This window comes from Eumetopias jubatus, unplaced genomic scaffold (assembly GCF_037043125.1).
Source record: "Eumetopias jubatus isolate StellerSeaLion01/CBP00866 unplaced genomic scaffold, mEumJub1_p1.0 scaffold_2, whole genome shotgun sequence".
NCBI classification, from domain to species: domain Eukaryota; kingdom Metazoa; phylum Chordata; class Mammalia; order Carnivora; family Otariidae; genus Eumetopias; species Eumetopias jubatus.
Window position 1 is genome coordinate 145,595,912 of NW_028274808.1, and position 72,089 is coordinate 145,668,000.

The 72,089-nt window shown below is 38.2% G+C and overlaps 1 protein-coding gene and 1 pseudogene across 1 annotated transcript; one reads left to right on the forward strand and one right to left on the reverse strand.

Moving 5' to 3' along the window:
• Nucleotides 1-10,581: 10,581 nt before the first annotated feature.
• Nucleotides 10,582-11,765, reverse strand: LOC114206798 (glyceraldehyde-3-phosphate dehydrogenase pseudogene; annotated as a pseudogene).
• Nucleotides 11,766-25,855: 14,090 nt separating this feature from the next.
• On the forward strand, nucleotides 25,856-55,642 carry GC (GC vitamin D binding protein). Its single transcript, XM_028100635.2, has 12 exons — nucleotides 25,856-25,955; nucleotides 37,668-37,737; nucleotides 38,362-38,494; nucleotides 39,753-39,964; nucleotides 41,106-41,238; nucleotides 41,559-41,653; nucleotides 45,098-45,227; nucleotides 46,836-47,038; nucleotides 47,778-47,907; nucleotides 48,366-48,463; nucleotides 50,281-50,413; nucleotides 55,613-55,642. Exons 1-12 carry the CDS (start codon nucleotides 25,856-25,858, stop codon nucleotides 55,640-55,642), a joined length of 1,467 nt encoding a protein of 488 aa, XP_027956436.1.
• The last annotated feature ends 16,447 nt before the right edge of the window (nucleotides 55,643-72,089 follow it).

Below are 72,089 nucleotides of genomic sequence, written 5' to 3' on the forward strand. Positions count from 1 at the left end.
ATTTATCTACCAACTCCTATCCCCCTTGTCTAGGCCTATCATGGGATGCTAACCACCTCATCCTCCCAGCTTAGAACATTCATCAGAATGACCGAGAATTTTCACAGGTGACCCATGCAGATATGGCAGAGAAGCGCTGAGGCAGAAAATGAAGTTCTCAATGCAGCTGAAATGAGGTGGTGTCAGGTTACACCTGTCCACACCAACCTTTTACAGCAATGTTTGAGGTGGTGGAGGATTGTGGGAATGGGCTGAGAGGATATGAGGTAAGGCATAAGCAGAGCCTGCCATGTTCCTGGTAAGAAAGAAAGTCTGGAAATCCTGGTAGACACTAGTGTGGTGTACCATAGACCCCATTAAATACATATTTAGGAGCACCGTCTGTCACTCCATGAAGCCAAGGACAAGCTGTGTCTTATTTATCATAGTAAGTGCTCAAATATCTGTTGAGTAAATGGTTAAAAGAATAAGTGAACAATGCTGCTTATCATCGAATTGTTAATGGAAAAAATTTAAAAGCACATCATCCTACCTACTACATGTATAGATATAGGAATCCTGTTAAGTAACAGTGCACTGAAACATTTCATCATGCCTTGTAAGATACATATTATCCAGGCAGTCAGTATACAACAGAGACAAAAGGCAGACTCATGTTTCTTATAGGTTCAATCAATCCATACTTACAGAACATAAGAAATTACTCAGTGATTGTTCTTTAACCCAAGTTAGCATGGAAGAATATATATTTGAAATGAAGCAGAGCTGAAGGTAGCTCACAAAATTATGCATAGGTAGTTGGGTTTTACTTTGGTTTTGAGAAATCTCTTCTGTTTGACCCAATAGCAAAGAAGTGCACTAGTTTAGCATAGTCCAAGTGCCATATAGCTTTCTGCAGATCCCTAACTGATATGTATATTTTTAGGTGTTTTGTGGATTTACAGAGAGGGAGACAGAAAGAGAAAGATTATAAGGTTTCAGCTTACTCTCAATTGATTATAAAGAGCTACCTTTCATGTGGAAATATTTCACAATTCATTTCATTTTGCAAATGGTTTGAGTTGCCATTTCCATTAGAGTGTTCCGATTTCTCCATCCCTTTTAAGACAAAGCCCACACATCTAGGATGGCCAGTTATGATGAAACTATAGCCGTATAGACTTTTTCATGAGGTTAGTACTATAGACTTAAGTTCTGAGCCAGTGACCCCAAAATACTGCCAATTTATAGTATTATGCCTTCCAACCTCAAGTATGCAGATCCTTATTAACTCTCAAAAAAGGTATCAACATCTTCTACCTCTATACTACTCTTAATTCAGTTTAAGTGAAATTGCATTTCAATAGTCAGACAAATGCTAAATATAATTGAAAGTAGCAGTATGGAAAATATATATCCATTTTTAAGTCACTGCTTCCTTGTTGATAGTAGAGAACTGGTTTAGGGGTAGCTCTGGATCAAAATGCTTGACTTGATAATCACATTCTGCTTACTAGGAAGCTCTAAGGCACAATTTTCTGATCTGTAAAAAAGAATGAGGATTTCATGTACTGTTATAAAGATTAAATGAGGAAATCCATGTAAACTGTTCAGCATAGCACTTGAGGGGAGAGGGTGCTAACGGTAAGAGAAATGTTAAGCTCACTTCGTGTTAACATTTTTAGTAGTATGCGTATGAATCTGACTTTTTTTCCTTTTACAATGACATTGATCACCTCCTCCCCCCAAAAATTGGGAGAAATCACTTTTGTTCATTAAACTAGCCAGGCCAGGTTGCTGAGCAATGAACAATGAGACCACATAGCTACAGTATAGAGAGAAATTACTAGTAAGTGTCTATACAGTCTTGAGACTTTTTTGATTAGCTCACTGGGAAGTTATTTAAATGCCAATAGATTTTATTGGCATTTGACAACTTCGGAGTAAATTTTAGAATGACCCAAAACATGAGTTGATAGTTAAAAGAAAATTGTCTTTGAGAATAATCCTCACCGCTTCTCCAGTTATACCACAAATCAGTACTCTTAGTAAGAATTCCAGATTCCTTATTTGTAAACTTAACATACAGTGTTAATATATAGATATAGATAATAAGAAATAAATAATATTTCTTAAATATTGTACACATCTTAGTACATTATGAAGGTTATATAACAGATGAAAAAAGAAAGTTAATAGCAAGGGAAAATGGTAAGTGTTTTCTCTTACTATTAGTACCCTCTCACCTCACCAAAAAAAGGGGTTGCTTCATCTAGTGTTTATACACTTTGGGGTTATTCCCTGTTGTTCTATATGCTGCACAATCCCTGTGTGCTTTTATTTTTTTGTTTCCCAGAGCTGTTCTTTTTCTGTGATTAAGTTAGAAATATTTTTTATTGACTCTACGGTAAAAATGAACACAGCAGAATCTCAAGTCTAATTCTCCTGGGTATTCAGTGACTTTTTTTAATAAAAAACATATGAAGCTTTAAGAAACAAATGGTATTGGGATGGGCTGCTCATTATAAAACAATTTGCCTTGGGTTATAGTGGCTCAAACGTCCTTAAAATTATATAATTGTATCTACCAGAAGACTGCATACCAGAATAGATATGCCACACACAATTTTTATTTCTTTTTAAGTAGGCTCCATGCCCAGCATGGAGCCCAACACAGGGCTTGAACTCACAAGCCTGAGATAATGACCAGAGCTGAAATCAAGAGTCAGATGCTTAACTGACTAAGCCACTCAGGCGCCCTGCCACACACAATTTAAAAAGACATGGACTCCTCAGGTTTCACCCAGTGTAAATTATCTGCATGAAGAGGGTTCACTAAAAACTTTTACATCAGAAAGCAATTGCCACTACCTAACAAGTAACTATTTATTAAAATATAATTATCATCTTTTCTATCCCACTAGAATTACATTCCATGAAGGCAAATATTTTCGTCTGCATTTTCATTATCTTACCCCAATGTTTAGAACAGTGCCTAGATCAATAAAAGTTTCTTTGAATGAAGTAATATGTTACTAATGCTAGTCAAATTACTATAATTAATATAACAGTATGTTAAAAACAGTGGGTTACTACTATTATGCCACATGACTACAGGTTAAGCAGAGTTAGGTGTTTTTAGTTTTTTTTAAGGTGGGCTTTTTTTAATTTCTTTCTCTAACTTGTTATATCAGTTAATGTCTGTAGAATCAAAAATTTAAACACTTCTTATAAATTAGCCATGACTGAAAAAATGACATATTCTAAAAAACAGAAGTAATAACATGTGTTTTGAATTCAAATGTTTAGGTTTGGCCAGATGTCTTAATTTTTCTACATTTCTGTTATCATTAAACTCATATTACTGTATTAATCAAGGTTATTAGCAACGCTTGCACACAACTCTGTGTCCATAACAAAGTTCATACTCTTTGCACTGTTCTAAGAGATTGCTTACTCCATCAGGAGAAAGCTATCTACCTTATCTATCAATGGTGATGATCTGGACTAATTCAATTAGCGAGAAACACTAGTCTGGAGTTAGGTTTTATATTTTAATCTCAAAGAATTTCAAGTACCATTGGTACTCTAAGCCTCAGCTTTCTTATTTGTAAAATTATTTTATAATCTTCTAACTACCAATGCATAAATGGTCCAGAGCAAATGAAATAAGAAGTATAGGAAAGTGATTTACAAGCTGTAAAGCAATTGAAGTATATGATATGGCTGGTATCAGTACTCATCTACAGTCACTCATATGTCAAAGTTTTTATCTATCTATTTATTTATTTATTTATTTTAAGATTTATTTATTTGACATAGAAAGAGAGCACAAGCAGTGGGAGCAGCAGGCCGAGGGAGAGGGAGAAGCAGACTCCCCGCCGAGCAGGGAGCCCAATGCGGGACTCGATCCCGGGACTCCAGGATCATGACCTGAGTCGAAGGCAGGCGCTTAACCAACTGAGCCACCCAGGTGCTCCAGAGTTGCTTTTCTGTTGTTGTTTTTGATTTTTTTTTTGGTTGTTTCTTTTTTACAAGCTATGATTTTACACCATACGAGCTATGATTTTACACCAAATTTTATTTGTGGGAAAGCAGTAGAGTCCTGATATCTGAAGAGGACAAAAAAATAGAATAACAGAAATAGCCAGTGTTTGTATCCCGCATATCCCTTTAATTGGACTCCTTTTTCAGAGCACATCTTGTATAGAATTCACATGGCAGTACTTTGAATAAAGCAGAACAGGGAGAAATAGGTAATTTATCACCATTCATTACACATTACCCTGTTGAAAGTCTCCATATTTGAAGTGACAATCAGAAGTGAACTTTCTAATAGGTAATCAGATGTCTTCCTTTAAAAAAAAAAAAATTTGGTTCAAAAATAGACTGAGAATAAATTTCTGTTACCAGGAAACTTTTCTTTGCTAGTTCCTTTTATCCTCAACCAAATTAGAGTTTATGTATGACATCAAACTGAGTTCATCAGGTCTTTCTGTCTTAGTCCCCCATTTGAGTATTCCAAATGGTGGTTTGACTAAACTGGGCAGCAATTTGGCTGCTATCCAATCGATTCAATCAAAAGGATGTCTGAACAGCACTAATTAAACTCTGGGATATCAAGAATGAGAAAACCAATGTGAAAACAACTTAAAGGTTCTGTACGTTTTGATTTTTTAATTCCCTATAACATCACAAGTGTTGATGAGACTATCCTAAGGGTCTTGTTTTTCTGTTAAAGAACATATTGACCTAACCTGATCAGTGTAGGCACAGCTCTATGCAGAATGCCAATATGATCTTGCATGTGAATAATGCTAGAAGGTAAATATCAAAAGAATAAAAATATTAAGCTCAAAGTCTAAATAAACATTAATTGCAATAATTAAAAGCACTGGAGGACCTAAGACTTTAAAACAATGAAGTATTTATTGGAATAGGTAAGAGTGAAAAATAAAATAATAAGTGTATGGAGCTATTAGAATAAAGGCTTATATCCAATACTTAGTCAAGACAAATAAAATCTACTTTCCAAAGAAATAAAGGCATTATTCAAGACTGACTACAATTAAGTCAATTAGCTCAAAAAAATAGATGTTTTCCTCACTTCTACAAATTTAAAATTAAGTTGGTATTTTCAAACACTTAGTTTTTCTAATACTAAGATTAATTTTCATCTCAAAATCAACTTTGAGAACAGGTAAAAAGAAGAAACTACCATGAAGTTATAGGAAAGCAGAATACAAATATTTAAAAATTAAAGACTAGTCATTTAAAAATATGACTGTGATATTCTTAAATAATTATTGTCAACATTTATAGGCAGAGCTTTTATATTTTAGGTATTTGTAATTCTGTTTATGTATCAAGAGTATATCCTCTTCCAGGTATGAAGGAATAACAGGAAAATCAAATACCACGCTAGAATTCCTGCTGTAAGAAACCATTAATGAGGTACCTGCTTTCAGGCATTAGACAACAGTTAAATTTGAATCCCTCTGAATGAGGAACCTCAGAAGCTAAGCCCCAAGGTCACCCTGGCTCTCTATTTGTAGAAAATGCGCTGACCTCAACTGCAACAAGCTGCAATCCATGCAGAGCACAGTGGCCCCACTGAACGGAGGAATTTGCAGCATAGGGTATGGGGTGAGGGAGGAGAATATGCATGGTAGTAGGAAATGTGCTTAGGAGACAATGAGCTTCCCATTTGATCTAGGACAAAGACTGGGCTGTGCCTGCAGAGCGCAAAGACATATAAGCCTTGCTTATGCATAATTTTTCTTTTTGATACTACCTTTATTAAAATAAAATTCACATACCATATAATGCATCTATTTAAAATATTAATCTATCCACAGATACATGCAATCATCAGCACTGTCAATTTTAGAAATTTTTCATCCCCTCAAAAAGAAATTCCAGAACCCCTGGGTGGCTCAGTTTGTTAAGCGACCGACCCTTGGTTTCAGCTCAGGTCATGATCTTGGGGTTGTGGGATCAAGCCCAGCATTGGGCTCCACACTCAGTGGAGAGTCTGCTTAAGATTCTCTTTCTGCTCACTCTTTTCCATGTGTGTGCATGTGCACTCGCTCTCTAAAATAAGTAAATCTTTAAAAAAAAAAAAAAGGAAAGAAAGGCTATACCCTTTAGCTATCACCCCACTGATTCCCCCATTTCCCTTAACCTAGGCAACCACTAAGCTACTTTGTCTCCATAGCTTGGCTTATTCTAGATATTTCACATGAATAGAATCATGTAATAGGTGGTCACTTAGCATAATGGTTTCGAGGTTCATCCATGTTAAACATGTATCCTTACTTCATTCCCAGTATTCTATACAGATATATTACATTTTGTTTATCCATTCATCAGCTGATGGGCAATTAGGTTGTTTGTACCATTTGGCTATTATGAGTTGTGCTGCTATAAACGTTTGTTTAAAAGTTTTTGTGTAGACATAAAGTTTCATTTCTCTTGGGAAGAAATCTAGGAGTGGAGCTGCTGGATCACATAGTAACTATATTTAACCATTTGAGGAATTTCCAGACCATTTTTCAAAGTGACTGCATCATTTTATATCCCCCACAATCAGTTTTTGAGGGTTTTAATTTCTCCACATTCTCAACACATTATCCAACTTTGAGACTGTAGTCATCCAAGTGGGTATGAAGTGGTGCCTCGTTGTGGTTTTGGTTTGCATCTCCCTGATGACTAATGAGGTCAAGCATCTTTTATGTGTTTTTTGTCAGCTTGTATACCTTCCTTGGAGAAATGTCTATTCAGATCCTTTACCCCCCCTTTTTTTTATATTCAGTTGTCTTTTTATTGTTGAGTTGTAAGAGTTCTATATATTTTGGTTACAAGACCCTTATCATATAATTTGCAAATATTTTCTCCTACTCTAAGGGTTGTCTTTTCAAGCTCTTGGTAAAAACCTTTGTCCTACAAAGGACGCTAGTTTTGATGAAGTCCATTTATCTGTTTTCTCTTTTGTTATTTATCATCCTGGTGTCATATCTAGGAATCCATTGTCATGAAGATTACCCCTATACTTTCTCCTAAGAAATCAAGAGTGAAATAGAGCTGAGCACTCAGTGGCAGGAGCAGACATCAGGCCCAGGTCACCTTAGTGTGCCACTCTTGTCCTTGAGCTCCTACCCACAAACCACAGCAAGGGCAGTTAGGGCTCAAGTTTTCTCAGTGATGGCATGGCCAAGGTTGAATCTATATCCCATGAGCAGGAGCTGGGCAGAAAAGGGGCACTTACTTTTCAGCCACACTCACCTGGAGCTTAGCCTCAATAACAGGTAGATAAAGGTAGGAGGAGAAATGCTGGCATCCTGGCCCTCTGGTGGGTAGCCCTACCAACTGAGAGATGAGGGAAAAGGGAGTCCTGTGTACTTATACTTGTCTTGCTGAGCTGGGAGTAAGGAGTGAGTGGGTCTTGTTTTAAATACCACAGACGGTCCAAGTTTAGAGATACCCTACGGCCCAGCAATTGCACTACTGGGTATTTACCCCAAAGATACAAATGTAGTGATCTGAAGGGGCACGTGCACCCCAATGTTTATAGCAGCAATGTCCACAATAGCCAAACTATGGAAAGAGCCTAGATGTCCATCAACGGAAGAATGGATAAAGATGTGGTGTGTATATATACAATGGAATATTATGCAGCAATCAAAAAATGAAATCTTGCCTTTTGCAATGACGTGGATGGAACTAGAGGGTATTATGCTAAGCGAAATAAGTTAATCAGAGAAAGACAATTATCATTTGATCTCACTGATATGTTGAATTTGAGAAACAACGCAGAGAATCATAGGGGGAGGAAAAAATGAAACAAGACGAAACCAGAGAGGGAGACAAACCATAAGAGACTCTTAATCTCAGGAAACAAACTGAAGGTTGCTGGAGTGGAGGGGGCTGGCAGGGATGGGGTGGCTGGGTGATGCACACTGGGGAGGGTATGTGCTATGGTGAGTGCTGTGAATTGTGTAAAACTGATGACTCACAGACCTGTACCCCTGAAACAAATAATACCTTATATGTTAATAAAAAATATATAAGCTGCTTTCTAGTCTTTGTCTACTGAACAGTATGCAAGGGCCATCTCAAAGTTGGTTTCTAGTGACTGATTTTTATCTGGATTATCGGTGACATTTTTCGGTTTCTTTTCATATGTAGTAACTTTTTCATTGAATACTGGACACTATTGAATGTTATTTAAAAAAAAACACTGCATTCCATTATATTCCTATAAAGATTTGACTTTTTTTCAGTTGGCACTTCAATTATTGGACAACTTCATCTTAAACTTGCGTGAGCTTAATTTTGCCTTTCCTTAGGGTGGATGAGTGAAAAGCACAAAGTGTTTCCCAAGCCCCTGTAACTTGGAGGGACTGAACCCCTCTAAATGCTGTCTTTTATTGCTCTTGTAAGGACTTGGATATTAGGCTCTGTACAGGTGGATCTAGAGTAGATCTTACTCTCCAATGAGGTCTACATGTCTAGAGTGTAGTCTGTTTAGCATCTTAGCTGGATGTTTTGTTGATGTTTAAAAAGGTGGTGATGAAGCCTTTCCACTAGTCGGGTGTGGGACCTGGAAGGTTCTAGCACTGCTTGACCTCTCTTCTCTTTTCCCTTCTCAACACAGTAACCACATTTTGGTAAGCCTCATACATTCTTTTTTTAATGGCAAAATTACTGAGATGTAATTTAAATGCCATAATGTTCATCTGATTAAGGTATAAGATTGAATGGTTTTTAGTATAGTCAGGCAACCATCACCATATCCAATTTTAGAACATTTTCATCATCCCAAAAAAGAAACCTTGTAGTTCCTTTGGCATGATAGTATGAGGAACACCATGGACTTGCTCCCCCAGGGAAACTAGTGAAAGTCTCTGGAAATGGTTCTAAGGGTATATAACAAATGAAGAAACATTTTTTTTTCCCAAGAAAATCTAAACTTGGTAAGGTAGCTCTGTTTTCAACTTTTTGAGGAATCTTCATACTGTTTTCCAGAGTGGCTGCACCAGCTTGCATTCCCACCAACAGTGTAGGATGGTTCCCCTTTCTCCACATCCTCACCAACTTCTGTTGTTTCCTGACTTGTTAATTTTAGCCATTCTGACTGGTGTGAGGTGGTATATCATTGTGGTTTTGATTTGTATTTCCCTGACGCCGAGTGATGTTGAGCACTTTTTCATGTGTCCGTTGGCCATTTGGATGTCTTCTTCATAGAAATATCTTCATGTCTTCTGCCCATTTCTTGATTGGATTATTTGTTCTTTGGCTGTTGAGTTTGATAAGTTCTTTATGGATTTTGGATACTAGCCCTTTATCTGATGTGTCATTTGCAAATATCGTCTCCCATTCTGTGGGTTGTCTTTTGGTTTTGTTGACTATTTACTTTGCTTTGCAAAACCTTTTTATATTGATGAAGTCCCAATAGTTCATTTTTACCCTTGCTTCCCTTGCCTTTGGCGACATTTCTAGGAAGAAGTTACTACGGCTGAGGTCGAAGAGGTTGCTGCCTGTGTTCTCCTCTAGGATTTTGATGGATTCCTCTCTCACATTGAGGTCTTTCATCCATTTTGAGTCTATTTTTTGTGTGTGGTGTGAGGAAATGGTCCAGTTTCATTCTGCTGCATGTGACTGTCCAATTTTCCCAAAACCATTTGTTGAAGAGACTTTTTTCCATTGGACACTCTTTCCTGCTTTGTCGAAGATTACTTGACCATAGAGTCAAGGGTCCATTTCTGGGCTCTCTGTTCTATGTTTCTGTTTTTGTGCCAGTACCATACTGTCTTGATGATTACAGCTTTGTAATAGAGCTTGAAGTCTGGAATTGTGATGCCACCAGATTTGCTTTTCTTTTTCAACATTCCTCTGGCTATTTGGGGTCTTTTCTGGTTCCATACAAATTTCAGGATTATTTGTTCCATTTCTTTGAAAAAAGTTCATGTTATTTTAATAGGGATTGCATTAAATGTGTATATTGCTCTAGGTAGCATAGACATTTTCACAATATTTGTTCTTCCAATCCATGAGCATGGAATGTTTTTTCCATTTCTTTGTGTCTTTCTTTCTTTCATGAGTATTCTATAGTTCCCTGAGTACAGGTTCTTTGCCTCTTTGGTTAGATTTATTCCTAGGTAGCTTATGGTTTTGGGTGCAATTGTAAATGAGATCGACTCCTTAATTTCCCCTCTGTCTTGTTAGTGTATAGAAATGCAACTGATTTTTGTGCATTGATTTTATATCCTGCCCCTTTACTGAATTCCTGTATGAGTTCTAGCAGTTTTGGGGTGGACTCTTTTGGGTTTCCCACATAAAGTATCATATCATCTGCAAAGAGTGAGAGTTTCATTTCTTTTTTGCCGATTCAGATGCGTTTTATTTTCATTGTCTGATTGCTTAGGCTAGGAGTTCTAGTACTACATTGAGTTGCAGTGGTGAGATTGGACATCCCTGCCGTGTTCCTGATCTTAGGAGAAAAGGCCTCAATTTTTCCCCATTGAGAATGATATTCACTGTGAGTTTTTCATAGATGGCCTTTTTTTTTTTTTTTTTGGCTGGGTACAGTATACCTTATTGATGGTACATGACAAGGTAGGGCTCCCCAAGCCCCTCCCCTTCTTCAGGGGGTCTGGGATGGAAACGGTGGAGGTCAGGAGATTCTCAGTGTTTTGAGGGATAAGTTGGGGCAGGGACTCCCCAGCAGCTGAGGGCCTCTCTCTTCCTCTTGCTCTCACTGGGGCTGGTGGTCCAGGGGGCTCTTACTCCTTGGAGGCCACGTGGACCATAAGGTCCACCACCCGGTTGCTGTAGCCAAATTCATTGTCATACTAGGAAATGAGTTTGACAAAGTGGTCCTTGAGAGCAATGCCAGCCCCAACATCGAAGGTGGAGGAGGGGGTGTCACTGTTAAAGTCACAGGAGACAACCTGGTCCTCAGTGTACCCCAGTATGCCCTTGAGGGGGCCCTCTGATGCCTGCTTCACCACCTTCTTGATGTCATCATATTTGGCAGCTTTCTCCAGGCAGCAGGTCAGATCCAGGATGGACACATTGGGGGTGGGGATACAGAAGGCCATGCCAGTGAGCTTCCTGTTCAGCTCAGGGATGACCTTGCCAACAGCCTTGGCAGTGCCAGTGGAAGCAGGGATGATGTTCTGGGCAGCCCCTCAGCCATCGTGCCACAGCTCCCCAGACGGGCCATCCACGGTCTTCTGGGTGGCAGTGATGGCATGGTCGGTGGTCATGAGTCTCTCCACGATGCCGAAGTTGTCATGGATAACCTTAGCCAGAGGAGCCAAGCAGTTGGTGGTGCAGGAGGCCTTGCTGACAATCTTGAGGGAGTTGTCATACTTCTCATGGTTCACACCCATCACGAACATGGGGGCATCGGCAGAGGGAGCAGAGATGATGACCTTCTTGGCACCGCCCTTCAAGTGAGGCCCAGCCTTCTCCATGATGGTGAAGACCCCAGTGGACTCCACAACATACTCAGCACCAGCATCACCCCATTTGATGTTGGTGGGATCTTGCTCCTGGAAGATGGAGATGAACTTTGCATTGATGACAAGCTTCCCGTTCTCAGCTTTGACTGTGCTGTGGAATTTGCCATGGGTGGAATCATACTGGAACGTGTAGACCATGTAGTTGAGGTCAATGAAGGGGTCATTGATGGCAACAATATCCACTTTGCCAAAGTTAAAAGCAGCCCTGGTGACCAGGCGCCCAATACGGCCAAATCTGTTCACTCCGACCTTCACCATCGTGTCTTGGGGACATGGCTGGCACTGCACCAGAAGATGCAACTGTCTGTCAAACGGGGAGGAGCAGAGAGCCTCATAGATGGCTTTTACAATATTGAGTTATGTACACTCTATCTCTACACTCTGAAGAATTTTAATCAAGAAAGGATGCTGTACTTTGTCAAATACTTTTTCTGCATCTATTGAGAGTATCATATAGTTCTTATTCTTTCTTTTATTAACGTATTGTATCACACTGATTGATTTGGGGGTGTTGAACCAACCTTGCAGCCCAGGGATAAATCCCACTTGGTCGTGGTGAATAGTTCTTTTAATGTACTGTTGGATCCTATTGGCTAGTATCTTGGTGAGAATTTTTGCATCCATCTTCATCAGGGATATTGGTCTGTAATTCTTTTTGATGGTGTCTTTGGTTTTAGGATCAAGGCAATGGTGGCCTCATAAAACGAGATTGGAAGTTTTCCTTCCATTTCTATTTTTTGGAACAGTTTCAGAAGAATAGGTATTAATTCTTCTTTAAATGTTTGGTAGAATTCCCCTGGGAAGCCATCTGGTCCTGGGCTCTTGTTTGTTGGGAGGTTTTTGATTATTGCTTCAATTTCCTTACTGGTTATGGGTCTGTTCAGGTTTTCTATTTCTTCCTGGTTCAGTTATGGTAGTTTATACATCTCTAAGAATGTGTCCATTTCTTCCAGATTGTCTAATTTGCTGGCATATGGTTTCTCATAATATGCTCTTATAATTGTTTGTATTTCTTTGGTGTTGGTGGTGAACTCTCCTTCTTCATTCATGATTTTATTTACTTGGGTCTTTTCTCTTTTCCTTTTGATAAGTCTGGCCAGGGGTTTGTCAATCTTGTTAATTCTTTCAAAGAACCAGCTCCTAGTTTCTTTGATCTGTTCTGTTCTTTTGGTTTCTATTTCATTGATTTCTGCTCTGATCTTTATTATTTCTCTTCTCCTGCTGGGTTTAGGCTTTATTTGCTGTTCTTTCTCCAGCTTCTTTAGGTATAGGATTAGGTTGTGTATTTGAGACCTTTGTTTCTTGAGAAAGGCTTATATTGCTATATACTTTCCTCTTAAGACTGCCTTTGCTGCATCCCAAAGATTTTGAACAATTTTGTTTTCATTTTCATTGGTTTCCGTGAATTTTTTTAATTCTTCTTTAATTTCCTGGTTGACCGATTCATTCTTCAGTAGGATGCTCTTTAGCCTCCATGTATTTGAGTTCTTTCCGACTTTCCTCTTGTGATTGAGTTCCAGTTTCAAAACATTGTGGTCTGAAAATATGCAGGGAATGATCCCAATCTTTTGGTACTGGTTGAGACCTGATTTGTGACCTAGGATGTGATCTATTCTGGAGAATGTTCCATGGGCACTAGAGAAGAATGTGTATTCTGTTGCTTTGGGATGGAGTATTCTGAATATATCTGTGAAGTCCATTTGGTCCAGTGTGTCATTTAAAGCCCTTATTTCCTTGTTGATTTTTTGCTTAGATGATCTAACCATTTTGGTGAGGAGGGTGTTAAAGTCCCCTACTATTATTGTATTATTGTCGATGTGTTCCTTTGATCATGTTAGGGGCATAAATATTTATAATTGTTAGACCTTCTTCTTGGATAGATCCTTTAAGTATGATGTAGTGTCCTTCCTCATCTCTTATTATAGTCTTTGGTTTAAAATCTAATTTGTCTGATATAAAGATTACACCCCAGATTTCTTTTGATGTCCATTAGCATGGTAAATGGTTTTCCACCGCCTCACTTTAAATCTGGAGGTGTCTTTGGGTCTAAAATCAGTCTCTTTCAGACAGCGTATCAATGGGTCTTGGTTTTTTTTGTTTGTTTGTTTGTTTTAAAGATTTTATTTATTTATTTGACAGAGAGAGAGAGAGTGAGAGAGAGAACACAAGCAGGGGGAGTGGGAGAGGGAGAAGCAGGCTTCCCGCTGAGCAGAGACCCCGATGTGGGGCTCACTCCCAGGACCCTGGGATCATGACCTGAGCCAAAGGCAGACACTCAATGACTGAGCCACCCAGGCACCCCTGGGTCTTGTTTTTTTAATCCAATCTGATACCCTGTGTCTTTTCATTGGGGCACTTAGCCCATTTACATTCAGGGTAACTATTGAAAGATATGAATTTAGTGATATTGTATTGCCTATAAGGTGATTGTTACTGTGTATTGTCTCTGTTCCTTTCGGGTCTGTTACTTTTAGGCTCTTTCTTTGCTTAGAGGACCCCTTTCAATGTTTCTTGTAGGGATGGTTTAGTGATCACAAATTCTTTTAGTTTTTGTTTGTCCCACAGCAGCTTATATTAATATGAAGGAAGATTTAAAGAATATGCTTAAAGAAAAACAAATATGGTATTAAGTAAACAAAGAAACTTAGTAGCAAAATAGAAACTATAAAAAGATAGAAATTTTAAAACTAAAAAAAAAAATGCCAAATTCTTTGAATGAGATTGGAGATAAAAGAATAATGAGTTTGAGGCTAATGAATTGGAATTATCCAAACTGAGGAAGAGAGAGAACAAAGGTTAAAAAAGCTGACTAGAACCTCAGGGACATATGCTCTGGGTTAACATCAGATAGTCTAATATACCACTAGGAGTATGTGTAATTATACCCCCAAACAAAAGATTAGAGCAGAAAAGTCCTTCAAAAATAATGGTTGAACATTATTTGATGAATTTGATGAAAAACATTTGATGAAAAACCTTGCAGACAATCTGTTCAATGAAACCTTGAGATAGATGTAAAAAGAACCACACAGGGGACACCTGGGTGGCTCTGTCGGTTACACTGTCTGTCTTCAGCTTAGGTCATGATCCCAGGGTCCTGGGAAGGAGCCCCATGTTGGGCTCCCCACTCAGCAGGGAGTCTTCCTCTCCCTCTGCCTCCTCCTCTCGGCTCTTGCTCATGCTCTGGCTCTCTCTCTCTCTCTCTCCCTCTCTCTCTCTCTCTCTTAAATAAGTTAAAAAAAGGGGGGGGGGGAACCATGCTGTGCACAAAGGCTAGAGAAAACCAAAGACAAAGCACTAATACTGAAAGCAATCAGACACACCATATACCTGAGAGCAGTAAAAACTACCACTAACTACTTGTAAGAAGTTAATGAGAAAACATGTTTAAAGTGCTAAATAAGCCAAGAAGAATAACTTAGAAAGGTTTATAAAACATGAACAAATACAAAAATAGTACAAAGGGTGGTATGGGTAAATGGTATTATACTGTGTAAGTTTTAAATGTATGAAATGGAAAGTGAAAATATGAAATGAGAAGTGGGAAAGTGGGAAATACAACCTATCAGATGTAAAATGGGAAGTGTGAAGTGTCAGATGTAAAACCAATAAGCTTTGATATATTAAAGATAATGTTAGTCCTAGAGCAACCACTAAAAAATAGTTAAAAAGCTGAATGATAAAAATATTCAATTGACATGAAAGAGGCAAGAACAGAATATCAAAGAGAAAAATGGAAAAGCATTCAAGCACATGAAACAAATAAGATGGTAGATTCAAATTCAATCATATCAATAACATAAATGAACTAAACACTCCAATTAAAAGAGAATATGTCTTAATTTTAAAAAAAAGATATAATTAAATGCCTTTTTCAAGAAAGTCACTTAAGTACAAAGACAAACAGTTTCAAAGTGAAAACATGGAAAAAGATAAACCATGTAAAAAGTATAAGAAACCTGTCATGGCTATATTAATATTAGACAAGCCAAAGTATTACATAAAGAAGGACACCGAGGAAGGGGTAATTTATCAGAAGTAATTATAAGTCTCTATGTATATAACACCAGTTCCAAAATTTAAGAAGCTAAAAAAGTACAGAAATGGAAAAAAAAAAAAGGAAAGTTCTCAGAACTGGAGATGGTAATACCCTTGTTTTCTTGCCCTTTCCAACTTCTAGAGGATGCCTGCATTTTGGGGCTCATGTCCCCTTTCCATTTTGAAAGTCAACAATCACATCATTCCAGTCTGTACTTTCCTCCTCACATCTCTTATTAATCTTTTCTAAACTTCTACCTTATTCTTCCATGTTTAAGGGACTCTTGTGGTTCCATCGGGCCCACCCAGATAATCCAGGAAAACCTACATATTTTACGGAAGTCTGATTAACAGCCTTAATTCCCCCTTACCATGTGGAATAACCTGTTCACAGGTTCCAAGGATTAGGATGTGAACATTTTTGGGGTGGAGAGGTAGAGAAAAGAGCATTATAAGCATTCTGTGTTTTACTTTATTTTTAAAGATTTTATTTATCTGACAGAGAGAATGTGCATGCACAAGCATGGGGAGCAGGAGAGGGAGAAGCAGGCTCCCGCTGAGCAGGGAGCCCATCAACATAGGGCTCCATTCCAGGCCGCTGGAATCATGACCTGAGCCAAAGGCAGACGCTTAACTCACTGATCCAACCAGGCACACTCCCATAACTTGGTTTATTAAGCTTTGCTTTACTGAGCATCACAGATACTGTTTTTGGTTTTCTGTAAACACAAATTGAAGGTTTGTAGCAACCCTGCATCAAGCAAGTGTATCAGTACCATTTTTCAAACAGCATTTTCTCACTTTGTGTCTCTGTGCCACATTTTGGTAATTCTCATCATCACCAATTTCAAACTTTTCCATTATCATTATATTTGTTATGGTGAGCTATGATCAGTGATTATAACCTGCTGAAAGTTCAGATGGTGGTTAGCATTTTTTTTTTTAGCAATAAAGTATGTTTTAGTTAAGGTATGTACATTTTTTTAGACACAATGCTATTGTACACTTAACAGACTACACTATAATTTAACTTCCTATGCATTGGGAAACAATAATTTGACTTGTCTTCCTGTGATATTTGCATTACTGGGATATGGGTCTGGAACCAAACCTATAATATCTCAGAGGTATGCCTACATTCTGCCTATTATAATTAGTTTCTCAAAATTTCCTATTTCTTGACATTACAAACCCCCCCAAAAAAAGAAATTCATGAAAACCAAGATAATCTAATAGATTCTACTTGGGGAAAATATGTTACCTTTTATTTGTTACAATATGATCCTGGAAATGTTAAGCCCATGTAATCCAATTTAAATATGAATTTCATTTATTCAGATTCCCAGCCTTTTCTCTTTAGAGTCCTGCTTATTAGAGAATGGCTGGAAGGCAACATTAGAAGTCTTTAATGAACAGGCTACAAATATTAACACATATTCTATTCTTGAGGACTTCATTCTCTTCTCAGAAAGCATTAAAAAATGTGGAAAAGAAATATGTACATTTCAGTCACATCAATCTGTACTGTTCATGATGGATATTTTACTATAAATTGGCTTATTTTCTCATTCTTTCTTTTTTTTTTTTTAAAGATTTATTTCTTTTAGAGAGAGAAAGCAAGCACGAGCCAGAAGGGCAGAGGGAGAGAGAATCTCAAGCAGACCCCACCCCCCGCCCCAGCACAGAGCCTGATGTGTGGGGCTCGATCTCACAACCCTGAGGTCAGGGCCTGAGCCAGAACCAAGAGTCAGATGCTTAACCGCCTAAGGCACCCAGGCGCCCTTTATTTCATCTTCTATTTTTATCCTCATTCTCTCATTTTCTCATTATCAACCCCTGCCTCCTTCACTCTAAATGATGCAAAAAATATGCTACTGCTGCAACGCTCTCCAAAAAGTAATTGCGGTTTTCAGACTCGGGCCTGTTTTCACAAATTATTTGGCGCCATTATTGGAAAATAGTTGAAAAAGAAGTGGCTATAAAGGGATTCCTTCTTAATGAACTGAACCTAGCCATCACTTTTTCTTAGGCATTCTTAGTTGGCAGTTCCCTAGTTAGGACTATAGCCGCGGCAGTTGTGACCACAGAATTCTTCATTCCATCAAGCAGGAGAGGTGCACAGAGTTGTAGCTACTTCTCTAAGGTTGAGGCAATCTCATATGAAATTTGTTCCTGAGTTTTTTTAAATTACATTTTCTTTATGTTTGCTTTTCCAAGCAGAAGACAAAATTGATTGCTTCTAGTCTAAATAAGCATTTCTCTTAAATATCTGATGTTCTCTTCAGTGAGGTTTATTTCTTTATGAACATGTTCGGGGGAAAGTTATGATTATTTGCCAATGTATTTAAGACTTCTTAAGCCACAGCCTTAGCAGACAGAACCATGGTGGAAGTTAATTTATCTCTAATTTCAACTCAAATTTTCCTTTTAAAATAAATGAAGTCAACTTGCTTAATAAACCCATATGTATTTGTGAGATTTTCTAACTCCTGTACTCTGTTGAATATATAATAGCCTCTTGTTTAAAATACAAAATGAGTCATTTGTAGATTTGCATGAAAGTGCAAAATTTAAATGAATTGACTTGTTCATATTTTACCTGTATTTCAATGAGCAAAAACAAATTATAGAGTTCTATCATAGTCTTTAATTTCAAACACAGGGTTGACAACCTCACTAGATATTTAAATTGCTCCATTACACTGTTATTGAAGATTTACAATGGTGAGTTTCTGTGCTAGCTGTTGGGAACACTTAGATGAATGAGTCTCAGCTAGAGTTAGAGCCCTGTGGGTGAACAGGGCACAGTGCAGGAAGACTTAGTGTAGCCTGAAAATCCATGTCTCTTGTGCACTCCAGAGTAGTAGATCCATGTGCCGACTCAGAGTTCCTCCTAACACAGCATCTTCCCCAAACTGTTTCCTCCAGTGTATCCTATCATAGAAAATGGCATTAATAGTCACCTACTTGCTTAGGCCAGAAACCTGGGGGCTCACCTCTGACTTTTTCTCCCTTCTAACATCTGGTCAATCACCCCTGATTCTATGTCCTAAACAGAGTCTCCCCATCCCGTTGCCAGTACCACAAGCCAAGCAACTGTCATGCCTTGCCTGGATTCCTGAAGCAACCTTCAAACTGACCTCTCTGTATCCACTGATCTCTTCTGCATTCTCCACATATTCACCACTCAACACATTTGCTATTTTGTTTTCATCATCTGTCTTCCTAACTAGATTAGAAGGTCCATGAGGACCCTAGAGGTCTGCATGCCATGGTAACACCAATAGCTTTGCATGATAACCTGGCAAAAAGTGGTGTGAATTAGATATATGTTAAATAAGTGAAAGTCTTCTTCTACTGAAAACTAAGAGAGCAGACACAAAATAGAGTAAGAGCTCTTTCAAGGAAAAGAATGGAAACAAAGACCTTTGGAAACCAGCAATGCCATGTGCTCAGTGAACCACAAGCAGTTCAGCTGTACTAAATTTTAATATGTGAGGCAAAGAGAACCTTACAGAGGTGCATAGGATATAGTCATGAACTTTAAACACAGGCAATTAACTAAAGGGTTATAAGTAGGGAGGCAATAATATGGTCTCATTTACATTTTAGATAAATGATAGCAACAGAGGGAAGATTGGCCTAACATGTTAGTTAGAAAGCCTTTAATTGCAAATGAGGGAATTGCAGCATGAATAAACTTAAATAAAAAGGGAGATTATAAGAATATTGGGATTTCTCATGGGAGTCGAGAACAGAAAAATGGGTGTCCTATAAAGAATACCCTGGGGGTGCCTGGGTGGCTCAGTCAGTTAAGCGACTGCTTTCAGCTCTGGTCATGATCCTGGAGTCCTGGGATCGAGTGCCGCATCGGGTTCCCTGCTCAGCAGGGAGCCTGCTTCTCCCTCTAACCCTGCCCCCTCTCATGTGCTCTCTCTCTCTCTCATTCTCGCTCTCTCAAATAAATAAATAAATCTTAAAAAAAAAAAAAAAAAGAATACCCTGCAGGAAAAACAGAGGGATGTCCCGCTAAGGTCAGGAAAAAAAACAAGGATGCCCATTTTCACCACTTTTGTTCAACATAGTCCTAGAAGTCCTATACACAGCATTGAGACAACAAAAAGAAATAAAAGGCATCCAAGTCAGCTGGGAAGAAATCAAACTTTCGCTATTTGCAGATGACAGCACACTACGTATAGAAAACCTGAAAGACTTCACCAAAAAAAAAAAAAAAGGCTACTAAAACTGATAAATTCAGTAAAGTCACAGGATAAAAATCATTGTACAGAAATCTGTTGCATTGCTATACAATAATGAAGCAGCAGAGAAATTGAAAAAACAATCCCATTTACAACTGCACCAAAAACAATAATATACCTAGGAATAAACCTAACAAAAGCAATAAAGACCCGTACTCTGAAAACTATAAAACAATGATGAAAGAAATTAAAGATGACATAAAGAAATGGAGAGACATTCCACGCTCATGGATTGGAAGAATCTTGTCAAAATGTCTAGGCTACCCAAAGCAATTCACACATTTAATTCCACCAGCACTTTTCACAGAGATACAACAAAAAATCCTAAAATTTTTATGGAACCACAAAAGACCCTGAATAGCAAAAGAAGTCTTGAAAAAGAAAAGCCAAGCTAGACGTATCAATTCTAGACTTCGAATTTCATTACAAAGCTGTAGTGATCAAAACAGTATGGTACTGGCACAGACACATAGATCAATAAAAAAGAATAGCAAACACAGAAATAAACCCACAATTATATATGGTCAATCTTTGACAAAGCAGGAAAGAATATCCAATGGGAAAGAGTCTCTTCAAAAAAATGGTGTTGGGCTTTTGAGCTACACGCAAAAGAATGAAACTGGACCACTTATACCATACACAAAAACTTAAAATGGATTAAAGACCTAAATGTGAGACCTGAAGCCATAAAAATACTAGAAGAGAGCACAGGCAGAAATGTCTGACATCAGCCATAGCAACATTTTTCCAGATATGGCTCCTGAGGCAAAGGAAATAAAAGCAAAAACAAGCTATAAAAGGAAACAATCAACAAAACTAAAAGGCAACTTCCTGAATGGGAGAGAGTATTTGCAAATGACACATCCAATAAAGGGTTAGTATCCAAAATATACAAAGAATTTCTAAAACTCACCAAAAAAAAAAAAAAAAAACAATTAAAAAATGGGCAGAAGACATGAACAGATATTTCTCCAAAGACAACCTACAGATGGCCAACAGATACATCATCAGTGATGTTGAGCATCTTTTCGTCAGGGAAATGCAAATCAAAACTACAATGAGCTATCACCTTACACCTGTCAGAAGGCCTAAAATAAAAAACACAAGAAACAACAAGTGTTGACAAGGATGTGGAGAAAAAGGAACCCTCTTGCACTGTTGGTAGGAAGGCAAACTCGTGCAGCCACTGTGGAAAACAGTATAGAGATTCCTTGAAAAGTTAAAAATAGAACTACCCTATAATCCAGTAATTTCACCAGTGGATATTTACCCCCCCAATACAAAAACACTAATTCAAAGGGATACATGTATCCCTATGTTTATAGCGGCATTATTTACAATAGCTAAATTATGGAAGCAGCCCAAGTACCCATCAACAGATGAATGGAAAAGAAGAGGTGATGTATACATTGGAATATTACTCCGCCATAAAAAAAAGAAATCTTGCCACTTGCAAGGACATGGATAGAGCTAGAGAATATAATGCTGAGCAAAATAAGTCAATCAGAGATTAAAAAAATACCATATGATTTCACTCATCTGTGGAATTTAAGAAACAAGCAAAGGGAGGGGAAAAAAAAAAACAAGAAACCAAGAAACAGACTCTTAACCATGGAGAACAAACTGATGGTCACCAGAGGGGCAGTGGGTAGGGAGATGGCTGAAATAGGTGATGGGGATTAAGGAGTGCACTTCCGGTGATGGGCACTGAGTGATGTATGGAAATGTTGAATCAATATATTGTACACCTCAAACTAATATAACACTGCATATTAACTATTAACTATACTGGAATTAAAATAAGAATTAGAAAAGAAAAAAAAAAAAGACCTGGGGTAGCCTGGGTGGCTCAGTCAGTTAAGCATCTGACTTTGGCTCAGGTCATGATCTCAGGGTCCTGGAACTGAGCCCCACATCAGGCTCCCCACTCAGCAGGGAGTCTGCCTCTCCCTCTCCCTCTGCCCCTCCTCCTGCTCGTGTGCTCTCTCAAATAAATAAAATCTTAAAAGTATTCTGCAATGTAGATCATGTTCTATTCCTGCTCTGAACATCAACTTTAAGGATAATACATACTTTATGCTATTAACACATCCATCTCATGAGGTCATTCATCAGGGCAAGACACTGACACCACACTAATAGCATAGAGAGAATCTGAATTAAAAGAACATTCTGGCAAATGAAATCATTTTGAAGGCAATTTCTACTGTTACACTATAATGGAAGAGTTTCTAAGCAGCCTATAGCAGCATAGAAGTGTTCAAAATACAGCTTTGGTAAAGAGTGTATGGTCTAGGAGTTACTAAAAGAAGAGAAAATAGGGAAAGAATAAAGATTGGCTTTGTCTCACAATTTTGCCTAGAACTAGCCTTGCTTATGTAAAAAACCTGCATTTCTTCTAAAGCTAACGGCAAGATAAAGCGAAGACTTTTTTTTTTTTTTTTTTAAGATTTTGTTTTTAACTAATCTCTATACCCAGAGTGGGGCTGGAATTTATAACCCTGAAACCCAGAGTTGCATGCTCTACCAACTGAGCCAGCCAAGAGCCTCATTTCAATTCTTCACAGGCAAAACAACTGTAAAATTCTACTGCTTATTTAATAAAGAATTCTTTTTTAAAAATCTATTTCAATAATAAATTTAAGTTGCCATAACTGCTACTGTAACACTTCAGATGTACTAGTCATTGCAACATGAGACTTCTCATTTAAGCCAATTAGGGTTATTTCTTCCCAAATTTTGAATCATTGTAAGCAATCAACATTTGAAAGATTCAGGAAACTTACAGAAATAAGACAGAGCAAAGATTCATATATTTAGCTACTAGCATGTGACAGCTAATTTTCAGTTAGAAAAAGATACTCAGCCAAGGGGAATGCATTTGGCAGCTTGTGTAGAGATTTCTCAAGAGGACACCTAAATGAGATGTTGCAATTCTTGCTACATGTAGTTTGTCATTAAACAGGAATGGTAGAGGCTATTGCAAAAGCAGAGATAAAGTTATTTTTTTTAAGTGCAAGAACAGGCTGATCTTAAACCCTGTAGCAAATTTAATGGGAAACAATATATCTTTAAATGAACTAATCAAAAGATGACTAAAATACTGTTAAATTAAAAACTTTAAGAGTACATATGTTGTGTTATCTTAAAAATGGAAACTAATCTGTCAGTTATTCTGAGTTCTGGGTTTCTTTTTTTTTAAACTCTTTGGCCCTCATTTAGAGTTGATTTCCAAATAATTTACAGTAAGACTAAAGCATTTTTTAACTTACAAAGTAAACTCATAGTTTAGCCAAAGGAAAAGTTTAGAAGATTTTTAGTAGGTGGAAAGTTCATCTTTGAACAGTATAGAGCTGGTTCTTAAACAGCAAGACTATCTTCCCATTCTGTCTCTAGCAAGGTTTATAGTATCTTTTCAACTCCTTTACCACAGATTTCCATTGGCCTTACAGAGGTAACTAAACAAGATCAAAGCAGACATCTTTTTCCAACTAACTGGACTCCATTTTCTGAACCTAAAACCCCACTATTTTCAATACAGATGGGGGATCAGACTAAAAATGTAACCTCTTAGAGCAGTTTACTAAGATTTGGATGGAATCTGCCCATGCAATTAATCCTTATCTACTAAATGGACACTGAAATTCTAGATCATTTGTCTGTGATGGTCCTAAATCCAGGATACAGGGCTGGCTTTAAAAATATTCCACTGAGTCCCAGTGACCTTCTTGGTTTGGAGAGCCAGTGAAGAACATGAATAACTAGAATAACAGTAATAGCTAACATTAACAGTAATAGATAATGTTAATGTCATCATCTGTTTGATATAAACCCTGCACATGGATTATCTTCATTAAGCTCACAACAACTTTGTGACAACAGTACTAGAGTTATCACCACTGTGCATACAAGGAAAATAAAGCTTAGACAAAACTTCCTGGGTGGCTCAGTCAGTTGAGCGTCTGCCTTGGGCTTAGGTCTTTATCCCAGGGTCCTGGGATCGAGCCCCACATCGGTCTCCCTGCTAGGTGGGGAACCTGCTTCTCCCTCTCCCTCTGCTCTTGTGCTTTCTCTCACTCTCTCTGTCAAATAAATAAATAAATAATCTTTAAAAAAAAAAAAAACTTCCCAAAATTACAGGGCCCATAAGAACTGAGTAAGGATTTGGTTTCAGGGCTTGTGTCCCAATCCTGACCTGACACTGTTTCTGGAAACAAAGGGCTACTGCAAGACCCAGGCACTGACCCGATTCCAATGATGGGATGAATGATAACTGTGCCTCTCTGGGCAAGTTACAAAACCTATCTGGGACTTGGTCCCCTCTTTTGTAAAATACTCCCTCTTCTGCTTTCCACAAGGCCACTGTGAGCTCTCAAGCTATACTATCCCAAAATATACTAATTTTATAGAATTCATAGAATTTTTTTTAAAAGATTTGAGAGACAGAGAGAGAGAGAGAAAACACAAGCCAAGGGAAGGGCAGAGGAAGAGGGAGAGGCAGACTCCCCGCTGAGCAGGGACCTGACCCCACCCCCCTCCCTAATGCAGGGCTCATTCCCAAGACCCTGAGATCATGACCTGAGCCTAAGGCAGACACAACCAACTGAGCCATCCAGGCACCCCCATAGAAAGAACTTTAAATGAGCTCTAGGGAGTCCAAGATTTGCAACGAGCTTTTGTGATTTGGGGTAAGTCATTTACCACCACCATCCTAGTTATTTGCCTCACTTCAAGGGCTATTTTTTTTTTCCCAGGTTTGGGACAATGCTTGTTTTAATGGTAGATTCAAGTACACATTGCATTCAGCTGCTACATATGGGTTCCATATAAAGCTCAATTTACATGATATTATTTTTCTCATTTAATATCCTGTAGTATTTGGTATCACTTACTTGTGAGGTTCCTTGATAGACTTGTACTGTCTTCAAGTTCAAACATTAATTTACTCTTCTCATCTTTCTCAGTAAATCCCAATGATATTTTCTAATCACATTAGAACTGGACTTTAAACCAAGAAATCATCAACAGAACCATGGTGGGTGAAAGAACAGTAGAGGCCGAGCTTGTCACTTGCTGTTGGAAGTATATGAGTGCAAAGGAAATAACACAAGACAAAATGTCTCTACTGGTTTAAGGACATTTTTCTTAAATTAAAACTTAGCTAAAATATGAACACTAAAATGGTGACTTTAATGGAATTTTGGACTATGTATTCTATCCGAGGGGTTCAGGGGGGGTTTCAATGTTTAGAACTGGGTTCAATGTTTTATTTTAAGGGCTATTTTTAATATGTATTAAAATAGGGGTGCCTGGGTGGCTCAGTCAGTTCCGTGTCTGACTTCAGCTCAGGTCATGATCTCAGGGTCCTGGAATCGAGTCCCGCATTGGGCTCCTCACTCAGTGGAGAGCCCTTCCCCCCTCTCATGCTCACTCTGTTTTGCTCATAAATATCTTTAAAAATATGTATTAAAATATGTCAGTGCTTCAAGAAGTGTAATATAGCACATAAAGTACTATCCCACTATCTTCAATAAAATTTTAGAACATTAAGATTATGAAACTAGGCAACTGTGATAAATTGGCTTCTAATCCCCTTGCGCCTTAGGACTTAAAAATATCTAGTCTTCAATATTTTAAGGTAATCCTTATGTGTAGTAAATTTGAAGAAAGAAAAGCAGACCAATAGAGAGAAACCTCCAGGTTTCCATTTAAATATGAGAAGGGTAGGGAAGGTCCAAAACACATAACCCTGTAAGTGTTGGGGCTGGGGGAGGGATATGTGCCAATTAATACATTAATTTTAGAAAAAAGCAGCAGTGGGGAAAAAAAATTCTATGTATCCCCTCTTTGGCAGTTTGACAAAGTTAATGATTAAAATGTCCTATATTTTCCCCAGAGTGTCTATTTGCCTTGATTGATATTATTTTACCTCTTGTGGGCCAAGGATGACTGCCCTTGCTTCTGTGTAGAGATTAATAATTGATTAGTTCACAGTCAGGATTCTTAGTAAAAAGAAATTGGTTACTTTGGGCTGCTACTTTGTACTGGGTCATGTACAGGAGACGGGGTGCTGCAGAACTTGCTGGCAGAAAGATGAAGGTGATCCTGGTCCTTCTGCTTGCTGTAGCATTTGTGCATGCTCTAGAAAGAGGTAAGACCTTCCAGTGCTGCCATCACTTATAAGAACTCTTACTAGTTTGATTTTCCATTACCATTTTTAAAAGTTCTACAAAAGGTGAAGAACAGAGAGTTGGTAAACATGTTGAGGAGTAAGGGCAGAATCAAAGAGGCACCAATCTGAGCTCAAATGGGGCATATAGCACTGAGTTGGAATGGGCAAGAAATCAAGAACCTCATAAAAGAAAAATAATTTTTCAATTACCCTCCCTGCTTTTTTGAAAACCAAGATCTGGAGAGAATTGCTTGAAATTAGAAATTTTTTCATTGTTAAAAGATAACGCAAATGAGGGGCGCCTGGGTGGCTCAGTGGTTGGGCATCTGCTTTCAGCTCAGGTCATGATCCCAGGGTCCTGGGATCGGTCCCCTGTCGGGCTCCCTTCTCTGCAGGATGCCTGCTTCTCCCTCTCCCACTCGCCCTGCTTGTGTTCCCTCTCTCACTGTCTCTGTGTCAAATAAAAACATTTTTTTTTAAATCTTTAAAAAAAAAGATAATGCAAATGGAAGCTGTAGTCCATCACAGAATATTTTTCCCCCCAGACTTCAAAGATTTATTGTTTTTGAGAGCATAATATACCGTATCAATGATCCATGAAGTGAGCGAAGATCCTTGATCCTCTTCAAGGAATTCTGCATATGTGTAATATTTGAAAATGTATTATACTTTCTAAAAGATCCTACATGAAAGAACTTAATATGAAACATGACTCAATAATTAAGCTATATTTTTCATTAATATTCTTCAACTGATGTCTTCATCTCCGAGCAATGTTTAAAAACCTTTTTAAATGATACAAGCTAAAATATGTGAAGCATACAACTTCATGAGAAGTTCCCAAGTCGCAAAATTCATACTCTGTTCCAATTAACTTTCCTGGCTGATTCTTTAATGCTTATTGGAAAAGCTGCATTTGTCTTGCTTTGGCAAACTAAAACTTCCATCTAGTGCTCTCAGTGAACAGCCTCGCCCAAATCACAGGGTAATATCCATATCGGTAACCTATCTAACCAGTAGAAGATGTGTATCCCAGAAGTCAGCTACTAATTGTGACATGAATAACCTTATCGCTCTTCTTTTCACATTCACTTTTCCTTCATCTTTTGTCGTTGAAGTTATTTTAAATTTTAAGTTACTCACTTATAGATTCTTAAGCAAGCTATGGGTCCTTATGTTAGACTACTAAATCTGAGATATAAATAAATGGTATCCTTTACAAGACCTCTGAATAGGCCAAGTCCCAAGAAACCCTGAGAGCTTACTCCTTTGCCCAAGGCTTCCCTGGGGCAGATCTGAACCTAAAAAATCCTACTGAAATACGTTCAGATCAAGATCTTCAAAATACAGAGGATCTAGGAGTGGCTAGGTCCTGGGATTATGTGCGGACACCATAGCATGGGGCATGAGTCATTTTGAACTGCTGACTCAGTAAGTATATATTAGATTCACCACAAAGGATTACAAATGTCCTCTGGAAAACATTATTCTGCACCCTCTGTTTTGACATCATTCATCACTGTCTCACGCTCTGATGAAATGGATGCTAAAAACTACAATTCACCTTCCTTAAAGGTCTGAACTTCACAATCAACTTCAGTCAGATTACTTAGGTGCCGCAGGCAGATGATATCCCGAGACAGAAAATACATTTGTAAGTGATACATGTCCAATATTTGGGAACAGTAGTCCTGACACATCCAACCTCTATTCTATAATACATGAGCATGACCCAAATGACCAAGCCAATGATTTACCTGGAAGCTTGGTGTACGGTCTCCTGGAAGAAAGTTACAAAGTACAGATTAAAGGAATTGAGAGGAGGTTTGGGTGGTAGGGGATGGGTTTGGGATGCAATTCTCTCTGCCTTTTATAGTTCCAGAAAGTGGACCAACAATCCACAGCATGTATCTAGAACACCTTTTTGAAAGTACTTCCTTGAAGACTCCTCTTGGAAGAAAGTTTCTATGGCCAAACACATTTAAGAAATAAGCCAAACATTAGTCCTTCTTGGTTGGTTTACAATCAAGGTCTTTGTTATCCTAAAGATTCTGAGAAATCATATAAGAAAGCTTATTTAACCCAGTTTCCCAAACACATGGGCTCGTTCCGAAAGTGCCTTTGGGAAAGGAAGTGTTCTTTGGGAATCATTAGGTTTAAGATGGATACTGCTACAGCTCACAATGAATATCAGCTCTAGTTAGGCCAGTCCTCCCCTATCAGATGCACTGGAGATTCAGTTCACAAGCCCTTGGGTACATCTTGGGAGAGAAGGCCTTTGCCAAATATGCCAAATCTGGATGGAGTCATAAGAAAATATCCACTTTAGCTACCCTATGAAAGGCAAGCAGTCTGTGTGTGCCAGTTGCCTCTCCACTCAGTTTCTTTCCTCAGGACTGAAATCTAAAATGTATCTTTCCCTGTTCCCAATGAAGCAGCAGGAAGGCTGCTGACACAGCTACAGGATTGCTAAGGAAATAATCCTACAGGAAACAAACCTCTGCATTTTATATGAGCTGTTGGCCATAACAGGTATTTATTATGAACATTTTCTTTTTTGCTTTAGGCAGCTCATTCTCAGCATATGTATTGTTACTAGATGGGATATTAAATAGCGAGAAGAAAGTAAGTCCTTTGGGTTGGTGGGTAAGGTGCATTTTTCCTTCTCCCACTCGCCTGTCAGAATAGCCCTGGACAATATGGGTTATCCCAACCTCCCCACTCACCACTGAATCACTGTTTCTCTTTTCTGCAAGTTGCCCCTTCATCAGCAGCCATACTAAAAACAAGTTGTCCTAAGTTTGATTCAGGGACATAGCTGTACAGAAAGCCCAATAAGTAGATAATCCTCTCTGTTTTCTTAGAGAAGTCTTTATATCCTCTCTGCAAAACCTGTATAATGGTTACTGAGGGGGTGACCTAGGATAGGAGAGCTACATGATGAAAAGACAGCCATGCAAAGATCTAGAAGTGTGTTTCAAGCTGAAGGAATGGAGGTGTAGAAGTACAAGCCAAGCCTGATTCAAGTTCGAAAAGCCGCCAGAGTCGAAGCCCAAAAGAGACTTAGCCAGGAAGGGGGAGGAGGAGGAGCTGAAATCAGAGAGAGAACTAACTTCATCATCAAAGGCAATGTTAAGCTCCCTGGAAATCAATAGCAATGTGACGCTACACTGTTGTCAGGTATAACGCCAGGTATGCACACACCACCATGTGTATAGTATAGGGATAGGTATGCATGCTTTTAAAGCAGGAGATCACTCTATCAGTAAGAGATGAAGACTCTTTAAGAGGCATTGATTACCCTTCTCCCTGGGTACCTATGGCAACTTAACTTCTTTGTTCTGCCCACAGCTACCCTGCTCTGTTTTCCCCTTCACTCTGCATCAGCCACAGACCTCTACACTCTCCCACACATTACGTGCTCTGCACCTAAGGAGCTTGCACTAGCTCCCTCCTCCTCTTAGAACACTGACCCTCCCCCCCCCCCCCCCCCGCCGATATCCACATGGCTCCCTTCCTCACCTCTTCCATGTGCCTGCTCCAAGTTCATGTATAGAAGAGGCTTCCCTGACCAACCTATCTCAAATAGCCCTGACCACTTCATTTTTCTCTATCCCCTTACCCTGCTTTATATTTTTCTTTTTAGCACTCATCACCTTACCTGATCACCAGCTGTTCATCTGTTTATTATAACAAATACAAAACGTAGACCCTAAGCTCCATGAGATCAAGGAGTTTATTTCTGTTCCTTAGTTCCCAGTTTTAGAATGCCACCTGCCAGGTAGTATGTGTTCAATAGAGGGTTTGTGTAAAATCACAAAGTTAGGATTGTTAGAGTACCGATCTCAAAAGGTAGTTTTGAGTATTTAAGGAAAATTAAATTTCAATTAGAATACCTAATAGACATCCTGAAAGTAGTAAACTCTAATTATAAAAATAAGATTTATAAATTATCCACTGAAACATTGGTCTTAGAGTCTATACATTGAATAAAATAGACAATATTCACAATGTCCCAGCATGTTCAAGATCTTTTGAATAGATCTATTTCATCATTATAACGCCCTGATCAACTCAGCATTATTATCCCCACCTTAAAAGTGAGAATCTGTAGGAGGGAGGAGTCAGTAGCTTATCTAAGGAAACCAAGCTAGTAAGTGGCAGAACCAGAATTTGAGAGAGATTAGTTAGGTTTACAAAGACAATGCTCAAATCATGGCTTGGCTGCCTCTCATGGGACAGATATCTGAACAATCGTTCACTAATATAAGAACAAGAGAGAAAACCAGTTCACTAGCACTAGTTTAGGGGGAATTAGATAAAATTCATGCTGCCTACTATGGTCATCTGTAACTGATCCAAACTCTAGTTCATCTGTACTCCATGGATCCGGCTCTGTCTTCTAATTTCCCTATTTTCCCAGTACCTTGGAATCATTTATGTCCCACCCTGTAGAGACTTCCTGGATTTTATTGTATCCATTTTTGCCGTCTATATTCAGTCATTTCCACATTCTACCATTTTCAGCTCCGAAATACATCAGCCTTATACAGAACCTTCTACTATAGAAAGCTCCTCAGTATTCCCTTTTTATTCTCTCCTTTACCCTCCTGCATGTATCTAGCTCAAGGCCTGGTGAACACCACCTCTCATATCCACTACATTTCCACATACCGTCTTTGTCCAGATCCTGTTCCCCTTCACCTGACTATTGCAATGGCTTCCTAATTAAACCCCATCTCTTCCCCAATCAATTCATATGAAGATACAATACAAAACCTGATAATCTGATAACTGGAATCCAAAAGATGAACTACATCAAAGTCAGGATCACTCTTGAGAGCTTAATGAACTGATAAGCCTGAGCATGTACAACTGATGGGTAGGATTCCAGGGTTCAGGCTGTCTGATACAAATCCACCCCAATTCTGGTCTCTGTTTAGAGCCACCTGATGGTGACTTGAGGCTTAAATAGGAATATATGGTAAGCAGAATAAGGGCCCTCCAAAATGGCCTACACCCTAAGGCCTAGAACCTGTGAATAGGGTAGGTTACATTGCAAAAGGGAATTAAGGTTGTAGATGATAAAAGGAATCAGCTGGCTTTCAAACAGAAAAATAATGCCAGATTATCTGGGTGGGGTCAGTGTAATCACAAGGTGATTTAAGGTGGAAGAGAATCAGAACACAGTCAGAGGAAGGTGTGACCAAGGCAAAAAGAGGTGCAAAATTGCTGGCTTTGAAGATGGAGAAGAGAGCCTGGGCCCAAGAAATGTAGACCACTTCTAGAAGCTGGAAGAGGCGAGGAAACAGATGATCCCCTTGAGCCTCCAGGAAGAACACAGTCCTACTGACACTTTGACTTTAGCCCAATGAGACGTCTATCAGAACTATAAGCTAGTAAACTTGTATTGATTAAACCACTAAATTTGTGGTAATTTGTCACAGTAGCAATAGAAGTCTAGTACAGTAGGTTTCTGGGTCCCGTGACAAGTTGAAACTTCTCAGAGAAAAGGAGCACTGAGCCAAGGCATCTCAGTGTTGACAGGCTACCCTTTTATTTGCCAGATCCAGTGAGAGCTGGCCAGGAGATGACTGGGGTGCATGTTAACTCATTTCCCTGCTCTCTGGGCGTTTTCTATTTTTACTTTCTCTTCTGTATTCTTACCAGAAAGTAATTTAACCTACCACCTGCAAGAAGGACTGGAACAAATCCCAGGATATCCACATCAGATTATAGAATATCTGATCATGTATATCATCACTGGATTTTGTTACAAAAAGTTGCTAATACAGGATGTTCATCACATTAGGCAGGAGAGGTGCTAAGCATTTTTACTTAGATTAACATTTCATAGAACAGTCTTATAAAAGGGTACTACTGACTATCTTAAATTCAAGATTATTCTCCCTTGAATTCCCCTATAGGAATATATTTCAATGGATACCCCATTACCTAAAAAGTAAAACTTTGTCTTTCAAGCATGTGTTAAAGTCCACGTTTCCATTTCCTTATAGGACTTTTTTTTTTTTTCCAAATAGGACTTGTGATTTTTTTTTAACTTCAGATCTCTCCAAGTTGTTCTCTCCACTTAAAATACTTCTTCCAATTCATTTACTCCTGTTAAAATCCTGCCCATTATTCATGATCCACTCCAAGTAATAGTTACTTTCAGGAGACTTTCTAAAAGCCCTCCGTTCTGAGGTTCTGTAATGCTTTGTTTCAATCTCCTCTATGGCAATGGGCACTATTGGTGTTACATGCTTAGCTCTATGAGACGTCAGTTCCTTAAGTATTGGTGGCTTCAGAGTTTCTTGCATGGTACCTTTTCATTCTTATATTGCTTAAAAACTAAGCCCGGCAATGCATTCTAAATTTCTAAATCAATATGTTGAAGGTAGCACTCTCATGCATCCCAAAGGTGGCAGAAAGAAACTTGCTCCCTAATATTCACCCCTGCAAAAGCATTTGTAGATGACAAGATGCCCAACCTGTGAAACGAAGGGGAGGTGGAATGAGATGCATGAAGGAAGAATGCCTCCTTTGAGACTTTGGTGGGTGTAGCCTCTATATAGACAACCGCCCGCAGTGGACCCAAGGATATTAAATTTGAATGAGCCTAGGAAGTCATTCTCTATTGCAGTTTTAGTTTTCGGGCAACTGACTCACTGACCCTGTATATCCTACTGCTTTTTTAATGTTCAAAGTCTAAAATGAAGATTTGTTCCTCTGATGGTATCCTAAGAGGTACATTTAATTTCCTCTAGATGGTTTAATACATAGATGTCATGTAGAGTTCTAGGTTTAGTATTAAAAGATTGAATTTCTTTCTATGGACTCAAACCCAGAAAACTACACACCTACCTGCAGTCATTATCAATATGAAAAGCCAGATCAATGCTTTACGATGTAAAATGTCAATAGATAGGAGAACCACAAAAGCCTGAAAAATGAAACAAAGTATTAATTTGCCACTTCATTGACAGTGTTTCCAGTAATAAATCAGTAGTTTTCTTTAGCTCCATTAATTAGGGTAGCTTCCTAAACCAGTCCAGCAATGTTCAATTTCTCAAGTAAAACCACTACTCTGCAATCAACATCTAACCTGACTAGTCAGAACAAACACTACAAACCATATTTTTAAATGGTTTAAACACACACACCCCCCAAATATCCTGACCTTTTCCGACAAATTAGTCTATCAGTGTATAATAGAAATGAAAATGCCAAAGGAATGAAATTACAGAAATACAGAATGCCCAACAGAGCTCTGAAAGCCCATGATTCTCCAGAACACAACAGGAAAATAGCAATGTAATATAGTTTCTAGCATTTTGTATAAGCATTTTTCAATTCAGTGTTACTTAGAGTACAGCCATCATTCCTGGTATACAAGCAACTTTTATAAAGGACCAAAATGGTTTCAGAGAAATATTCTAACCGTGGTTAAAGCATTCAAAATACACTTTTTAGCGAAGTTTGTACCAAGGTGGTAGTAGCTGATTGTCTATCCCCACTAGACTGAAAGTTCCATGAGGGCAGAAACAGGTCTATTTGGCTCCCCATTGTATATTCAGTACTGAACCCAATACCTGATACAGGTCTTCAAACCATATCCGTTGCATGTATGAATATTGTTAGCTATTTTGAGAGGGACATGAAGCAATAAAAATTTCCCAAAAATAAGTCAAGTTTTCAAAAGTCTAGAATTAGATGCGATTTACCAGAATATTTCACAATACAGAGAGAAATGAGACAGGCTATTGCAAAAAGCAAAACTGTTAATGAAATTTGTAAACATTTAGTGCCAAGGGGTCACTTGATGTGAAAATGATTTCACCAGGGTCACTGAGATTATGCCAATATTTACTGGGGCCATATCAAAGTTCAGATTGCCTTCTTTATAACCACATGGAACATTAAAGAACAGACTATGTCATTTACAATTCATTCTAGATAGGATTTAATTATATGAATCAAAGGGAGTTCCACCAGTATGAAAAATTTAGCAGTACTCCATGGAATAAGGAATCAATTTGTAATAATCACACTGCAAATTAACTTCAATATTTGCTTTTTGGACCATGAGAAAATTATTAACATACTTGCTTAGGCTTAGAAGCTATAGATCGTTGTAAATAAATAAGTGAAAAAAATTCTTTTAATCAGAAACATTTTGAGTATTCTACCTGAAAGATACATAGTACAACAGCTTCCTCTACAGGTTATTTCTTTAAGAGAAATATTTTACCCTTATATTTTAATTCTAAACATTCTCAATGACTCTCTTTTGAACTTCCTTCCTTGCTTCTGTCAAGCCCAAGGCTGAACTTTGAGCAAAAATTATTCCCAAACCACTTTAAGTCATTAGTTGATCGAGTTTCCCCACTTTGCTGTTATTTTGCATTCTAACTAAAGCAGTACCTAACACCTGTGGATTCTAATGCATTTTAGCGCAAACACCAGTTGATTTAATTAAAGCTATTGAACAGAGGATAATCTGTGGCATCTACTTATACTACATTCACATGTACTCCCATTCCCAGAACACACTGAAACTTCTTTTTTGGTGAAGTGAGAAATCTGAATCTGGAAGGCTAGAAACAAAATATTTCTTTAAATGTTCATCAGAGGTGCACCATTTGAATACAGGCTCTCACTTTTCATGTTACTGAGTGTTTGCAATCAAAGTAACAAAATGACCTCTATTTTTATAGGGAAAGTTTATTAAACAGAGTTGGCTCCTCTGCATTAAAAAGAGAAAAGTTCTTATTGGAGAATTATTTTTTGTGGTTTAAAACACTGTAAATTTTGGGGGGGTCCATATAATTTCTTACTATTTCTAAAAGGAATTATTTTGTAAACCTTTGGATGTGCTCTTAGAGATCACGAGGTTACAATCTTGTACTAAATTCAAGAATCTTTAATAATTATGGTTATTTAAATTCTACTTGATTATTTCCAGGGCAAAACAAACTCACCTCTTCACAAAGCAGTTCATTTAGTAGTCATGGCTATAATAAAATTCTCGCACATTGAACTAAAATCTAACACCCAGCTATTTTTCCTAGCTCTACCTTAGGAACAACCTAAAACAACAACTCTATGGACATCCTAATGGCACATTCTTCACTATAGGAGGACAGCTCTCCCCTAAATTCTTTCCCCCATGCCCTAATCACTGGTCTCATTGAATACCATTAATGATTAATGGAAGTTTTTGGTACTATTTGATCTTTTGAAACTGTGACAATATCCGACCTTGTAAACTAGTCAATACATTTCCAGAAGATGTACTAGATGTGAAGGTCCTCAGCTCTATCAGGTTCACTGCAAGTAGCTTTTTATACTCCACTGTTAACTTTATCAATCCTATTGTCTTGGCCTGATTTCCAAGATAACATGAGATTTGAACATGTAGTTTCTTCCACACCCTTTAGGATTTTGATGGAATTTGTAATAAGGGGCTCAAAGTGTCTTTGTCCCTCAATTCTGACTCTTCCCACTGCAGTAATATACTTTGAGCAGTCCACCTGAAAGATAGAGGGGCAACAGCTTCCTCTACAGGAGGTTTTTGCCATTAAGTCTAACACATCCTCAAGAGAACCTTCTCAAAAGAAAAACAAAAACAAAAGAAAAATAATTTCTCTCCAGCTTGTATCCAAGCGCCACCACCTGCACTCCAAACCATCAAAAGCTGCTTTCAACCCTGGCTTCCTTATGTTCCTGCTTTCAAAGCTGTAACTGTGAGAGGCAAGGCCATGTAGGAGGGTCAAAGTCATGATAGAAGTTGCCATTGTAATACCTGAGATGGGTTGCTCAATATTTAAAATCCAGGGGAAAAAAACCTACTAAACTTTAACACACTTAGAAACTGGGCCATTTATATTCTTCTTGCACTTTCCCCCCCAAAAGCTGTATCATGAAATGTTGGAATGTTTCCTAGACTTACTTGCATAATTGATGCATCAGGAAATAACCGTATGGACTACTTCCCCACCTCCACCCTATTGTATTATGTAGTAGGTATGGTGAACAGGTGGGTCTTCATCAGTAGAGAACTCCTCTCCTCCTGTGGGAACTACCTTTTCCCAACCATTTGGATGGACCTAAGAGTAGGTTCGATGATTTTTCTGTTCACTTAAAGAGGTCCTCTCTGGTCCTTCAAAAGGACTACCTCCTAACAGTCAAGGGAATGGCTGGTTTGTTGAATAGTCAAACATTTGTAAGTTCTTTTGAAGTTGAAGCTACCCACCCCCGCCCCGTGTTAGTCCTGTTGCCTACAGCGGCAACAAAGGACCTGTACACTTTTCTTCTCTCCGCCTTCCTCCCAATCTCTAGACAGTTTTTTTTTAAGATTTTATTTATTTGACAGAGAGAGATCACAAGTAGGCAGACAGGCAGGCAGGCAGAGGGAGAAGGAGGGGGAGAAACAAGCTCCCTGCTGAGCACGGAGCCCAACGCATGCAGGGCTCGATCCCAGGATGCTGGGACCATGACCCGAGCCAAAGGCAGATGCTTAACCGACTGAGCCACCCAGGCGCCCCTCTCTAGATGGTTTTTACCCTTTCCAGTTTTAACATAGGGAAGGGAGAAGCTAGCAGGAGAGGTAAGCAGCAGGAACATTAATTCAACAGACAGTGTTGTGAGATGGTGTTTCCACTGCTTACGGGAGTTATTCCAAGTTGATATTTTTCCTTTATGGGTTCTTTAGGGAGCTCTTTACCATCATTTCTGGGCTCTCTTACATCCAGCCAGTACCTTCAGACTTTTCAAGTTGTCACCTTTGCATGGAGATATCCACTGTTGACAGGCCCCTGCCCTCTAGATAGCCTAGCCCCACCCCAAAATTAAGACAAGTCCAGGCGGGCTTGCTCTCCTGCTTGATCTTAATCAGGTCCACAGGTCACAATACAGCTTCCCACTCAAAGCCTTCTCCTTTGTTGCCCCAGGCCACTTCGCCAGCACCTCCCTTCCTCTAGCATTCTCTAGTCTGAATCAGACACCTGTCATCGTACCCCAAACTCCAGGAGCCCCCTCTCAAGGTCTGAGTGTTTTCCTTTAAGCCTTTCGCTATGCTTGAAATGAGAGGAAGTGCTCTCCACCCATTCCTCTAAACCCACCACACAGGCAAGTTATTTTTTGAGAAAGCGGTCAGATTTCTACTTTCCCCCCCTGAGCTGAATTCCTAGCATTCCTGGATAGAATCTGGAGGTGGGTAATGGGGTTACGGTGGCAACACCAGCTCACATACCTCCTTTAAAGTCCTGCATTAGGTGGGGCTAGCTCTCCACTATGGATATATGTAGACATACTCTCCATTTATTTTTTTGTTCTTGTTTCTTTCAACACCTTTGGTGACATGGAGACAAAGAAAGGAAGGATAAAAGTTCCATCTTAGCGTTATTGTAAAGAAGGGGCCCATGCGAAGGATTACCATGTCAATGGTTCTGATATCATTTGACTTTTCTACTTTCAGCATTAGTGCATTTGTTCTGCTGTCCGTCACAATTTATAGCAGGCCATAAAATTCATCTGTAAGAAAACAGCTAGAAAGGCAAGCAAAAATGAAATTGTATATAGAGAAAAATGCTACTTTCACCTTAGATGAATCCTGTAGAAGACACATACATATAATGTAGCAGTCATTAAAAAGGAAAAGATACAGATTCTTCTATTTCTGGTTCCTAGGCCGAGATTATGAGAAGGATAAAGTTTGCAAGGAACTTGCCAGTCTGGGAAAAGAGGACTTCACATCCTTGTAAGTATGAGGTATTCGCTCACGCTCTTAGTTACTGGACTTTGAATGAAACCACATCTGAGGGAACTTCAATTCAGCATGCTGAACCACTCTCTGCACATTTTAAAAGGATAGAACCCAAGGTCAGTGTGGGCATGGCCATCAGGCCAGTGGAGGACATCCAAAGATTCCGGTTGAATTACTGTTACTAGACAAGTTGAATTATTGTTACTAGGGTCTAAGAATTTGTTAGCAGTAACTTTATTAATAGAGTTAAGAGAACAAGCACAGTTTTCTAAGGTAAATTAGAATGCAAAGAGTATACAGAAGGACCATGGCAAACAAAGACAACAAGATACAGAATGGGTCCTACTGGGGAGGCTTGAGAGAGGAAAGAACAGGAGGCTGCTCGGATAAAACCCCAAATCCAACTTCCATCTTACAAGAGAAGTTTGCCTAGAACAAAAACTATGTTTTAAAAGTCAACCTCCTGTTCTTTTCACTAATCAAGGTGTGCAATATGCTTGTTAAAGACTCAACGAATTTCATGTTTTAATTTGAGCAAATGTGAAATTTTTTGAAATTTTTTAAAAATTATATATTTTTAAAATATATATATATTGACTTGCTTTTTTCCCCCCTCAGATCAATGGTCTTATACAGCAGAAAGTTTCCCAGTGGCACATTTGAACAGATCTGTCACCTTGTGAATGAAGTTGTCTCCTTGACAGAAGCCTGCTGTGCTGAAGGAGCTGACCCCGACTGCTATGACCGCAGGGTAGGTTCACGTGGCTGGCCATGTCCACGGTGGCCCAGACAAAGAAGCCAGGATAGGCTTTTATACCATATCTTGGAGAAATCTTAGACAGCAACTCCACCTACTCCAAGTTTGGGAGACATATAAAGCCTGTTACCCCCAGAGCCCAGACTTATTCTAGTATAATGAATCAGTTTTGCCCATCAGTCTTACAAGGTTCAAATGAGAAAACTGGGACATATATTAATTCATGAACCTCTTGTAATATATTCTGTGTCTCTTAAAAGCCTACTCATGCACATACATTTATCATGTTAAGACTGGTACCAACTGCCCCAGAATAATTTAGTGTTTGCCTCAAATTATTTGGGGGTTCAAAAGTTGCCCTATAACCATATACCAGGTTCTCCCTTCAAGTATATATGCAGAAGTTACAATGCTGAAGGGACAGGGTTCAAAATGTAGACGGGAGCTGAAAAAAGTGAAACCACAGGTGCTTCTAGCAATTTACGAATGCAGTCATCAGGCCTCACACAAAGGACATTTAGATGCATCTTGATAAAGGCCTCTACAAATATCTGCTTGCTCAAGCCTGCAGAAACCATGCTCCAAAGATCTGATTAGAATATATCCTACACAATGATTATTCTTAGCCATTAATTGCTTCATCTGGCCCTTATGTAACTTCTAAGAATTTTAATCCTTTTCTCCCACCACCAACTCTGCAAATATCCATCATTTAAAACCTGACCTTCTGCACCACCTTAAAATAAACTACCAACCATGATCACTAATATATTTTTATTTTGTTTACATTTTATTTCATGTATTTGCTAAGTGTCGCTTGACCAGAGATAAGCTCCAGGTTTGTAGAGACAGATCATAACAAAATAGAAATGGCACTGCCCTTTTTTTAAAAAAACACCTTCTTTCTCCTATTTGTTCAAAGCATTTTTAAAAACGTGTTCACTCTTTTCAAACTTTTTTTTTTCGAAAAGAGGTAATTAAAAAAAAGAGAAAAGAGAAAAACAGGAGATTTTTCAGGGAAAGAAATGGAAAAGGAATTCACTGAAAAAAAGAGATAAGGACAAAAAAGAGTTCCTAAGAATTCCTAAGTTTTGAGAGTCTGATGGAAAGTAGGTGTGAAGCTTTTGTCATGGACGGTTTGTTACTAATGAGAATTTTTAAACTTAAGACTAAGATGGTCATATTGAATGGAGAACTAAGAGCCGGGAAACTTCCATTTACGAGCTGACTTGTTTCTCTTCTCTCATTCTAGACCTCAGCATTGTCTGCTAGGTCCTGTGAAAAGGACTCTCCATTCCCAGTACACCCAGGAACTGCTGAGTGCTGTACCAGAGAGGGCCTTGAACAGAAACTCTGTATGGCCGCCCTGAGGCACCAGCCACAAGAATTTCCTACCTACGTAGAGCCAACAAATGATGAAATCTGTGAGGCATTCAGGAAAGATCCCAAAGACTTTGCTGAGCAGTAAGCTGCTTTCATCCTAAGTAAAACTTCAGGGCATAAAAATATCAGAAGTGTGTTGAATCTAACCCTCTCCTCTATACAAACACCTCTTCTATAGCAACCTGGATAATTTCCAATAAGAACTTAACTCCTACCCAAGACTTTTCATCTCCATCAGTGCTAATTATCGTAAATGCCTTTCTCAGACAGAGATGAAGTCAACTTTCTAAAACCTCCCAAACTTAGTTCTATTGTCTGAAGCAGAATCACTTGGATTTCCTCTCTCTGTGACATTTTCAAATATTTGACAGCTATTGGGATCCTCTTTATGCGAGGGATCCTTGCACACTCTATCAGATAGATTTTTCCCCCATTTTTGTTAGTTTTTGTGATCTTCCAAGGCTAATATAAGATTATATAACCTGGTTACTCATGAATGTTAAACAATGAGATGGTCAAAGTTACATGTTCACTTATGTGGTATAACATGTCACGTTCACAACTGTTTCTAGGGATGTAGGAATAAAAAAACCTTAAACTTTTCTGAACATTAAACATTTAAAATGTGCACAGCAATACAATTCTGTTTATGATCATGGCAAAATACATATACAAAAGTCAAATGCAATGTCACTCAAATTGGCTTTAGAAGTTTATAGTTAAGGTCATGATTTTATAAAAACTCATTGGCTTTCCCATCCCTGAAAATTTTCAGAGAGCATTTTGCCCAAGATTTCAGAGTATCCAATAGACCCTTAAGGGCTTCTGCTCCTAAAAATTAAAGATTTCAGCAAATAAGCAAGCCTACACATAGTAATTATCAAATAGTAAACTGGGATAGATCATGAAAGGTAAATGTATCTCATTTTAATTTGTTCAATCAACATTAATAAGCAATTACCATGGGCCATGCGGCTGTAGACACTAACTAAAAGGAGACAAATAGCCCTTCCTCTTAAGCAATCCACATGAAAATTTAAGAAATAAATGAAAATAGTGATTAAAATTGACTAGTATTGTAACCCATTCTTTAAATCCTTAGTGCTTTTCATATAATAAAACTGAACTAATGTAATGCATCCTTTTTCCATCAAAATGCCTATGAAAAAGTACATTCTGCTTCCCACCAATGTTTTGACCAATCTTATTTCCCCCCCCACAGATTTATGTATGAATATTCCATTAACTATGGACAAGCCCCTCTATCGCTCTTAGTCAGTTATACCAAGAGTTATCTCTCTATGGTGGGATCCTGCTGTACCTCACCAGGCCCAACAATATGCTTTTTGAAAGAGGTAGGTATCATTTTATTATGTATTTATGTTCTATTTTTTTCTTCTATTAATGCCATTCAACTTAAATAATGGGAGTTCAGATTCTACAATCAGTAAAACTTTCTAAAATGCCTCCTTTACATTTCATTCATTGGAAAAACAAACATAACCACCTCTAGGAAAGGAATATCAATAAGTTCCTTTGGTCAGAATTCAGTTTTATGGTAAAAAAAATAGTTTTGAGGTTTTTGGGTTTTTTTGTTTGTTTGTTTTTGCCATTCCTGAACACTGCTTTCAATGGATCTTGACCATCTAATAGAATTCTCTCACTTATCTCCTAGAGACTCCAGATGAAACATTTATCACTTCTCACCACTATGTCAAATAGAGTCTGTTCACAATATGCTGCTTATGGGAAGGAGAAATCAAGGCTCAGGTAAAGATTAAGCATCATCAATATGTTTAGCTGTTTGCTTCTATACTATCCATAATATTAGGATGCTCTAAGAAAATATTTGTAATAGAATATATACACTATAGTCTTACGTTCCTATAATTCACAAAAATACAGTCTAGTTCTTCTCTATGTAAAATCTGAATAAATAGGCTATTTTGTAAAACATGAGATTTGCTCTTAATCAACCTTTTCCACATGCACATGGGAAAACTGGTAGACCCCTAGAAATTGTTTCTTCAGTATTCATGTTAGTATGTATTACAAACACAAACACAAACACAAAAACAAAAAATCATGTTTTTGTTCATCACCTGTTATTTCCTTTGCCTATTTTTTTCCCTTGGGATGAGACTTCCTGAATTCTTATTTGTTCTATGCAGTTTTGTGCTATATATAATGTGCATCTCTTAAGCTTTGTGAATGTATTCTAATTATTTGTAAACTCCACTTTGATTTTTGTGTGGCTACTGTTAACACTAGATTTTAATTTTGACAGTTTCTATCTTAACACATCTCAGACTTCTAGACTTTGCTCAGATTTATCTTTCCAGTATCTACAGTCTCTAATTCTTTTTACTCTGATCCACAAGCTTTTTTCCTCCTCTAATGGTAATAAATAAATTAATTAATTAATTTAAAAAAACTGTTTTGTGCTGGCATCAGATCCTAAGGTTCTCTAGTGGTAATAGAAACTACTTTCTTAAGTTCTTTAAAAATAATCCTCTAGTAGAAATACTCAAATACTAAATGGCATTTTCTCTAGACCTTCCCTCTCCTTTTCCTTTTGCATTAAGATGGTGTATTTGGCAAATAGAACATAAGGATTTATAATGCAAAACCACCTATAAAATATATATCTATCTTAATTATTAATTTATACTTACATTAGTGTCTGGGAATTTATCCCAGGGAAATAGCACTGAATGTGAACAAAGACTTAGCTAATATATTGCTGCATCATTTCTTTTTAAATATGAAAAAAATCAGAGTCTTCCTAAATTTCCCTAGAATGGAGACTACTTCTATCAGTTATAGTGTATCCATATGAGAATGCCATATGGTTTGCTATAATGCTATTGTAAAAAGATATTTAATGAAAACTATAAAATACTGGCAAAAGAAACTGAAGAAGATACAAATAAATGGAAAGACATTCCATGCTCATTGAATGGAAGAATATTGTTAAAATGCTCATACTATTCAAAGCAAGGTACAGATCTAGTGCAATCACTATCAATATCTCAATTGCATCTTTTGCAGCAATAGAAAAAAAATCCTAAAATTCATAGAGAATGTCAAGGGGATCTATGTAGCCCTAACAATCTTGAAAAAGAAAAACAAAGTTGGAGGCCTCACACTTCAGGATTTCAAAACATACTACATAGCAATAATAAACAAGATGCTATGGGACTGGCATTAAAAAAAAAAATAGATGGACTAATGGAACAGAGAGCTCAGAAATACACTCTTACATATTTGGCCAAATAAATTTCAGCAAAGGTGCTGTGACTACACAATGGGGAAAGGACAGTCTTTCAACAAATGGTGATGGGAAAATTGGATATCCACGTGCTAAAGAATGAAATCGAACTCTTACCTTGTACATATATTAAAATTCAAAATGGACTAAACCTAAACATAAGGCCTAAGGCTATAAAACTCTTAGAAGACAACAAGAGGGAAAGCTTCAGAACATTAGATTTGGTGATGATTTCTTACAAATGACCAAGAATAGACAACAAAAGCAAAAATAGACAAATGGTGCTACATCAAACAAATTTCTGTGTGTAAAACGATAACCTACAGAATGAGAAAATATTTGCAAGTATATCTAACAAGGGTTTGATATCCAGAATGTAAGGAACTTCCATAACTCAGTAAGAAAGTATTCAATTCTGTTTCATTGAGTTGTTTAAACAATTATTCAAGAGATATATAAAAGGCCAACAAGCACATGAAAAGATGTTCACCATCACTAATCATAAGAGAAATGCAAACCAAAACCACAAAGAGATGTCACCTCACACCCATTAGGATGGCCACTACCAAAACAAAAAATGACTGTTGGCAAGAATGTGGAGAAATTGAAATTCTCGTGCACTGTTAATGGGAATGGAAAATGGTACAGCCATTACGAAAAACAGTATGGAGTTTCCTCAAAAATTTAAAAATAGAATCCTATGATTCAGCAATATCACTTTTGCGTTCAAAGTAGAATCTCAAAGAGATATTTGCACACCCTTGTTCATTGCAGCACTATTCATGATAGCTAAGAGGTAGAAGAAATCCAAATGTCTATCGATAGATGAATAAAGCAAATGTAGTATATATATAGAATGGAATATTATGCAGTCTCGAAAAAAATGTCCTGTCACATGCTACAATAGAGATGAATGCTAAGGACATTATGCTAAGCAAAATAAGCAGTCACAGGAAGACAAATACTGTATGATTCCACTTCTGTGTAGTATCTAAAGTAGTTAAAAAAAAAAAAAAGTAAAAAGGTAGCTGTCAAAAGCCTGGGGTGGAGGCGATCAGTGTTTAATGGGTATACAGCTTCAGTTTAGCAAGATGAAAAGATTCTAGAGATCTGTTATACTTACAGATATTTACGTTTTTTTCTTAAAGATCTTATTTATTTATTTGACAGAGAGACACAGCGAGAGAGGGAACACAAGCAGGGGGGAGTGGGAGAGGGAGAAGCAGGCTTCCCGCTGAGCAGGGAGCCCGATGTGGGGCTCGATCCCAGGACCCTTACAGTAAATAAATTTAACACTACTGAACTATACACTTTAATAGTTAAGATGACAAACTTAAGGTTATGTGTTTTGCCACAATTTAAAAAGAATACTTAATACAGGAAATATTCCTTATATATTAAGTAAAAAAGGCAAATATATAAATAGTATGGCAGAGTATAATCCCTGATGAAATACTTAATACTTGATAAACCTTATAAAATGCTTCAGGGTTATAAACCAAAATATCAACATTTATTAATTCTGTGATCTAGGGCCATAGGTCTTCTTTCTTTTTAATCTGTAGTTTCTAAATGAATTTATAAACCATTTTTAAAAGTACAATGAGGGGCCACAAATATATGACATTGGCCCCATGAATAGGGACATTAGTGCTTTATTGTTCTTTTGGATCTAACATTTTAAAGGCATGCTTTGAGTAGGTAGACCTGGCAAGAAGAAAAGCTGCATATCAGTATGAAAACATAAAATGATTCCTTGGGGATGACTGAATTTTGAATAGTGGCTCTAGCACATGAGACCCATCACATACATAGCAGATTTGTTCCATGCAGCTATTGAGGACAAAGAGTTGAAACTATGGTATTATTCCTCCAGAGTGTAGATTCATAATGAAACGAAGAAAACAGTGTGCTGAGCTAACAATTCATTTTTAACTGTTTAGCCATCTCATAAAATTAGCCCAGAAAGTGCCAACTGCTAATCTGGAGGATGTTTTGCCACTAGCTGAAGAGATCAACACAATCCTCTCCAAGTGCTGTGAGTCTACCTCTGAGGACTGCATGGCCAAGGAGGTAAGAGAATCCTCATCATGGGCCGTGTACTGAGTGGCAGGCACTCTGGGTTGCTTTTTACCTACATCAGCTCAATGAATCCTTGTGACATTTAAGTGTATTGTTAACCCCATTTTATATAGATAAGGAAACAAGATTAACCAGGATGAATAATTTGAAGTCTTACAACTAGGAAGTGGCCAAGTCCACACACAAGGACAAGATCATCTAACTCCAGAGACCTTATTCTACCTGCACAGCCCAGTGCAGTTTAATTATAATTAACCAAGTTCTTAAGTTAATTCCTAAAACTTAATATTTAAACTCAATTCCTTGGAAACACTAGTCATATTTTTTTTTAATTTTTTAAAATTTAGGTAATCTCTACACCCAACATGAGGCTGGAACTCTCGACCCTGAGGTCAAGAGCCACATGCTCTACCAACTGAGCCAGCCAGGCGCCCCACTAGCTACACATCAAATGCTCAATAGCATTGGACAGTATAGATAGAGATCATTTCATCACAAAGTTCTATTGAACAATATTGCAAGCATTAGATTATTAGGAAGTGCTCATGTTTATACCTGTTATAACTGGGTCAATTTTTTTTCCACCATTTTTCATTTACCTAATCCTTTCAAGCAGATATGAATTTGAACAGTTGCTTTAGATAAAGGTTACTCTAAGTCTTTGGACCTCTTTAGAAATAGGTATATTGTATTGCGTGGTCTTCTTCCTCTAAGAAAACAGGTCTGTGTTAATAGGTGTTTGTCTATAACCTGACTTAGAACATTTCATATATACCAGGCCAAGGCTTGTAAGCCTACCTAAGCCTTATTTTTTTAAATTTTATTTTATCATGTTATGTTAACCACCATACATTATATCATTAGTTTTTGATGGAGTGTTCCATGATTCATTGTTTGTGTATAACACCCAGTGCTCCATTCAATACATGGCCTCCTTAATACCCATCACCAGGCTAACCCATCCCCTCCCACACCCCTCCCCTCTAGAACCCTCAATTTGTTTCTCAGAGTCCATAGTCTCTCACGGTTTGTCTCCCCCTCCAAATTCCCCCCCTTCATTTTTCCCTTCCTACTATCTTTTTTTTTTTAACATGTATTACTTGTTTCGGGGGTACAGGTCTGTGATTCATCAGTCTTACACAATTCACAGCACTCACCATGGCACATACCCTCCCCAATGTCTGTCACCCAGCCACCCTATCCCTCCCACCCCCCACCACTCCAGCAACCCTCAGTTTGTTTCCTGAGATTCCTCATATCAGTGAGGTCATATGATACATGTCTTTCTCTGATTGACTTATTTCACTCAGCATAAGACCCTCCAGTTCCATCCACGTCATTGCAAATGGCAGGATATCATTCCTTTTGATGGCTGCATAATATTCCATTGTATATATGTACCACATCTTCTTTATCCATTCCTCTGTCGATGGACACCTTGGCTCTTTCCACAGTTTGGTTATTGTGGACATTGCTGCTATAAACATTGAGGTGCACGTACCCCTTCGGATCCCTACATTTGTATCTTTGGCTAAGGCTTATTTTTAATGAGGCCAACCAGGAAACTAACAGTGCACAAACTCACAATTGCTTTTATAGCTGCCTGAATACACAGTAAAAATCTGTGACAACTTATCCACAAAGAATTCTAAGTTTAAGGACTGTTGTCAAGAAAAAACGCCCATGGACGTGTTTGTGTGCGCTTACTTCCTGCCAGCTGCCCCAACACCTGAGCTGCCAGCCATCGAGTGGCCCACAAATACAGACCTGTGTGACAAAGGGAATGCCAAAGCCATAGATCAGTAAGTAGAGTTGATCAGAGTAATTTTTTTCATGACAGTATTGATATTTACTAGCACTAAGTGACAAAGAAATGAAAGGTTTGCCATTTCTTCCCATTCATCTGTTTTCATCCAATGAAGAACTAGAATAGGCCATATGTTTCATATACCATGAGCTGCATAAGCTACGAGTATGTGCACATCCATGGCATAGAAATATTTCACAGATAGGTTGGATTAACAAGTCGGAAAATGGCCAATATTAGAGATCAGAATTTAGACTAACTTTAGACTAATGTATATTTGTCTAAATATTTTCATAAATGCATAGAGAGCAATGGAATAAGACAATGGAAGGATTGACACAAATCTACTTCCACAGAAAAGCCATTCACAGTACCTACTTGATGCTTTATGTAGTGTTCATTTTATTATGGCTACACAAAAGCTAGCTCCATATGCATTTGAAATAGATGTTTATATATAATATACACATATGTGTATATATAGTACACATAAAGCTTTAATTATTAACTAGTCAGAATAGCTCCAAAGCAACTACTAATAATTTGCATTTCAATGAGAATATTAATCCCAAACCTGTTGATTTGGAGTCAGTTTTACCTAAACCTTTTATTTCTAATTAAGATGCAGAAGCCAGGTGATCAGCCTTTATAACAGAGACCCAATTTCAAACATGACACACATACACAAATCTACTCATGTTAAAAAGTATTCGCTCCTTTCCCTCTCATGCCAGGTATACATTTGAACTAAGTAGGAGAACTCATCTTCCAGAAGTATTCCTCAGTAAAATACTTGAGCCAACCTTCAAAAGCCTTGCCGAATGCTGTGACTCTGAAGATGCTACAGGCTGTATGAATGCTCAGGTACCACTCGCTACATTTCCTTTACCAACCTTGGTAGAAGTCAAGGGTTGGAAATCTGTAGCTCATGGGCCAAATCGGACCCAGTGCCTGTGCTGTATGGCCTGTGAGCAAAGAATGGTCTTCTATTTTTAAACGGTTTTTAATTTTATGACAAAAATGTGAAACTCAAAATTCAGTGTTCATAAAGTTTCGCTACAACACAGCCTTACTCCTCGTTTGCACATTGTTTATAGTTGCTTGTGTGCCATATTGGCAGAGTTGAGTAATTACAAAAGAAACTATATATAGGTTACAAAACCTAAAATATTTACTATCTGGCCTTATGTAGAGAATGTTTGTCAATATCTGGTGTAGATAATAAACACACATACTAATACATTAAACAGAATTCTGATTTAATGTTCTTCTAGAACAATGCTTCAAGACAAATAATTTTGTATGTAATTGTTTTCTTACAGGGCCCTCAACTGAAAAAGGAATTATCTTCTTTCATTGACAAGGGACAAAAACTATGTGCAGATTATTCAGAAAACACTTTTACTGAGTATAAGAAAAAGTAAGGGACTTTTCTAGCTGTTTTGTCTACATTTATCAATATTAGTTTGGTTTTGTGGTCTCAGAGTATAGGTGAGGATTAAGATGTGCTAAGTGAGCAACAGAAAGAAGAGGTGCAATCAAGAGTTTAAAAAAGTAGAATCTAGTATTTATGTAGGAAGAAATGGAGTTCTTTTCAGAGGGGGAAAAAGTCATGTGTATCGGGTGAGGTCAACTAGAACACAGCCACAGAAGTATAAATTACAAGACCTGCAGGAACTTGATTCAAAAAAACACCAAATTAGCCCAGAGTTCATCAACATTCTTGCCCTAAAACTTATGTAGATGTCGCCACATAATTGAACTGTAAAACTGCGGAAAAAGGTTACCTAACCTCGTGGCATATTGTGTCTGACAAGACAACCCAACTTTCAATCAAGTGTGATACCACCCATGACCAGCATGTATTCTTTACAAATTGAAAATAATCATCAGTAATGTTGTACAAGAGTCAACAGTCGTGTTTCTCAAGAGAAGAAAGGCCGTACTAGTGAAATGAATTTTACTGGGTTCCTAACGATCCATGGCATTCCCAACTTCATTAAGTAGATTTCTTAGATCCATTTCAAATCATCTTGGTCAACATAGGCCTAAAGCAAGCACAGATAGAACTCCACAAAAAGAACTAAGAATTCCAAAAGTAGGTCACCTCCTTCAATGACCCCCCCTGAAGCCTACTTTAGCAAAGCTCTAAAAGAAAATGAAAAACTGTGAAAGCCTTAAGTTCAAAATGCTTATTTCCCAATGATCAGAAAACAGCATAGAATAACATTAAACAGATAATACAAGTTTTGTACCCCAGTGTTTCCTTGGGCAACTGACAATTTATATAATCTCAATACATTAAAAATAGCAATGAAGTAGAATTGACCTTTGGGTTATGAAATCAAAGATTGAGACAACTGCATCCAGGTATTTGAAATCCTGCACAAGTGTACACACACATACCCACACTTTTTCTTTCTCCATTCTCTGAGTTCCTTCTGGGCTGACTTGCCTCTTCTTCCAGCTGGGACCAACTCTTTTCAGTAATGCTATTATGAGCAAACTAGTCCCCCTAACCCTCTTGTCCTTTCCCAGCATCCACCTTACCGCAACTAGATAAATTTGGGTTTCTACCACCTCCCATTGCCCACAACTAGGCCGGCAAGTAGTTCCTGGAGAAGGTCCTAAAACCAGGCTGAGTTGCCCATTATAAGAGTAGAGAGATACCAAGATTCTACAGACAATCCAGAGGACTCAAGTCCTAGTGCCATCTTAAAAACTAGATGGAAAGTTAATTGATAGTAGAGCTAAAAACAAGAGCCAAAGTTTCTGACCTTCTTTGTGTTCCTCCAACATAGCCAGTTGAGAAGTAGGCACATTAAGGGGAACTTGTGTAAAATGAGAGAAGAGAAAAAGTATTAAGGTGGCATAAATTTCCATGAGGGAAATACTCTTTAAGGAGCTTGAAATCTAGCACTGGAGAGAAGATGAAAAGTCAGGAAGAATAGGAGAGGAAGGGATCCACGTTAATATAACAGAGGAAACGAAAGGGGAAAGACTGGAATTCAAATCCAGCAACAAATTTTAAGTTTACTTTTAGGGTCTTAAAAGAGATGTGGAGATTTCATTTTCTAACCTCGAACTGAGTCGCTAAAAATCACTCCATGGATCCGAAGTTTAAGAGCAACTATTTCCATTTTTCTATTGTAAAAGACCTGAAGTGGGTTATCAGCTTGCATCAGAAAGGTTTATAAAATACATCTAGTAAAACCTTACATAAATATGGTCTTTCAGACTAGCAGAGCAATTAAGAGCACAATTCCCTGATGCCAGTGCCGTGGAACTCCAAGGGCTGATTGACAAGCGCTCAGACTTTGCCTCCAAGTGCTGTTCCATCAACTCACCTCCTCTCTACTGTGATTCAGAGGTAAGAAAATCTAACCCTCTACTTAGCACTGCACAGTATTTTAAGAATTTTACTCAGACTTGCTCATTCCTTTGTTACTGAAATGCCATTATGTGGCAGACTTTTCCTGACACTTTCCTGAGAAAGACAATTACTATTTCCTTGTTATGCTAATGTAAAAGCAAATTGAGGCAGTTGCAAAACTTTGTTGCCTATATTCATAAACCCTTGTGTTAAAGTACACTGCAGTGTTTTTCAAACTGAAGGTTGTAACATTAACACCTTTTTAAAATAAAAAAAATACGGTAGAAATAGAGTCCATCTCACACAGTAAGGGTAAATATTTTGTGAATTTTACTTCATATATGTACATGCACATAGGTATCAGTAGATAGAAATACTTTTAGAAACCTGGATCACACACCTTCTCTCAATTATGAAAATTTGATTTTGTTTTAAGAAAAAAATGCAACTGAAAATTAACGGTCACTAATGTTTCTTTAGAGTAAGAGGTTCTAAAAGTTAAGATGGAGTCATTTCTCATTACTAAATTTTTTTAGATGCTATCGATTTGCTTCAAAACTTTAAAAGCTAAAGAAATCAGCTTGGGTTCATCTTTCTTTAAATGTTAATAATGTTAATCCCCCTGCTCCTCCATTCCCTTTCCCTTTTTCCTCTCCTCTCTAGCTTTCCTTCTGTCCCTTAAATGTAATTTGCATAGATGCCAGGTCATTTATTTTTTTACATTGTGCATGACAGAGGCATTTCCAGCCAGACTTTTTTTCTGTAGTCTGTTAGTGTATCCCTTTCACTACCTCTGAGCCTACTGGCTTTCTCCTATAAGCCAGTGTGAGGCAGGTACTTAGTGTCCTACCTTTATGCCGGCTGCAGGTATAGAGGAGGGGAGGGGAGCCCAATTTAGGACACGTAGGTCCGCTGCAGATAGATCTGGTCATGCTCTGAGATTTTGTTCAATGTTTTAAGCTAGGATGTCCTCCATCAAGTCAGTATCTATCCTATTCCATGAGGAAAGGTTCTGTTGGCCTTTTTCAGATATAGTAAGCCCACTCACATCCTCCATTTGACCTATTCCTCCCCAGCAGTCATATCAATTATTTAGAAGAGTCAAAAAGACAACATTTCATTCACTTTACTGCTAATTTGGTGGTATTAGTGATCATTCCAAGAACTGTGTTGTCTCACCCATTCCACTTCTGGAATACAGAGGCAGGGTTAAGAGCAACTCTATACCAAACCAAAATATCTTCTTCCTTTGCTCACCTCTTTCTGAAGCTCATGATATTAAATTATTTTCTTTCTTACTCTGGCAGTGGCTGTTGAGATTTGGCTGATTTTACTATTGTTTATTTTGTCATGTGTTGGGGAAGAAGCAATTATGATCCATTCTTGACCTGTCATTTTTGTGTTTTTACATAAAAAGAACTACAGTGGTATATATGCTGCCGAAGCGAGCACAAAAAAAAGAACTACAGTGGAAGTCAATATTTAGGCTGATAATTTAGTGTCAGTTAGAAGGCCTCTTCTATAAGCTGGACAAATTCATGTAAATTCTTGAAAGATCTTCATTTAGACCATGAAAGTGACAAAAGCTTAGTGTCATCTTATTCTATTATTTTTTCTATTTCTAGTATTCTATTAGAGCACATTTGAAAATATCTAAGAACTTAGTAGAAATTACAAAAGTTCAAATGTCAGAAAAAACTATAAAGATCATCTAGTAGAACTTTTCACTCCACTAATTCCTTCCAGAGGTCATTCAGCCCACACGTAAATGTCTATAATCAATTTATTTTCTCCTAGAGGTAGCCTATTTCACTGCCAGGTGGCCTCATTTATGAGAGCTTTCTTCTACAAGTTAAGCCACAGTATTACCCTCATGATTTCCACTGACTGGTCTGGTTTTCTTTACCAGCTAGAAAATGTCTCTCTTCTCAATAGCAGCTTTTATACCTAAAATGGCTTTTTAAAAGTTAGCCAAGTCTTAAGTGATACATCTGATAAAGGGTTAGTATCCAAAATATATAGTGAACTTATAAGTCACCACCCAAAAAGTGAATAAGCCAATCAAAAAATTGAAAGAAAAGTCTATTCATGTCTTCTGCCCAAGAAGCCATATGGATAGCCAACAGACATATGAAAAGATGCTCAAAAAAAAAAAAATCACTGGATATCAGGGAAGTACAAATCAAAACTACAAGGAGATACCATCTCACAACTGGCTAAAATCAACAACACAAGAAACAACATGTGTTGGCAAGGATGTGAAGAAAGGGAAACCCTCTTGCACTGTTGGTGGGAATGCAAGCTGCTGCAGCCACTCCAGAAAACAGTACAGAGTTTCCTCAAAAGGTTGAAAGTAGAACTATTCTATGACCCAGCAATAGCACTACTAGGTATTTACCCAAAGGATATAAAAATATTGATTCGAAGGGGCACATGCACCCTTATGTTTATAGCAGCATTATCTACAATAGCCATATTATGGAAACAGTCCAAGTATCCATCGATGGATGAATGGATAAAGAAGATGTGGTATATACACACAATGGAATATTACTGAGCCATAAAAAAGAATGAAATCTTGCCATTTGCAACATGTTGGAGCTAGAGAGTATTATTCTAAGTGAAGTAAGTCAGAGAAGGACAAGTACTATATGATTTCACTGCTATGTTGAATTTAAGAAATGAAACAAATGAGCATGGCGAGGGGAAGAAAAATAGTGTTTCTTGGTTTGCCTCTAACTATGGAGAATAAACTGATGGTCACCAGAGAGGCGGTGGTAGGGGGATGGGTTAAACAGATGATGGGGATTAAGGAGCACTATGTGATGAGCACTGGGTGATATATGGGAGTGCTGAATCACTATACTGTACACCTGAAACTATTATCATACTGCATGTTAGCTGGAATTTAAAAACTTAAAAGTTAGGCAAGTTTGGTCTCATAGTACTAACATTTTAGTGAAGTTTTATTTGTTTTTGCCTGTATAGCACCTAACAAAGTCCTAATTAGTTTGCCAAACTGAGCTACATCACCTTGTTTGTTGTTCTGCTTAATATCCTGGGAGATTCTGATTTCTCTTCTAATTTCTACATTCACACCCTAGAGCCAAACCTATTAGCCAATCTTGTTTGTAGCAATTTTAAAGTTAGAACTCCAGATGAAGAGCAAAAGCCTATTCTTTAAATTCTGCTGAGAAATAGATCATGTTTATCTTTCATGAAAATTCAAGCCAAGTGAGATTCTAAACATAAAAATTGGAGGAGTTGGATTGCTAGAATATTTTGGTCATTTTCAGCATTAAAACGCTTAGCATAAAACAACTGAGCAGTCCCTTTCTTTACTACTAACCTGCAACAGCTGAATTAGGTTGCCTTATGCCAGAAAAATAAAACTACCTCACTTAGAAGTTGTTACCAAAAGATTTTGCTGAGTCTCACTCAATTATTAAAAGGACTAAGTTGTTTTTTTTTTTACATTCTGTCAAAAAGCAGCAGTTTTGTAACCCTTCCCGACTTTTTGTTATCTGTTTATCCATATACACACTTTCCTTTTTGACATCATACAAGACAAACTGAACAATTGCACACAACACATGCTTCAAGTCCATTGCTTCTCTTTTTTTGTTGTTGCTTTTCAGATTTTTTTATTATAACATATGGCCATTTAAAAACGTTGTATTTTCAATTACAATGATGAAAAGGCAGGCTTACAACGATGTTCTTGCTTTATACCCAGCAAATGTAGAGCAGTGCTGCTGCTGAATAGCCAATCTTTCAGAAACCTGCTAGACAAGAGGGGGACAAATGGAGTGGAGGCACTTGCACACATGTGATTATTTGGAGCACTGGGAGAGGAGACCCTCTGCAGTTTGCATTAGCCCTTTAGATGCTCTTTCTACGCTAATCTCACAGCTAGGTTAATGAGCTGGCCTCTGGGACTTCATGTTAGAACAGCACTCACTTTGATTCTCAATGCTTGGTGTGAGTATTTGTCCTGTCACTCTGTAATATTTGGGATATAATTTATTAAACCTCCTTGCCCTATATTTTTTTGACAGATGTTTTTCCTTTAAAATAATGCCCATCTGCTACATTGACTCCAAGTCATTTATATCCAGGGATCTACCTCTTTCGACCATTCTAAATATACTTGGCACAGCCGCTAGAAGAATGGCAAAAGGCACTTCTGAACCAGATTAAATCAGTGTTTCATTAATTTCAACATGGCCAAAATCTTCTCCTTAAAAACCTCCTCTTGTGTTTCCTAAGTTTATGAGTATCACCACCATTCACCCATTGTCTAAGATAACAAGTGATCCTTGATATCACTTTTCATATATATCCAAATTCCAAATCCTACCAATTTTTTCCTCCCAGCCCTTTAATATTTACTTAAACAAGTTGAGGCACAAGCAATAATAAATCCTATCAATTCTAACACCTCAGTATCTCTATCTCCCCACTTACTTCTACATTATTGGTACTTAAGTTTAGGCAACCTTTTGCCTGCAGTATAATGTCCCAATTGGTCTTCCATCTCCAGTCCCCCCACTTTCCAGGCCTCACACCCACCCTCATCTCTATACAGAGGTCAAAATAACCTTTGTAAAACACAAAATAGTTAGTACATTCCTCTATCTCCATTGCATCCAAAGTTTTGTTTTGTAATAGAGTTTGGACCCTTGACTTCCTTTCCAGTTGGATCTACCATTACTGCTTGTTCCTCCTGCTTTGGTTCTCCTGAACTACTTGCAATTTTTCAAGTACATTCAGCTTGCTCTGACCTCAAGGATTTTGCGCATAATGACTCATCCCAGATTGCCTCATGCTCACTCCAACCTGGATAAATCTTCCATCAAGTCTCAGGATTCAATTTAGGCCTCACCTACCTCCTTTGGGAATCCTTCCCTGGACTCAAGCTCTTCTGTTAGCCCTTACTATTCTGGGCACACCCAGTAATTGGCACTTATTAACTATTGTCCTTTCTTTCTTGTCTATTTTTCCTGGAACACTGTAAATTCTAAGGGCAAAGACAGTATAAAATTAAATAAATGTGAATGCTGGCTCATAAAAAGTTTACTATAAAGCTACATTTTGACAAGAATCTTTTTCCCTAAGCAAGGTTCAAATTTGTGTATACCTTCTGCAACAGTCCTCAAAATACTTTATGACTTGGATAACATTTTTTCATTTCAGATTGATGTTGAAATGAAAAATATCCTATAGTCCTGATGCATGTGTGTATTAGGTAAGTATAGTTTAAAGGCAGCAAAGAACCCAGATTTGTATTTTAAAAATCTGAGAACAATTTGAATAGTCTCCTTTCTAACTATCATCTATTCAGACTCATTTTACAGTGAAAATATTAAGCCTATGGAAAAGTTAAGGTGCTTATAACGCATAGACACAACCAACTTCTGACCTATTCAGGCCTAGAATCCAGGTCCCCAGTTTGGTACTATATCCATTACAACTTCACATCTAAGATAATGACAACATGGAGATCATTTCAGGAATTTTGAGACATTCAAAGTTTAAAGACTCAGTTTAAAGACGGAGTCCACCAAGTCTTAAAGACAACAGGGTTCTTAGGAGGAAAGAGACATTTTTCAAATTAAAGCAACATGTTTGAAGTATTATCACTTGTTTATTTTAGATATTACACTTTCACCCATTAAAAAATGTGTGAAGATGTTGAGCCTAAAGTAGAACCCCATACCTTAAACCAAAGGTGACCTCAACTCTGCACATTACAAAATTATTCTCTCCAGATTTAATTGTATTCATTTTAAAGATATTACTTTTGAGATTAAAAGTGATGAAAACAATCATTTAGGTTTATTTCAGACCTTCATTGAACAGAGGTTTTTAATGCTGTAAGGCTGTTATTTTGCTCTATTGACAACATTCCTCAAAATGATATGGAAGCAAAGATCATTGACTAAGGAAATTAAATCATTCCATCATATCCAGGCTTTCAATGTAAACTCTTTGAATGTAAAATGGTAAAAAAGAAAATTAACATCCTGAGAGGCAGGACAATGGGGGTGGTCATGGAAACTTTTGAAATTACCCACTCTACATCAGAACCCCCACTCCAACTATCTTTGTAAGCAAGTTATTATACTCCTTAAAGCTCAGTTTCCTTTTCTGTGAAAAGATATTACAGTATGTCTCCGCCTTGTTGTAATGATGAAAGGGAGGGGATGTGTAGAAATGCCTAGGAAATGGCAGTCCTACCAGCAACATTGCTGCTATTGTTTCGACTACGTATAACGTGAATCTAAACTCAAATGAGTTTCCCCCAGATCCATCAGTCTTTTCATGTTTTAAATTGCTCTAGAATAGATCCCTTTTCTTCTAAGTTTTCTCTTCCTAGGGGCACATACTGTTGAGTGTGAAGCAGTTCCTAAAACCGTTAAACCAACTGTGGCTGGCTCTGCATTCTATCTCAACGAAAGCCTGTATTTCGGCAGATGGAGGAGCTGAAGCCTTGGTTTCAGAGGGTTCTCATCCTTAAGTACACCTCCAATTCAGGGCTTCCAGCCAACAGTGTGTTGCAGTTTCATTCTTAACTAAAAGCATATTATAAACCGGAGTTGTCCTCTTGACCGTTATTGGTCCCCTTGATCACTTTCTTTCTTCAAGCCCCAAAATTGACTGTGGCATACCTCACTAGAGAGAGAATTATAGTCTCCTGATAAATCCCACAAGGCCAGTTAGCTTTTTCCTTCAGCTTTGGAAAGAGTGTTCCCTGGGTTGCCAACAGATAAAGGAATAGGCTCCCATTGCAGACTCAAGTTGGATAGAAAACACTACCAGAATCACACTCAGCATAAGCAGGTGCTTACACCATGAGAGAAACTAGTGAGGAAAGCACAAACGGGTCTCCCATCTCAAAGGCATAAATGCAGGACAATGAAAGATGGAATTGCTTACACTGTGCAAACAGAACTATGGTATAACTTTGCTATCCAGTCTTGGTGGGTTTGGTAACCAAGGTGGGGGCGGGGAATCATATTTGATTCATTACAAAGTAGAGGGGGATTTGACAAAAACTCACTTTGTCACTAAAAAAAACTATTCTCTCAATCCCATGACAAGGGAGGCTCATGTGCTATTGGTTGCTGCATTTTTTTGTTTTGGCCATAACCATTCATTCTGCGAGCACAAAGTTACACACATTAATTCAAAGAAAGAAAGAAAAGCTATGATGTACCTTAACATAACAGTGATGGCCTCCTACACAGGTCTTGGGAATTTCTTACATTTTTATTCTGGACCCATCAGGTGGGTCATAGTGGATAATATGTGTCATGTTAGACAGGTCTCTCTTTTAACATAAAAATAACCAGACCTTATAAACATCTGCTGAGCGGTATTAGGATTGTTGCCCATTAGCAGTTTTTCTAACATTTATTTTCATTATTCTCATAGATCTGTTGTTGGAACCACCTGGGAATATCTCATGGCCTAACCTAAGCAAAACCAGAGCTCCTGGGGAGACCAGTAGGATACTCCCTGCTTTTTATCAGCTACATTTTCTTTATACAACAAGTTTGATAATTTACTATAAAAAATAAATATAATGCAGACCATAAATTTTACTGAGGATGTTACAACGCTGATCTTCAGCTCTGTCCTGTGATTTTCACAAAGATGCTGCGATAGGCAGGCCCAACCTCACGAACCCCTGCTTTTTTCTAGCTCTCTGCTGTGTCTTTCAAGAAGATTCACAACATTAAGTATCCACTTTCAAATTCCCAACACCCTAAGTTCCATTTCTTGATTGCTTCTCAGGCTTAATAGGTACCATTAAGGAAAAGTTAGCCAGACTTCTATCATAAATAGCCTGGGATAGTTCACTTCTTAAAGAACCACCACCACCACCTTCCTGAGAACAACTTTGTGCTCCCAGCTGCAGGTTGTGTGGCATTAAGTAATAGCTGCCTTGCATAAAAATCTCTGTGGTCTGAACATTTTTATCTTTGCTAAAGACGACTCCTCAGAGCAATTTATTTGATCAAAATTCTCAACACCTGATTTCAGCTTAATTCAATTTACCACATGTACACTGTAGAGGATATTATTTCTATGTGCTTTCTTTGCTCAGGGGGAAAAAAAATCAATGTTCTAAGTTGACAGGTTTTATTTTGAAAAAACGATCATAGTTTTAGAATAAGCACCTCTCTGAAACCAATACAAGCTAAGGAAACCTTCTAAAACTAATTGCCTGAAGGAATTTACATTTATCTCATGGTAGATGTAGAGTTATATGGTAGAGATGAGCATATTTTAGAGCAAATATAAGTGGAGTCCCATTAACCAAAATCATCCCTGGTCATGCCTCAAGATTCTAAGTCTTCTCAGCAGAAAGAATTTCATTAACTAAGCCGAGGTCAAATACTCAAGACTTCAGCTGCCAGTAACTGGGAAATAAAATGCTTGTCCCCTTGCAGCTTCTGTAGAAGGTTCCAGTCTTACCTCCCACAAAGATTCCAAAATGGGAAATTAACCTCAAATAGAAAAGTTCTTCAGATACCATGAAGGAAAAAAAAAAAAGGCAACAAACTATGCACTACATATTTAGTTATTTTTTTACTTCCAAAAGTACCTTGCTGAAGCTTCAAAACCAACTCTGGGATGTAAACATCATTGATAAAAATGAGAATGAAACTCCAAAAAAATGAGTGGCCCACAGTTAACAGTGAAGAGCAAAGCAGAGACTTAGCCTTCAAGTCCAGTATGCCATATAAGATTAATGGGCATACTGGAAGAATGTGTTCCCTGATGAAATTAGTTCTGGAAACAATATAATGTATCTCCCTTGAAGAGTCACAATTGACTGTGTACAATTTAGTATTCCCTAAATTTAACCACTGACCCCTTTTTCTTTGGATATCACCCAGAATTATTGCTCTGTAAGATTAATCTTGGAAAATTCTGCTCCGTTCTTGAGAAATTACATTTACAAATTGTTCATTAACCACTACAAACAAGCCCGTTTTGATCAAGCATTTTTATGCCTGACCAAGTAGAATGGAGTGTTTTTTGTCACTAAGTATTCGATAAATATTACATGATGGGTTGAAGTAGTGTTTTCATGGTTCCCCCGAATATATTTTCCAGCAAGCTCTGAACAACTTTCATCGGTTTCTTTTATATTAGGGATCTCTGACCCAAATATACCATCATTCTAATACAAGTTTTAGTTTTAGACTTTATATGCATAGTTTATATGCATTCTACTCTGGGTAGAGTTTTGCTTTTAAGGCCTTTGATTGGATGAGGCCTATGCACATCGTCAAGGGTAGTAATCTCCCTTACGTAAAGTCAGCCAGTGTTTGATGTTAATCACATCTACAAAATACCTTTACAGCAACATCTAGACTAACATTTGACTAAACAAATGGCTGCCATAGCCTAGCCAAGTTGACCCATAAAGTTTAGCCATCACACAAAACTTCTGTAACTTGCATTGTCCTTTACGAGGCTTAATGTCTTTCCAATTGTAGTACTAACTCCCTGTGTTTTTCTAGATGCCTAAGTCATTCCACAAGTGATTCCTAAAGGATCACCTGAGATCATCACCTTAAGTGGTCTACACAGGATTAGTATATTAATGCCTTTTCCTGGAAATGCTTAAAACAAACAAAGCTCCTTTTTATGGAGATTTTAATTTAAAAACCTAACAAGAGGAAAGCCTTTCTATTATGTCATTTAATTCAACAGCAATATGCTCTAATGAAACAAGAATTGAGTCAACTTGACAGTTTACCCAATTTCCAAATAGCTAAAAATAAACAAGAAGGCTTAGAAGCTTGTGTTTTTATGACTCTGGTCTTCCTTCTGTGTACCTCTCCCCACCACCAAAGCCTCACCTTCACCCAATCTATAGACCAGTGATTCTCAGAGATTCGGGTTTAATCAGTCTTGAATGGAACCTGCTGTGCAAAACCCTGCACATCATTGCTTTAGAAGCTTGGCACATGGGGCACCTGGCTGGCTCGGTTGGTTAATCATCTGCCTTCGGCCTCAGGGTCCTGGGATTAAGCCTCGCAGCCTCGAGTCTGCTTCTCCCTCTCACTCTCCCTCTGTTCTCTCTCTCAAATAAATAAATAAAATCTTAAAAAAAAAAAAGCTTGGCACCCTCACCCAAATTAGAAAAAGAGAAGCATCTGAAATCAACCAGTAAAGGACCTGTTGGTTGGCTAAGTGGTTATACTGGGCAAGGGTGAATTTCTAATATCACTTTCCCTCTGTCTGCCATTGCATTATGAAAATGCTGTCGATTATGGAATGAAATTTTTGTCTCCCATTAAAGAAAACCCAGTCATAGATAAGTCAAAAGATGGCCTTTCCCAGAGGCTATTTCTTCCTTGTCCATTTCTTCCAGGATCTGAGATATTCTTTTCCCCCATCAGGACAAGAAAGTACCTAATTATTCCTTCCACTACACACACCACCACAAGTCTCCTCATTTTATAACTAATGCTTTTTGGCAAATTCTAGTTTGCAATTAACGATAGTACCTACTTACCCATCTTGATTCTCCCCCAGTAAGAAAGTTTCCAACAATGAATTAGGTGTCTTTTCTCATGCTACAATCCCAGAAATACGGATTTTGCAACCCCTTATGCTGCACCATGAAAAGCCTCCGGAGGGCATGCCTGTTTCAAATAAAAATATCTTTGCCTCCACCTTGTGGTTGACAGGCCTAAATGCAGATAGCTGTGCAGAAATCTATTCTGAAATCAGATTTTCATAAAGTGGATGGTACCTGATCACCTGTAATATGCTTACTTTGTGCTACAGCTGTACTTAGAACAACGTGAAAAGCCAAGATAACAAGGTATAGAATTTTCAACCTTTATTCTCAGAGATTTCAACGAATGTGTGAATTGGCAACTTTGTACACAACAGACCAAATGATCTGTCTAAATTTTTCCTTTAGATCCTGAGAATGTTTAAAATTTTAAGAAAAAAAAATTAACCCATTTTTCTCTCTGAAAAGATAGCATCAATGATGGAGTAGAAGTACCTAATATTAAACTCCTGCTAAGATTAGGTAAGAAAATGTAAGAAATAGTACAATACTTCACTTTGCACACACTGTGTTGTCAACAACCGACCTCTGTGCTTCGGAACCAAATTACAGCTGGAAGACAGAGTTTGGGATAAAGAGGAACAGCAGCTTTATTGTTTTGCTGGGAAAAGGAGGAGGCAGCAGGCTACGGCCTTCAGAAACTGCAAGCCTGGGCCCTTGGGTGGCTCAGTGGGTTAAGCGTCTGCCTCCCGCTGGAGTCATGAGCCCGGGGTCCCGGGATGCAGTCCCGCATAGGCTTCCTGCTCAGCCCGGAGACTGCTTCTCCCTCTCCTCCCTGCTTGTGCTCTCTCTCCCTCTCCCTCCCTCTCTCTCAAATAAATAAAATCTTTAAAAACAAACAAACGAAACAAACAAAAACCCTGCAAGCCCTCCCAGGGCAAGGGGCTGGGCGCTTTTTGGGGAAATACAGGATCTAGCGGGTTTCAACAGGAACTGCGGTTGTGCTGCCAGCCTTAGTCGTTTTCAGGGTGGTACCAGGTTCCTGAAACAAAAGGCTAAGAAAGGAGGAGGGGGGGAAAGTTACTTTAAAATAGAGCTTCTCTGAGTGCTTGGTTGAGCGTCCAAAACTTTATTTCCGCTCAGGTCAGGAACTCCGGGTCTCGGGTTCAGCTCCGCACTGAGCAGGGAGTGAGCGGGAGATTCTTTCCCTCTCCCTCCGCCCCTCTCCGCAGTCACTCTCTAAACAAACAAATAAAATCTTTTTTAAAATATCGAGCTTCGTGGGAGCACTGTTGCGGCTGTTTTGATTTTTGTTCAACTTTATGCTTTTAAGCGGTTTCAGTATTACTTTTTCAAAAACTTTCCCGTCTTATCTCGTCCAATCTTCCTCACATTGACATGAGGCAGATAATTCGGGTCCTGATACATCTAATTTACAGGTAAAATGGGCTCAGGGGGATGAACGCGCGCTAACAGCAGAGACGGGCCCAACCATGCGGATCGTCTCCTAAGTGCCTTCCGAAAGTCAGGTGTAGCAGGTACGACCTGGCGACGGTGCGTGCCACGGATCTATTGCTCCGGAAAATGCCACCCTGACAGGGCAGCTGAGAACAATAGCAATCATTAAAAATTTGCTCACGCCTATCAGTGTTGACGGAGCTCGGGGTTCCTCGTGCAGTTGAGATCAGGCCGTGGCTGGGTCCCTCCTCAAAGCGTTTTCATTCACGGAAGCCGCCCTGGGATGGAAGCAACCAACCAACCGTGGGGCTCCTTGAGCATCTCGCTCCTGGTGCTCTATTCACGTGGTCCCCGCAGGCAGCCTCAGGGCAGCCAGCGCTTTCCCGCCGCGGCTGCACATTGCCGAGTTTCCCAAGATAGAATGGCGGAAGCTGTCCTTTTTAATCAACCCCCAGAAGTCAGGCAGCAACCTTCCCACTATGTTCTAGCCAACAGGCGGTGCAAAGACCCCACCAGCTTCGACAGCAGGTGAGATAGACTGCAATTTTTGATCAATGGAGTATCAAATAATTTGCAAACGTTTTAAAACCACCATCGGTACAAGATTTTTAGATCAGCGTATTTGTCATTGGCAGTGGTTGTGCAGAATATGACAAAGCGCTCCGAAGGCTGGGGAAATGATGTAAATAGGAGTCTAATCCAAATATAGATTTGCTGACCAGAAAATCACCAACATTTTTAAAAAATTACTTTCTATATCAGTAATCTGAGGACTAGTTCATAGAATATGTTTAGGTATAAAATTAGATAAAAATAAGAACCTAATAAAAAACTCAGAATAAGGCCAATACTACTACAAACTGAACATTGAAAAAAGTGAATTCCAGTCTCCAATGAGTTTTTGTCATCCAGTTTATCATATTTGGTTCCTTGTCATTCATATGTTCCTAATTATGATGTCTAATACACTCAAACCAACAAATACACTCAGTTGTTACTCTAATTTCTAATAGATGGTCTCTATGTAAAAAGCAGAGAATTACGTAGTGATACATCATCAGTTATTAACTCAAAGACGGCAATGATGAAACCTGTGATTAATTTTGTTCAAGGATTATGTTTGCTGAATAAGGAGGGTACAACGTATTTTATGTAACAGTTTGTCAGATGTATTTCAAGCCGTCAAATATTTAGACATGTGCTCTGTGGGCCCCCACTTGTACGTTTCCCCCTGGGCTAGCAGTTCCAGGTCAGGTCCGTATCTTACAGGTACCGCAATGGATCAAGTAGGTGACTTTTTCCCTTTGCCCCACCCCCCACAAAAACATGAAAACAATACACAGCCTCATTCACACCGGCTTAACAACAAATTTCCCCCAGGCTCTTCAGCATGGTGACTTCAAGCAAGCTGCTGGTACTCTTTCCTCCAAGCCTGGAAAACTATAAATGTGAAGGGAAACTAAAATGATTTGAAGAACTAACAACCATACTAACAATAGTTATGAGTATCTTTGGAGAGTCGGAAGGCTGGGGAGTTCCTTAAAGGCTGTCTTGATCTTGGGAACACAGTGGGGGAGAGAGGTTGATGGGAGTGGATTCAACCTTGGGCAGAGTAAGGGGAAGAAAGCTTCTAAAATCTGCTCAGGCATTCAGAAAAGTTTAAAACGCTAATAAAATCATAAGAGATGGGCTGAATAAGTGAGAAGACAGTCCATGCTCTTGAAGTGCATGACTCACTATCACAAAAATATCAATCCTCTTCAAATTTATCTATAAGTTCAATGAAATCCCCCATTAAAATTCCAGGTGAATTTTTTAAAAAAATTCATTCAAAATCCCTTATTTGAAAATGTATGTAGAAATTTAAAAATCTACAAGAAGTCTAAAAAAGGAAGAGTAATGTGTGGGAACATACATAAACAGATATATAATACAAAGCCATACAAATAATAAATAATATAATAACATAAATAGGTAAGTAAAATGGAATAGAAACCCAAGCATATATGGGAACTTAAAACTATAGTAATGGCATCATAAATCAATGTGAAAAGGTTGGATTATTTTGTAGATGGTGTGGAATTTTTCTTCAATGTGTAGAAAAATTAAATTGGAATGCTATCAAATAGCATATGTGAAAATACAAATGGACTAAAATCTTTAAGGTAAAATTAGAATACACTGGAGTTAATAGAGAAAAATGTAAGTAAACATATTCATAAGGGGTCAGAAACATCCTCCTTCAAAAAGGACAAATCATAAGCAAAATCGTGATATATTTGTAATTCTAAAACCGAAGAGGCATTAAAATTTAGAAAATAAAACAAAATCCACAAAGAAAAAAATAAAATGCATTAATCAAATGGCCAGGGGAACCACAGGGGATTTTTAAGGTAGTGAGGTTATTCTGCATGAGTCTGTGATGATGGACAAATGACATTATATGTTTGTCAAAACCCACAGAACTGTACAACCCAAATAGTGAACCTTAATGTATGCAACTTTAAAAACATCATTTATGAGGTCAAAGATCACAGGAAGGAATGCAGACTGTGACAAGAGAATTTAACTGTATTATAAATGTATGAACAACTTCTCCAGAAGGGTTAGGGGAAATGGTGTCAACCTACATAACTTTAGAAACAAATGAAGTCTGTAAGGCTAAGGGCAAAAGGAATTGTGCAAAAGCACTGTGCTCCAGTTGATAAAGTTATTTCCCATGGGGATACTTGTTAACAACTTTGATACTGCTACACATGTGTACTGGAACTGAATAATTAGTAAGTGGATGGAAGATAGTAGGAGCCAAGTTTCTCACTATTGGAATGGACATTTACAAATAAGCGAGAGGAGGAGGCTGAAATGATCCACGTGGTAATGGAGTAGAGTTGGAGACATCAGTAAGAACTCATGTTTAACTTAAGATGGCTACAGATGATTACACACAGAAATATTTATGGATGTGTGTATACAGACTGGGTTTAGTATACACACATGCATGTGCTTGCACTGTCGGCAGAGAAGGCCTAAAAGAAATGATAACCCAGAAGCAATGAACATACCTGGCACTCTGACCTTAGTTTCTAATACCATTCTCGCCAATAAAAGGAGCTAGGGATTGTTGGAGAAATGGACTGTTAATATTCAAAATAAGCCTAGAGTATATTGTAGTATCAGGAAAAATGGAAGTGCTCAAAAAAGGGGGAAAAAAACCCACGAAGATTGGGGTAAGTCAGTGGGACACAGGAGCCAATGTAAGGAGTTCTCAGTGGTCAAAGCTGGAACAAAATAGATACAGTAGCATTGGATTATAACCCGAGGTATAAATAAATGTCCATGAGTTAGTCCATACTAATATAAATAAATGACTGTGTAAATTAATAAATGAGAAGAGACAAAACTTCCCTGCAAAAGCATTACAAATGAATTATGCAAATATTTGCCCCCTAAAAGAGGGGGAGCATAAGTCCCCACTCCTTCTGCATGGACACTGCATAGTGACTTTCTTCCAAAGAGTAGATTATGTAAAAAAGGAAAAAAAAAAAAAGATCTTACAGGAGAGAAACCTGAAAAACACTGCTTTGGCCAAGTAATCAAAATCAACATCAACAATCATAAATCATGTTGATAGAATGTACCCTTGATATGATAGAATGAAAATGAAACTTGACTTCTGTGGCCTTCCTCCTAAAAATCTGTAAACTCAATTTATTAATGAGAAAAACATGAGACAAATTCCAAGAGAAGGACACTCTATACAATATACCTGGGCCAGTACTCCTTAAACCTCTGTCAAGGTCATCAAAAACAAGAAAAGTCTGAGAAACCGTCACCCCGAGAGGAGCCCAAGGAGACATGAAGACTAAATATAATGTGATACCTGGTTGGGATCCTGGACCAAGAAAGGGTATGAGGTAAAAACGAAGGAAATCTAAATAAACTATGGCTCATTAATTCTAACACGTGCATCATACAAATCTAAGATGTTAATAGGGGAAATTATGTGGGAGTGGGGCAGGAAGTATGGGAACTGTACTATTGGCTCAGCTTCTCTCTAAATCTAAAACTGCTCTAAAAATAAAGCCTACTGGGCGCCTGGGTGGCTCAGATGGTTAAGTGTCTGCCTTCGGCTCAGGTCATGATCCCAGGGTCCCGGGATTGAGTCCCGCATCGGGCTCCCTGCTCCTTGGGAGCCTGCTTCTCCCTCTGCTTCTCTCTCTCTCTCTCTCTCTGTCTCTCATGAATAAATAAATAAAATCTTAAAAAAAAATAAAATAAAGCCTACTAATTTAAAAAATGCAATTTACAGATGAGGAAACCGAAAAGACTTAGGAGCATATAAAGGGATAATCAAACTCGTTAATTATCAGAGAAATGCTAATTAAAACAACGAGATATCACTTTACCTCTGTGAGACTGAGTAAACTTGGAAAGCTGCGTAAAGCCCAGAGCTGGTGGAGATCTGGGGACAAAGGTTCCTCATGCACTGCTGGTTGGAGTGCAGCCTGGTCCATTGGTTCTGGGAGGAATCAAGAGGCTCTTAGTCAATTACACATACACATAAACTCTGACCCTAGGTTCTGCACCTGGAGATAGATACATAAATAGATAAATACACACCAAATTCTCCCGTGGTCCACAAGAGAATATGTAGGAGGATGCTTTTGTAGCGCTGTGTGGAGGCAGAGAGTCAAACGAACACTGGCTATCCAGCCCTAGCCTAGAAAAATAAACAGGTAGAATATAATGGATGCACACCATGGAATATTACACAGATGTTAAACACAGCAAACAATATATGTGTAGCAACATGGATGGCTCTTAAAATCATAATGCTGGCAAAAAAAAAAATACAAAACTCAGTGACATTTTTACACATGACCATCTATTTCAATTAAAAATACATACATGCAAAATGAAATTTTTATATTTAACAAGAACAGATACAATGAAAATATACATAGGAAGAACACAGAATGATTACTTATCGGCAGAGGGAAATGGGGTATGAGGAATGGGGGTAACTTAAACAAGAGCTGAGCCTTCTGTGAACCAAAGATAATAATGTGCATTAACTGAAGGGTATGGTTGACATCATTAACTAACCTTCCGCACTTGAGATCCAACAAGAAAAAAAGATTCCAACTCAGATATGGAATTGAGGCCTAAGGACTTCATCATTCCTACAATTGAGGTATAGTCCAGCTCCACACTGTCCATGGCTTTTCCAAAACCACAGTCTGTGAGACTAGCTGAGGGAGATGAGGAGGGTATTATGTGATATCCAAAAAAATTCTCCAATATAAATCATCTAGGCATGTCTCCTTGGCACAGGCCCCACCTGTCATAAAGATATCACCCTGAGATCAGGTGCACCTGTAGTCTCCTGCCCAGGGACCAGTAAATCCTGGAGTAGGCCAAACTTGGCATCTTCCATGTGCTGTTGACGAGTAGCCTACATTGTCATTTACACTTGTAATACCAACTAATTCTAACAACTGTTGAGAAAGAAAAGGGTTAATGTCTCCCCGAGTTGGAGTCCTGCTGTAGTATCATAACCCCCACATTGTACAGAGTGGAGCCAGATTGAACACATTCAGAGGAAACTCTGATCCTTTCAAGACACTGAAGAACTATTCTCCAAGGAACAGAATTCGTTCTAAGTAGTTAAAACAGAGATTGGTTCACGAGAAATGTTATCTGATTCATGATTCCACTGAGTTAAGACTCGACTTTAATCCCTTCAGGATCTCTAAGTGGAGCCATTAATAACAATTATTTTAATAGCTGAAAATTAGTGTTTACTATGTGGCAAGCATTGTTCAAAACACTTTAACTGCATTATCTCATTCCAGCACACACACACAAAGGTCTATGAAGTAGCTACAGTAATTATGCCAATTTAATAAAGCAGAAAATTGACAACATAGGAGATTTTGTGACTGGCTGAAGGCTACCCATTAGTAAATGGTGGTAGAGCTGGGATTCAAAGCCAGGCAGGCTGACCTCAGAGCCATGTACTCAAACTTGTATACCTCACTGTCTCTGTCCACTGGGCTTAGCAATTAAGAAAAAGGCAGCTTCTCTAAATTATGCCAAAGTTACAATAGAAGAAATTTTTCATGGTTTGGTCAGGAAAGCATTTTCTACCCACATATTCTAATAGCCAGCTTCATTTCATATTTTTTTTTTTTTGTCTGAGTCTGAAGATTTTAAAGTTTCCTTCCTCTCTCCCTTCCTTCTTTCCTTTCTCGTGCTATCATAGAGTTGCTAAAGATATGGCAGAATTTTTAAAAATGTGTCCAGCATTTTGCAAAACAGAAGATGATAACAACTGGTAAGACACTTGATGATGGTTTCCATCTGTTGGAGAATTATATCTAGAACATATAGAAAAGAGGTAAAACTCAAGAAAAATCCCTAAAATCTCCGAGATCATCCAAAAAAAAAAAAAAAGACAACTGTTTTTCCTGATAGAAGTCTGTTTCACTCTGTCCCAGCCCCCATGCTATTTTTCAAAAACACCACCACCAAATGAAACAGTTCTTACCCTCCCAGATATTCAATACATTGTTTTAGGTAAAAGAACAGAAGAAACAAACTAGCAAATGTGACAAGGAGAGAAGGAGCCACCATTCTAGGATACTGTCCATTTCATGCATAGATTCAACAAACCAGTTCTTAGAGAATATTTTAAAGTTGATTGTGGTAGATCTTGTATGGTCCCTGATATGCAAAATAAATTTATCAGAAGTAGACTGTTGGTGGGGAAAAATAGACTCTTAACTATAGAGAAGGAACTGATGGTTACCAGAAGGGAGGTTGGGGGAGGGGGACGGGTGAAAGAGGTGACAGGGGATTAAGGAGTGAACTTGTCATGATGAGCATTGGGTGATATACAGAATTGTTGAATCACTATATTGCACCCCTGAAACTAATATAACACTGTATGTTAACTATAATGGAATTAAAATAAAAACTTAATTAAAAAATAAAAAAATCTATTTTTTGAAATAAGCATCTTGAAACTTGCTATAAAATTCCTCTACCTCTACTGCCAAGACTATAATGGCAGAAAGTATATTTTATTGATGCATACTGTATATTCTATTATGTATACTCCATTAATCTCATTAACATTTTTTAAAAGATTTATTTATTTATGTGGGGGGGGTAAGGCAGAAGGAGAGGGAGAGAGAATCTCAAGCAGACTCTCCACTGGGCGTGGAGCCCAATGCGGGGTTTGATCTCAAAACCCTGATATCATGACCAGAGCTGAAATCAAGAGTCAGCCACTTAACTGACGGAGTCACCCAGGCACCCATAATCTCATTAACTTTTTAAAAAACACTGACCAGCAGTCTACTGACATCTAGTGTATTTGAAGGCTATCATATGTAATCAAGTGCCTAAGAAATGGAAATGAATTCTAGTATTAGCTTTAAAAAAAAAGATTGCAGATATAGATCAAGGTAGAGACATAGCCATAAAATATATAGATATGGAGACAGGGGCACCTGGGTGGCTCTGATGGTTAAGCATCTGCCTTCAGCTCGGGTCATGATCTCCAGGTCCTGGGATCGAGCCCCATGTCCAGCTCCCAGCTCGGCGGGGAGTCTGCTTCTCCTTCTCCCTCTGCCTCTCCCCCTACTTGTGCTCTCTCTGTCATTCTCTCTCAAATATTTTTTTTAAAATTTTGAAAAAACGATATGGAGACATATGTCCATATTACACACACCAGTTTTCCCTTCCATCGATATAACTAAGAACTGACTGTCAAGATAGAGACTTGAGTGATATTGCGTGTGCTGAAAGCTTCACAATAACTCAGGCAAATACGCTGATTTTGGAGTCCGTGAATTGAAAGGAACTTTTGTTTCCCATCAGTAGAAAAGAGCACAGAACTGAATGAAAGTGGAAACCAGAGTTTTATCTCAGTCTCACCATCACACTGTGTGACCGTAGAAACTTCATTCAATCTCCCCAACTCCCATCTGCAAAATATTGCCAGTACACCAAATAACCTCTCCAATTCCTTTTCTTCCTTTTATCTCTGACAGCAGTACACTGTGCGTGCGGGTGGTGCCGCTCCATGCCCTCTCTGAAACCTTTTGAAAATATTACTTACATGTACCCCTAGATGGCAGCAGAATCCCGGTTACTGTATGATTGCAGGCAGCCAATTCCCCTTTCACATCATTCTGAATCCCACGGTCAAAAAGTTAATGGAAGGACTTTGCCTTCCATTTGTCTTGCAGTTGTCAAAAGACTTGAGTTTCGCCCTCGGCTCTGCTATTTATTAACTGTACGATCTTGGGCAAATGAGCGTGTTGAGGTTTCTGATTACCTACCACAACATCAAAGGACATCTTCCAGATCTGACGCTATGATCGAATATTGTTGCCATAGCAAGAACATGGTATGTTTAAATAGTAAGGTCCTCTTTTTCTACCTTAAGCCATTCAAACCGTCTGCATTTGGCACAAAGAAAAATTCCATTTTCTCTCTGTAAGACCTTGGACAATTAACAATATTCTTGTTTCCTCATCTGTAAAATGGGGAAAATAATAGTATCTCTAAGTGGTGTTATAATGAGTAAATAGATATGACAAGTAAAGCAGCTAATAAATGTTAGCCATAATAATGTTTTATTGTTATGGTTTTGCTTCACGGCATTTGGCCTCTCACAGACCATTATTCCTACCAGCCTTCTCTCCTGATATTTGAGGGCATATGTCAGTGGCTTCAGGCTGACTCACTTACAGGCTCAGAGTCTGCACAGAACAGCACACAGGTCCAGAAATTCCTCAGAGAATCCTCCCTCATCTAAGTTGCTGTGGAAAGTTCCAGGTCTTGGTCTCTAAGTCCTGAAGGGATCTAGGTGTTCTGCCTCAATCAATTCTCATGAAAACTCCTTGAAAGGGCCCTCTAAAGGTCCTCTGATTGGAGTTGTAACCTGTAGTCTCATGGATTCCTCCTTAAGGAATGCAGAGTCGACCTGAAGGCCAGCAAGTAAGGCTGGTGAGCATCCCGTCTTAGCAACACACTGCAGAGACTAGTAACGGAAAGTTACCTATAACCTAGAGTACAGAAACCAATGTATCTGGTTCCTCCTTAAATTGGCTCTCTTGATTCACCACAATCATCCATTATATTACTTCCAAGTTCACATACCATGTTATATGTTATGTGACAAGAGTTGCCACATTCTCTCAGGTATTGATTTAAAGCCTTGAATACATAAAATACTAAAGTTGCCAAAGGGTCATTGAAACAGAATTCCTAGGAGTCACTGTGCTTCTTTGACCTATTAGCTATCATCGTTTTGAGAATATTGGATGTTATGAGCTAGCAAAATTAAGGTGCAAAGCAAAACTAGCTGTAGTCTCTACCAGGAACCATCCCTTAACTACCTTATCTCTTTTTCCAAAATACTACACTGCAACAAATTTATCTTTTATTTCTTTAATTCTATGTGTAATATAGAATTTATTTAGCAGTAATGTGTGTTGATAACTTGTTCTGTGTAACAGGATGAGTCTGGTCATGATATCAGGGCTGACAGGCAGTGGTTAATCAGAGAACATGGCCCAACCACCCCAGATCAGAGCAGGTAATGCGAAAGCAGAATCGGGGATGAGCTGGGTCTAGAACACCCAGCGCCCTTTA

Bases quoted from the DNA above. Each gene is read 5' to 3' on its own strand.
- GC (XM_028100635.2), top strand. From the start codon at position 25,856: ATGTACAGGAGACGGGGTGCTGCAGAACTTGCTGGCAGAAAGATGAAG. The intron at 39,965-41,105 runs GTAAGCTGCTTT...CCCCCCCCACAG, and splicing joins CCCAAAGACTTTGCTGAGCA to ATTTATGTATGAATATTCCA. The intron at 47,908-48,365 runs GTACCACTCGCT...GTTTTCTTACAG, and splicing joins CAGGCTGTATGAATGCTCAG to GGCCCTCAACTGAAAAAGGA.